Source organism: Melozone crissalis, unplaced genomic scaffold (genome assembly GCF_028551555.1).
Source record: "Melozone crissalis strain CALT ecotype California unplaced genomic scaffold, PUWL_Pcris_2 ptg000014l_1, whole genome shotgun sequence".
In the NCBI taxonomy this organism is placed as follows: domain Eukaryota; kingdom Metazoa; phylum Chordata; class Aves; order Passeriformes; family Passerellidae; genus Melozone; species Melozone crissalis.
Window position 1 is genome coordinate 941132 of NW_026535792.1, and position 69395 is coordinate 1010526.

Genomic DNA, 69395 nt, shown 5'->3' on the forward strand with positions numbered 1-69395 from the left:
TTTAAAAAGCTGTGTCCTTTCCATGCCTGTTCAATCCCACAGGGAAACAGCCCAGAGAGGGGATAATGGCACAACCTGAGCTGTGGATCTGGTTCATCCTTGCAGTGTCTGTCCCAGAAATTCTCATTTTGGAGAATCCAGGGGTGTTCCCGGTTCCCTGGAGCCCCCCGGGTCTCATCTCCCGATGGGATGAATTTCCAAAAGCAGCAGCAGCTGGAGCTGGGCACAGCTGTGCCCTGCCAGGACCTCCCTGCCCCGCCCTTTCCCCCCTCACCTATCAGATAACCGGCACAATTAGGAGCTCATGACCATAAATAATGCAGATTATGCAAGGAAAAGCAGCGGTTGGGATCACACATCCCCATGAGCTGCATCCAGGAGCCTGGGAGAGACCTTTGGCTTCTGGAAGAGGCTCAAACCCATGGTTTGGAGGCTGCAGCACCAGCTGGGGCTTTGCTTTATCCCTGCTTTCCTGCCGTGCTTGTGGCTGGATCTCTCCAGGGCGGGATTTTTGTGGAGATTTACCGGAACCGGTGGAAAACCCCAGGATTTCTGGGTGTGGGGTTCCCATCTGTGCTGGGCCCGGCATTCCTCTGGGTCTGGGACCATTTCCCTGGGTGTGGGACCATTCCCAAACATTTCCCTGGGTATGGGACCATTCCCAAACATTCCCCTGGATGTGGGACCATCCCCATGGGTGTGGGACCATCTCCAGCCATTCCTCTGGGTGTGGGGCCATTCCCAGCCATCCCCCTGGATGTGGGACCATTCCCAAACATTCCCCTGGATGTGAGACCATCCCCATGGGTGTGGGACCATCCCCTGGATGTGGGACCATTCCCAAACATTCCCCTAGGTGTGGGGCCATTCCCAGCCATGCCCTGGGTGTGGGACCATTCCCAACCATCCTCCTGAGTGTGGGGCCATTCCCCTGGATGTGGGACCATTCCCAGGCATTCCCCCGAGGGTGGGACCATTCCCAGGCTGCTCCAAGCTCTGTCCATTGCTCTGGAGCATTCCCAGGGATGTGACACCAATGGAGGAGTGTCTGGAATTCCCAGTGGGGAGCACCAGGAGGGAAGAGCCCAGCATGGGGAGCACCCACGGGCCAGCAGGGCTCTGCTCCCCACCACTGCCACCTCTGGGAGAGGTGACACTGCAGAACAGCCCTCCAGGGAGGGGAGAGCCCGGCAGATTTTCCTGGATGAGATGATAAACCCAGAGGAGCCAGCCAGCCCATTGCCATGCAGGAATTCTGCATAACTTGTCTGTGCATATGTTCCAGCAGCCCCCAGGCAGCCAAAAGAAAATTAATATATATATATATTTTTTTCCTTCTAGCTCCTGTTTGAAATGAATGTGCCTGCTTTGCTTACAGCCCTTCCCCCTCCTGCCCTGCAGACCTTCAGGGCTCACGGTGGATTTCCAGAATATGGGAATATGCTAAAGCCAGAAATGCATATTTGGGAGCTGATTTGGCTGCTGGGAAAGGGGTTGGCAGTGGGAGGAAAACGGGTTTGGTGCCTGGGTGGGGAAGTCTCTGCTGGAGCTCCGGTTGGAGCCTCAGGAGGGTTTAACTCAGATGGAATTCTGGCTCCCCTTCCCCATGGGAATGAATGTCTGCTGAGGGTCTGCTCCCAGGGATCTGGAGAGGGCACGGAGCTCCCTGTGCCCTGGGACCCCCAGAATTGTTCTGGGGCTCTTCTCCCCCAGTTCTGGATCCCTTCTCTCACCAGTTCTGAGGCCTTTTCTTCCCCCATTTCTGAGGCCCTTCTCCCCCAGTTCTGGGTCCCTTCTCCCCCCATTCCTGAGGCCCTTCTCCCCCAATTTTGAATCCTTTTTCCCCTAGTTTTGGATCCCTTCTCCCTCCAATTTTGGATCCCTTCTCCCCCAGTTCTGTATCCTTTCTCCCCCAATTTTGGGTCCCTTTTCCCCCAGCCCTGGATCCCTTCTCCCCTAGTTTTGGATCCCTTCTTCCTCCAGTTTTGGGTCCCTTCTCCCCCCAATTTTGGATTCTTTTTCCCCTAGTTTTGGATCCCTTCTCCCCCAGTTCCAGATCCTTCCTCCCCCAGTTCTGGATCCTTCCTCCCCCACTTTTGGGTCCCTTCTCCCCCCATTCCTGGGGCCCTTTTCCACACCCAATTTTGGATCCCTTTTCCCCTAGTTCTGGATCCCTTCTTCCCCCAGTTTTGAGTCCCTTCTCTTTTGGATCCCCTCTCCCCCAGTTTTGGGTCCCTTCTCCCCATCCCTCCCAGACCAGGGAATCTCTTCCCTCTCCCCAATCCATCCCTGCCATTCCTGCCACGGAGCTCATTGGGAAAACAAAAGTGCTTTTCCCACTCGCTGGCTGCCCTTTTATTTTTGGAAGCCACACATGCAATCAGAGGCACATGGCCTCAGCAATTAGGGAGAAAAGCACTTTTCTTCTGCAAGCCCAATTACCCATCCTCTAATTGACATAATTATTATCTTGCGCTTTTCTAATAATATTTATTGAACGCCACAAATCCTCGCTGGCAGCGGAGCTCGGCAATTTTCCCTCCTGACAGGGGCCGGGCTGGAAGGGGGGATCGATAGGGTGAGGAACAGGGGAGGAATTCCTCAGGCCCTGGCGCAGGATTTCCATGGAATTGGCTGCCCCTGCATCCCAGGAGTGTCCAAGGGGGTTGGATGGGGTTAAAGGAGCCTGGAATGGGGGAAGGTGTCCGTGCCACCTCAGGGGTGGATCTGGATGGGCTTTGGGCTCCTTTCCAACCTAGCCATTCCCTGATTGCGCGGATGCTCCCGGTGATTCCCAGCAGGGCCAGCCGGGGTGGCCGCCACCATCACGGTCCCCTGGCGCTCCTCTGGGCCTTCTGTTTTCACTCAGTGGTAAATAAAAGTATAAAAGTACAAAAGTGGCTGTGATCCCGGCGGGAGGATGGATGGCTGGGAGGAGGCTCGGGGAGAAGGCAGCGCTGATTTATTCTCTCCTTGCCGGAGCCGCCGCTGGGGCTGTTTGGGTGAATGTGTCTGCTCCGAGCCCTCTGGAGTTCAGCACGGCCCCACGGCTTGGGCTGGATCCTGCTGGGAGCCCGGAGCGGGGGCGCCGTGCCAGGGATGGGTTTGGGGGGGCTCTGTGACCCCCAGGTGCTGCTCTGGTTTTCCCATGGGATGGAGGCTTTGCCCGGTGCCAGGAGGAGCTGAGAGTGCTTAGCCTGTGGTTCAGGCCATGGGACAACCCCAGGGATGGGGACCCTGCCCTTGGGCTGCCATGGATCCAGGGTGTCCCAGGCCTCCAGGACATGGATCCAGGGTATCCCAGACCTCCAGGGTGTCCCAGACCTCCAGGACACCCCGATATCCTCCCTGGCAGCTCCAGGGCACCCTCAGGCTGCTGAGCCCCCTCAGGGTGCCTGGCACAGGTGCCTCGGATCTCGGGGACACCTCCCAAAAACCCTCTGGAGCTCCCTATCCCGGTTCCCTTCCCGCACCCAGGGGCACAGCAAGGTTGGCAACCTGAGCTCGGGGCGAGGCCCAGCCCGTCCCGGGGGCTGCAGGGGTGGCACTGAGGGCACGGTGTGCCCCGGGGTGCCCAAGCCTGCCCGCAGCCATCCCTGGGAGCACGTCCCAGGATGTGCCCAGTTCCCGGGATGTGGCCGGTTCGGGGATGTGCCCGATTCCCGGGATGTTCCCATCTCCCGGGATGTGCCCGGCTGGGATGTGCCCATCTCCCGGGATGTGCCCTGTTCCCATCCCCTCCCCGCTCCTCTCCCCGAACCCGTCTGCCGCCGAGCCCATCTGTTTGCCTGGAGAAGGCGAGGTTTATTTTCCTCCCCCTGCGCTATAAATAGACATTTCAGCACCGCTCCCGCTGCCAGCTCTCCGTCTGCACATCCCCATTTCCATAATTACCGCCGCGAATCCCCAGTCCCGGCAGGAGCTCGCGCAGGTTCGAGCAGCGGAGCCGGCTCCTAAACGGGTGTAATTTGGGTCTTTAGTCAAGTGACAAATCTGCGGGCGAATCGCAGCGGCGAGCCGGGAACCTCCCGGAATTCTCACCCCCGATCGCTCCGGAGCGCGGCGGTGACAGGCGAGGTGGGAACGATGAATTATCCGAGCCGCGAATCCCAGGGGAGGGGCTGGATGCGCTGCCGGGAGAGCCGGGCATCAATCTTTCATCTTGCCTGGTTTGTTTGCAAATGGCCCTGAAGGACGGCGCTGGAGCCGCGCCAGGACTGGCACTGGGGCTGTTCCGGAGCCTTTTCCAGCTGCCGGCTCTGAAGCTTTCCGGGGAGCTGCTCGTCCTGGGGGTGATGCCCGACCCTGCCGTGCCCCCAGGATGTGCCACGGCGGGCTTGGCACCGCTCGGCCCTGTCCCCGTGTCACCTCCCTTGGGCTGGAGCCACGGGCACAGCAGCGAAGGCACAGAGAGCCACAGCTCTGCCCTGGATCCATGGGATGGCACAGAGAGCCACAGCTCTGCCCGGGATCCATGGGATGGCACAGAGAGCCACAGCTCTGCCCGGGATCCATGGGATGGCACAGAGAGCCACAACTGTGCCACGCCAGCCACAGATCCATGGAATCAGGGTTGGATTCATGGGATGGCACAGAGAGCTGCTCCTGTGCCCTGCCATGGAATCCATGGGTTGGAAAAGCCCTCTGAACATCACCGACCCCTGCACTTCCATGGTCACCCCAAACTGTGTCCCCAAGTGCCACATACCCATGTTCTTCAGAATGTGGCACTTCCAAGAGATCCACGTCCCCTTTTCCCAGGGATGGAGTGTGCTGGTGGCTGGCAAGGTGGAATTGTCCCCGTGATGCCCCCAAGGCAGGGAACACCTCAGGGCTCCTGAGTGTTCCTGTCACCCTCTCCATGGGGACAGGAGCTCCTGAGTGTTCCTGTCACACCTTCCATGGGGACAGGAGCTCCTGAGTGTTCCTGTCACACTCTCCATGGGGACAAATAGGGACAGGAGTTCCGGAGTGTTCCTGGGAGCCACACAATCCCTTGGGTCCAGCATTTCCAGGCCTCGCAGCCCCATCCCACTGAATTCCAGCTGCACCCCGGTGTCTCCATGCCTGGGGACCGGGATGGGGCAGAGGGAGTGCGGAGTGTGTGGTGGGGCTGGGCTGGGCTTGGTTTGTTTTCCTGAGGAAGAAGACAGGAGGGAGCCTTCAAAACGCTGCTGGGGATGCTCCCTGGGGATGTTCCTGCTCCCAGCATCCCTCCCATCCCTCCCTGTGCCAGCCGTGGTCCCCCTGCCATGCAGGAGCAGCAGGAGCCTTATCTCCTGTCCCCAGCACCCCAAATCCTGAGGGGACGGAGCTGGAGTCGCGTTTGCTGCACGTTTGGTGGGGATGCCTGGCAGAAACCCACTCAAATCTTCATCACTTTGATTCCCAACAAAGGCAAGGAGCCGGCTGAGCTAAATGCCTTCCCTCTGATGTGCTGTTTAGTTGTTTTGCTTTCAAGAAAAATAAATCCCCCCTCGGCGTGTTTGCAGAGCTGATTTGGGGCCGCAAACACGCCACGATTGGAGGGCGAGAAAGGGGCAGGAAAACAGGGATGGAGAGAGCTGGGGGGCTGGAATGGGGCAGGAGGGGCTGGAAGGGGGCTGGAATGGGACAAGAGGGGCTGGAATGGGGCTGGGATGGGGCTGGAATGGGGCTGGCTGGGGCAGGAGGGGCCTTGGGGGTCGTTCTTGGGGAGGGAAACCCCAGCTAGGCTTGGAGACCCCTGTGCCCCTCTGTGTCCCCTGGTGTCCCCAGTGTCCCTCTGTGCCCCTCTGTGTCCCCTAGTGTCCCCCAGGCCCCCCTGCAGCCCTCTGCCTGCCCGAGGTTCCCCATTTGCATCGGTTTGCATCTGCCCTTGGCTCCATTTGGGTTTGGTTTGCATCCAGCCCCGGCTCCCCCCGGGTGTGGCTGCCCCTCCCCATGCCAGATGTGCCAGATGTGCCAGATGTTGGTCCCCAGAGATGGAGCAGGGATGGAGTAAGGATGGAGCAGGGATGGAGCAGGGATGGAGCAGAGATGGAGTAAGGATGGAGCAGGGATAGAGCAGAGATGGAGCAGGAATGGAGCAGAGACAGAACAGGGATGGAGCAGGGATGGAGCAGGGATGGAGCAGGGATAGAGCAGAGATGGAGCAGGAATGGAGCAGAGACAGAACAGGGATGGAGCAGGGATGGGGCAGAGACACAACAGGGATGACAATCACGGAGCTCTCCGGGGTTTGAGGGTTGTTTTCCTTCCCCAGGGCTCCCGAGGCTGCGCCGGCGGCTCTGACAGCGGAATCTCCTGCCTGGTGTCACCATTACGGAAAGGAGCTGTAAATCTTCCCTCGGTGCAGCTCCGGGATGCCTCGGGAGCAGCCGGGCTGGGGAACACCCGGATTGATGCATTGCAAAGGTTCATTCATGGAAGGGGCTGCCCGGGCCGGGGGCTGCCGACCCCTCAGCGTCTCCTTTTGTATTTTTCTATTTCCCCCCTCGGTTCCTGAGGCAGAGCCGCGGGAGGAAGGGGATGCCGTTCCCAGGAAAAGCCGCTGTTTGGGTATTTCCAGCACGGCTCTGCTGACCCGCAGACGCCTTTGCCGGCCGCAGCTCCCAGGCCTGTCATTTTCCCACCTGCTCCCGTTTAATGCTGCTCGGGGGGAGCGCTCCGAGGCGCCCCTGGCTGCCCTCCGCCAGCCCTTTCATCTCGGCGAGGAGGGGAATTTTCCTCTCCCCCCGACATCCCTGCCTCTCCTGTGAAATGCAAATTAATTAGATTCTAATTACTCGCTGCGCGCCGGAGCCGTTTCCCGCTCGTGTTAGGTTTAGCGGAACATCTTTGTTGTCAGCTGCGCCTTGTAGGTACCGAGCCCAGGAAAGCCGAGCCTCGTTGGGCGGGGACGGGCAGAGCAGCAGCGCTTCCCCTCCCGCCGTGCCCTGCCGGCCCTGCCAGCGCTGCCCGGGGAGAAATCCCCGCGGTTATCCCTCCCTTTTCCTCCTGGGTCTGGGGAAACACTGGGGAAACATTGGGGAAATATTGAGGAAACATTGAGGAAACATTGAGGAAACATTGAGGGAACACTGGGGAAACATTGGGGAAACATTGAGGGAACACTGGGGAAACATTGGGGAAACATTGAGGGAACACTGGGGAAACATTGAGGGAACACTGGGGAAACATTGGGGAAACATTGAGGGAACACTTGGGAAACATTGGGGAAACATTGAGGGAACACTTGGGAAACATTGGGGAAACATTGAGGGAACACTGGGGAAACATTGGGGAAACATTGAGGAAACATTGAGGAAACATTGAGGGAACATTGAAGGAACATTGAGGGAACATTGAGGAAACATTGAGGAAACATTGAGGAAACATTGAGGAAACATTGAGGAAGCATTGGGGAAACGTTGAGGAAGCATTGAGGAAACATTGAGGGAACATTGAAGGAACATTGAGGGAACATTGAGGAAACATTGAGGAAACATTGAGGAAACATTGAGGAAACATTGAGGAAGCATTGGGGAAACGTTGAGGAAGCATTGAGGAAACATTGAAGGAACATTGAGGAAACATTGGGGAAACATTGAGGAACCTCGGCTGGCCCTGCTGGGCTTTGGTCCACGTGGGGTCTGTGGGGTCCTGGGCATGGGGAAAGCCCCTGGGACCCCAAAGTGAGACAGGGGCTCCTGCCTGGGACCCGGGACCCCTGACAGGGACCCCGATTCAGGATCCGAGACCCCGGTCCAGGACCTGGGACCCCTGTCCAGGACATGGAATCTCCACCTGGGATCCTGTTCAGGACCTGGCACCTCTCCATGTCCCCCCATCCCACACCTGGCCCCCTCCATCTCCCTCTGCCCGGGGTGTTTGGGGGTGATGCTGCTGTTTGGGGTGGTGCTGATATTTAGGAACCATGTCAGTGTTTGGGGATGGTGCTGATATTTGGGAATATCAGTGTTTGGGGTGGTGTTGCTGTTTGGGGGTCTCGCTGGTATTCAGGGATGGTGCTGATATTTCAGGGTGTTGGTGGATTTGGAGGATGATGCAGATATTTTGGGATGATGACAGCGTTTGGGAGGGGATGATATTTGGGGATGACAGTGATGTTTAGAGGTGATGCTGATATTTAGGATTGACGCTGATATTTAGAGATGGTGGTGGTGTTCGGGGGTGATGCTGATGTTTGGGATGATGCTGATATTTGGGGGTGATGCTGATATTTGGGAATGATGCTGATATTTGGGGGTGATGCTGATATTTGGGAATGATGTTGATGTTTGGGGATTATGCTGATATTTAGGGATGATGGCACTGTTTGGGGGTGATGCAGATGTTTGGGATGATGCTGATATTTGGGAATGACGGTGATATTTGAGAATGACACTGATATTTGGGGGTGACGCCGATATTTGGGGGTGACACCGCTGTGGCCACAGCTCTCTGGCCGTGCCCACAGCACCCACCACCCATGGCGGGATTTGGGAACCATCCCAGTGGGTAAAACCTCAGTGGGAAGTTGGGATGAGCACCCAGAACCAGCATTTATCCCCTACCCCGGGATCCCTCCTGCTGTGGGAGGGCTGGGGACAGGCAGAGCTCCCTCCTGCCCCACGCCTGGCACCCCACATCCCTCTGTCCCCACAGCTCCGGGCCCCTTCCCTGTGATGTGGGGCCGGGCTGGGAGCGCTCCCGTTCCCGCAGCTCCTCCCTCCCTGCCCTCGGCTCGGGATCTCTGCTGAGGATTTGCATGGGGCCGTCATTAGGCTGTAAGTCTCATTTCAGGCAATCGAGGTGCTTAATTTCACAGGGAAAAGCTTAATGGAGCCCTCGGTTCCCAGGCGCTGCTCCCCTGACATTTCACAGCCTTTGGAGGTATCGCTTAATGACGGCCACAATCCCGAATCCCTGCGTTCTCCTGACCCTCAGGAAACAAAATAAACCTGCTTGGAGGGGGATAAAAACAACCCAACAACAAAAAACAACGGAGCAGGTGTTGTGGAGAAGTCGGGAGATGCAAATTCCTCCTCCTCATTAATGAGTGTATTTATTCCACGATTCCACCTGTCCGGGTGACGTCTCTCCCTCCCGGAGCCTTCTCACAGCCGATTAAAGTGCGCTTTTATCACCATCCTGAAAGGCATTTCAGGAGGGAACATTAGTTCTCCTACATTATTCCCGCATGTTAGAAAAAGTGTCTTTTTAAAATATTAGACAGCGATCGAGGTTAATTTAAACCACATCAAACACGCGCGGCTGCTCTGCCGGAATCCTCCCCCTGCGCCGGCAGCTCCGGGATGCTCCGGCCGCAGGCGGAGCTCGGAGGGGCCCGGAGCTCCCCCGGGACCGCGAGAGGCGGGACAGGGGTGGGGGAACCCAAAATCTGCCCAGGGGAGTGCGGAGAGGGCCCGGGGCATCGGGGCAAAATCCATCGGGTGCCGATGGAAAATGCGTGCAGCGCCTTGGCAGCTCATCCAGGGGTCTGCTCATCCAGGTGTCTGTTCATCCAGGGGTGCCCTCATCCAGGTGTTCTCTCATCCAGGGGTCTGCTCATCCAGGTGTCCGCTCATCCAGGTGTCCACTCATCCAGGGGTGCCCTCATCCAGGTGTCTCTTCATCCAGGTGTTCCCTCATCCAGGTGTCCTCTCATCCAGGTGTCCGCTCATCCAGGTGTCTGTTCATCCAGGGGTGCCCTCATCCAGGTGTTCTCTCATCCAGGGGTCTGCTCATCCAGGTGTCCGCTCATCCAGGTGTCCACTCATCCAGGGGTGCCCTCATCCAGGTGTTCTCTCATCCAGGGGTCTGCTCATCCAGGTGTCCGCTCATCCAGGTGTCCACTCATCCAGGGGTGCCCTCATCCAGGTGTCTCTTCATCCAGGTGTTCCCTCATCCAGGTGTCCTCTCATCCAGGTGTCCGCTCATCCAGGTGTCTGCTCATCCAGGGGTGCCCTCATCCAGGTGTGCCTTCATCCCGGTGTCCCCTCATTCAGGTGTCTGTTCATCCAGGTGTCTCCTCATCCAGGTGTCCCCTCATCCAGATGTCCATCCGTCCAGGTGTCCCCTCATCCCGAGGGCAGGGCTGGATGGGATCTTGGGCAGGAATTCCTGCCTGGGAGGTGATGAGGCCTTGGCACAGGTGCCCAGAGCAGTTGTGGCTGCCCCTGGATCCCTGGCAGTGCCCAAGGCCAGGCTGGAGCAGGCTGGCACAGTGGGAGCTGTCCTTTTCCATGGAACAGAACAAGATTTAACATCCCATCCCTTCCCATCCCATCCCATCCATGGGGACGTGAAGCTGCTCCGCCACCGAAGTTTTCAGGGCAGCCCTTTCATCTGGTGAATAATTCCTTGTGGATTTGCATGAGGGCTCAGCTCCTGAGCCGGGCCTGCTTCAAAGGCTCCAGAGTGGGAATTGTGCATCCTCGGAGCAGCCCGTAACCAGTCTGCCCTGTTTGGGAATGCCAGCACCATCCGAGCTGCTTATTTAAAGCTTTAAAAAGCACCCGACTTCCTTGAAGTCATTAAAGCCTAACCTTTAAACTCCAGGAGTCTAATGGTTCAAGCCAAGCATAATGTTGAGGCACATCTGTGATAAATCTGCTTTTAATCCGCACGGAGTGCTTTCCGTGGGTTCCGAGGTGAACGTACGAGGTGTTGGCTGAGCACACTGAGTGCCAGTAAAGCCCCCCCGATCGCAATCTATTACCTTTTACACAAAGCAGCATTTAGTTTTATTAACTACTGAAATATACTGAAAACTGTTAAGAAAGCAGCGTGTAAATCTCGGAGATTCATGCTGCTTGATTTTATGGAGGCCTAATTCCTCGCCGGAGCAGCAGCCAAGCGCTGGGGCCAATGGCTTAATCGTTTGTAGCTGATTAACAGCGACCTCCCGCCTCATCCCGGGGGTGCTGCTGCCTAACCAGGGGTGGAGGGGGCTCTGGTGGGACCCCCCTGCACCCCAAAATCCTCCCTGCAGGGCCTCAGGTGCAGCCGCACAGGTGGGGATGGGAAATGGGGTGTGCCCGGCTGCAGGTGAGGGCTGGAATTTGGGATGATGCTGATTTTTGGGGTGATGCTGATTTTTGGGGTGATGCCGATATTTGGGAGGGCTGGAATCCTGGGATGGCCGGGGCGGGAAGGGACCTGAATGTCACCCGGTGCCACCCCTGGCGTGGCAGGGACGCCTCGCAGTGTCGCAGGGTGATCACAGCAGGGAGGTTTGGGCTGCGGTGCTGAGCTCCATCCCTGATCCCTGATTCTCAGCTAATTGTCGGGGGAAAAACAGGGAAAAAACAGGCAGCAAACCCTAAACATGGGGATAATTAACAGATAGAGAGCGCCAGCACAGGGGTGGGTGATGGAGCGACGTGCCCAGCACAGGGGTGGGTGACGGAGGGACGTGCCCAGGGCTCTCTCAGGGGCAGGGGGTGCCAGTCGGGGTGCCAGCAGCAGAGCAGGAGCTGCAGAGCCAGGCACGGCCCTGGCAGGAGGAGGCAGCTCCGCACGGATTTGCCAGGGCACGGCTTGGTTTTAATAAAAAGCTAAATTGAAAAGGGGTTGTTGGGAAAGCTGCTCCAGATCTAGAGGGAAATAACTCCGGCTCAGGGCTGAGGAAGCCAAAATGTGTTTTGGTTCTTTCCGCTTTTGGAAGAACTGTCGAGCGTTGTTGGGTTTTTGGGCTGTTTTTCTTTTTTCTCTCGCTCTCTCCCCGTTCCTCCCCCTCCTGTGATTATTCAATTTGCCATGAAAGCTGGGACCAAACCAAACGCTCGGTGCCAAAACCTCCGCGCTTGGAGAACATTTGGGCCCGGAGCTGGAGCTTGAATTCCACCTCGCACATGGCCCCAGCCGCAGCGGCTTCCCGTCCAACACACACGGGTTCCTGGTGGCTGGAACCCGGCTCTGAAGGAGCCGCTCTCCGCCCGGGGGGGTCTCTGCCTTCCCAAAGCCAGGGCGAAAATCAAATCTTTTGCATCGAGCTGTGTCCCGTTCTCGGCTGTTTTTGATGGCCTGGAAAGGCTCGGGATGGCCTTGGGATAGCCCATGCTCCAAAGGACGAAAAGAGTCTTCGGGTTTTTTCTCAGTCTTCAGTGTTTATTAGTTTTTATCTACAAGATTTTCTCTCGGCCCGACAGAGGTGCGCACAGCACGTCGGCCATGAGCACACTGAGAGCCCTCGGGGCGGTCACTTATCTTTATACCCAAAACTACATGTAAGATATTTACCTTTTCTCCCCAATACCTTTCACCCTTATTGACAAGTGCACTTATAGTAAGAACCAATCCCAAAGTGCCACCACCACCACAGAAGATGGAGGCCAAGAAGAAGAAGAAGATGGACAGGACACGCCCTAGTTCCTCCATCTTGTTTCTCTAGACCCCCCGCCCCCGTACTGAAATTCTAAAACCTGTGTTTCACACTCTAATTAACCTATCCCTTCACCATTTATCCCCTTGTGATCCTCCCATCCTCACACAGGTGTCGTCTCCTGTGCAGGATCAAAGTCCAGCCACCAGACACTTCTGGCAACGTTCCAGGACCTCCGAGCCCCCCAAGGGTTATCTCGGTGACTCTGCACATCAGGACTGATGTGCTGAGATCCCACAAAGCTGGGGCTCCCATCTCCCGCAGCCCCAGCGGCGTGTCCGGGCACACTGCGGGCTCCGGGCCCAGCTCTGGGCCAGCAGCGATCCCGGGCCGGGCCGGGCTGAGCCGTGCCAGCCCCGCTCGCCTTTGAACGCGCTCGTCCCAATTATCCCCGATCCCCAGAAGCCAGACAGCTTTGAACCTGCGGGAGGATTTGTGCCGGTTCCAGGCAGGAGCAGCCCCAGCCACATGAAAAAAAAAAAAAGAAATAAGGTATTTCTGGAGCTATTAAAGAAGTGCCTTTTAATGGTTTAATGAAACAACAGCGCGGGAGCGAGGCCTCTCTGATGTCCAGAGCGGATTCCTCTGGAGCATCGTCCGGGAAGGATTTTCCAAGCTGGGATGTCCCTAATGAGGGAGCTGAAAGGGATCCGGGAGGCTCCTCACGATCACTCGAATCCTGCCCAGAAGGACGAGGTGAGGGAGGATCCGAAAGTGGAACAGCAGGGCCATAATCCCATTTATTTTGGGATTTATCTGGTGCCCCTTTGCAGGCACCCCTGATAAATGCTGGCTCGGGCAGCTTTCATTGCTCTCTCAAAGCAAGAAATAGGAACATTGATCATCCAAGCAGGAATTTCTCGTGCTCCAGAGGCATCATTTGGTGTTTTATCCTTTCCCTCGGGTTTGGGGGCCGTGCGGGTCGGGTTCCAAACCCCCTCAATGGGCTGGAACTGAGGAGACAGAGCTGCTGGAGGGGCTGATGGTGCCACAGCACGAGGGTGAGGGGCCCAAAGGGAGACCCCAAAGAGCACAGCAGCTCCAGTGAGGCCAGAGCCCTCGGAGAAGCCACCCTGGCCCTGGCGAGGAGCAGGGCTCCCCTTGGAATCCCAGAATCCTGGGATGGTGTTGGTTGGAAGGGAAATCCAAAGGCCTTCCAGCGCACCCAGGGACCCCTTCCCCAGCCCTGGCTGTGACTGCCCACCCTGGAAATGTCCCAGGCCAGGTTGGATGGGCTTGGAGCAGCCTGGGACAGTGAGAGGTGTCCCTGCCATGGCAGGGGTGGGATGGGATGAGCTTCAATGCCCCTTTCCACCCAAACCATTGGGAATTCCACGATGCTGTGACTTGACACAGACTGGAAAGCCCTGGCTCCTCAGGAGCCGCTCCCAAACACCGCAGGCAGAGGCAGCTGCTGCCCTTGCAGAGCTGGGCACGGCCTCCACGGCCGGGATGATTCACTGGGAGCTGGGCTGGGCCCTGGGGCCGGGGGCTGGGCTCAGCTCCCGCTGCAGCATCACCCACGGGGTCTGTGGGGCTCCCAGCCCTGCCTCTCCAGGCTGAAGGGGGAGCAGGGCTGCCATTCCCTGGGCTGTTCCCCTGGGAATTCCCATCCAGAGCCCCCATGGAAAGCTCCTGGCACTGGGCTGGCACGGTGGCTCCCAGGCTCCTCGGGGATGCCAGGGATGCCAGGTGGCTCCACAGGGATTCCCGTGCTCCCAAACCCGTTCCCAGCAGTGCCCTGGCTGTCTCTGGAGTGTGAAGCCCTTCCCAAAGTCCCCAGCTGGCTGACAAAGCTCTCTGGGATGCAGCGCTCGTGAGGATTTGCTGGATTTTCCCAGAACAGCCCCACGTGTCACTGCCCTCTGAGAGAGGGGACAGAGGGGACAGAAAGGGGACAGAGGGGAGCACAGAGGGCAGAGCAGGCTGCTCCCTCCCCCAGCTGACAAGTGCCAGCCGTGCTGCCAAATCCCCAGGCCTGGCATTCCCCGCAGTGCTGGTCACACACTGAAACCCATTCATTTGCCCAAAAACAAACCCTCAGGGCTCTCCTCGTCCAGCACGGGGACAAAGCCACTCCCTGTCTGCTCCATGGTGACAGCGGGCACAGCCCCCTGCCAGCCCCACAGATGGCACTGGGGGATGTTGTGCCACCCACCAGGATGGATGGATGGACAGGGATGGAAGGATGGATGGATGGATGGATGGATGGATGGATGGATGGATAGGGATGGATGGATAGGAATGGATGGATGGATGGATGGATAGGGATGGATGGAGGGATGGATAGGGATGGATGGAGGGATGGATGGATGGATGGATGGATGGATGGATGGATGGATAGGGATGGATGGAGGGATGGATAGGGATGGATGGAGGGATGGATGGATGGATGGATGGATGGATGGATGGATGGATGGATGGATGGATGGAAGGAAGAAGCCCCAGTCCCAGCAGTGCTGGCTTTGGGCAAACCATGGGATCGGTGCTGCCAGCTCCACAGTGGCAATCCCCCAGGAGAGAGACCCCAAGGAGCCCAGCGGGTCCCAGGAACAGGAACAGAGACCCCAAGGAGCCCAGCGGGTCCCGGGAGCAGGAACAGAGACCCCAAGGAGCCCAGCAGGTCCCGGGAGGGGCGCTGAGCCCGGGCCGCTCCCGCTGCCGGCACTCTCGTGTCTCTGCGGTCAATGTCTTCCTGCTTAAAAGCTCTCCAAATCGCAGGGGCAGCTTGTTTTGGCATTTGATTAGCCACAGAGCACAACTCGAGAGTGCTTGAGTGACGGAGGGAGGGAGCGGGGCGCCCCGGGAGCGGCACCGGGCAGGGGCGGCGGGCACCGCTCCAGGCCGGGATCAGCGCGGCTGCCGGGAGAGGCGAGGGCGACGAGAGGAAGTGGTGAGTGAAGTCAGCTGAAAACAGTTTCTTCTGCTCGCTCTGACTCAGAAATTTCATCAATACCCAGGCAGCAGCAGCAGCAGCAGCATCCCCCCAGCCTCGCACACAGCCCGAGTGGGATCCGGGATGGAAACCCCGCTAAGCCGAGGGGGGACATCCCTGTCCCGACCCCCCTGTCCCGACCCCCCTGTCCCGACCCCCCTGTCCCGACCCCTGTCCCGATCCCTGTCCCGACCCCCCTGTCCCGATCCCTGTCCCGACCCCTGTCCCGATCCCCTGTCCCGACCCCCCTGTCCCGACCCCCTGTCCCGACCTCCCGGTGACCTCCGCAGCTCCGTGAGCGTGTCCACCTCGTGTCCACCTCGTGTCCACCTCGTGTCCACCTCGTGTCCACGTCCTGTCCGGCCGCCCCTGGGCCGGGAGGGGTTTGGGATCGTTCCCCCTCCCCGCAGCCCTGAACTCGCCGGGGTTTGTTTTCCTTCTCTGCCCAGACCTACAACAAGTTGTGTCAGGCCGGCGGTGACACTGCAGGGCTGTTTTGCTTTCCCTCGCTATCACCGCTATCAAGTAGGAGTTAACAGCTCTTGTTTATACAATGCCTATCTGGCCAGGGGCTGATTTAATACCTCCCACTTCTTTTAAGTGCAAATAGACTCTAATGTGTGTATTAGGCTACTTGAGCGGCTATTCTGCTGAAATACTCGCTTTCCAAATAACTTATCTGCAGTTAATGCCGGCCAGAGGAGAAGAGCAAACTCCTTAAGAATTTAGCAATAACAAAAAGAAAACAATCGCTTTAATGTTCCCCCCGTCCCCGGGCCCAGCCTTTGGCCGCACGGAGCTCGCTGGGATTTCTCGGGCGGGATCCTGGGATGGTTCAGGGGTCACAGCCCCGATGCGGCTCCTCCGGAGCATCCCGAACCCGCTCGGGGAGGCGGAGCTGGGGATGCGGTCCCGGTCCCGGCCCCGCCGTCCCGCAGCCCTGCCCGGCGCTCAGGCAGCGTCCGCAGCCACGCTTGGCAGGAGAGACAAAGAGAAACCTCATCCCTGAGCGAAACTGCGGAGTTTCTGCTGAGTCACAGCCACCGGGGAACGGGGAGAGCAATTACAGCCGAAAACTGGGAAGGCATCCCAAACAAATTGGTTATAATTAACAAGTAGAAGAATAACACCAGTAATACCATTAGCAGGCCCAAAAGCCATTTGCAATATAATATCTATAATTAGACAGAGCTCAGCAAAAGCCGGGGCTGAGCTGTTTGCCCCGGCAGGGGAGGGAGGGAGGGAGGGCAGGTGAGCCCGAGGCACCGCGGGCCGGGATCCGGGGGCGGCGGGCACGGGACAGCACCCAGGAGCGGCCAGGAACATCCAGGAGGATCCAGGAACAGCCAGGAGCATCCAGGAGGATCCAGGAGCATTCGGGTCCATCCAGGAGCTCCCAGGAGCAGCCAGGAGCATCCAGGAGGATCCAGGAGCATTCGGGACCATCCAGGAGCTCCCAGGAACGGCCAGGAACATCCAGGGGCAGCCAGGAATGTCCAGGAGGATCCAGGAACATCCGAGAGTACCCAGGAGCATCCAGGAGGATCCAGGAGCATTCAGGACCTTTTAGGAGCACCCAGAATCACCTAGGAACACCCAGGAGGTTTCAGGAGCACCCACGAGGATCCCAGAAGGATCCAGGAGCTCCCAGGAGCATCCATGAGGATCCCAGAGTGCCCTGGCTCCAGCCACGGGGCACGAGTGGGATGTGCAGGGCACAGCTGAACCTGCTTTAATCTCCCACATCCTCCAGAGGATTTAACATTCCCACCCCTGGAATGTCCCAGGCCAAGCTGCCCGAGGCTCGGAGCAGCCTGGGACAGCAGGAGGTGTCCCTGCCATGGCACTGGATGAGCTTTAAGGCCTATCCCAACCCAAACTGGAGCTGCTGGGACGGGGCCCAGCCTGCAGTGTGAGTCCTGGGCAGGTCCCCCTCCCTGCTGTCCCCCATCCTGGGCAGAACTTTGCACTTCCAGCTCTTTGGAGCTGGAATATCCAGGCACAGAAGTGTCGGGTTTGGTGCCGGGGGCTCGGGGGGTTCCGGGGGGTCCCGGGCCGGGGTGCTGCCCCCAGGGCCGCCCGGCCGTGCGGAGCAGCCGGGCCGGGCCGGGCCGGGCCGGGCTCTGGCGTGGCTCAAGCAAACCCGCGGCTGAGGGCGAGGCCCGGGCAGCCGGGCTTGTGAAAGCCGCCGCAATCGGGGCCTGTTGTGGCAACAGCGGCACCCGCCTGGAGACCTCGGGATGCTCCGGGGGAAGGGACCCCAAAGGGCTCAGCCAGCCCCGGGCACGGGCAGGGACACCGCCCTGCGAGCGTGCTGCTCCTGCCCCGTCCCGGTGCCACCACCGAGCCCCGGGGCCAGAGGGGCGCAGGGCTGAGCCCTCTCTGCCAGGGGAGCTGGAAAACCACGGTGTCGGGAGCAGAGATAGCGCAGCTCCCCGCAAAGCCAATTATCCAAATACCCAAATACCCAAACATCCGAATACCCAAATATCCGAATATCCAAATACCCAAACATCCGAATACCCAAATATCCGAATATCCAAATACCCAAATATCCGAATATCCCGATATCCAAATATCCCAATATCCAAATACCCCAATATCCAAATACCCCAATATCCAAATATCCAAATAAATACCCAAATAAATATCCAAATATCCAAATAAATATCCAAATCTCCGTGCTCGCAGGCTCCCGAGCGCCGCGCTGCCTCCCCGCTCCGCACTCGCTGTTTAGATAAACGTGCAAGCTGAAGGGGATTTGGCAGGCAGGGTCCTGCCCTGCGCGGAGGGCAGATAGTGTCACCTGCAGTGTAAACACACACCGGTGACCGGGGCTGGCACCGCCTTGTCAGCGATAAAGTCACCTCTGGGGCGGCTCCCGTCACGCCGGGCTGCGCCTCGGGGAGGAGGGGACACCGGGGGACACCGGGGACACACGTGGGAGCGGCTGGCAGCGGTGTCTGTGCGCACACGTGTGCGCCCGGGCAGCGCCTCCGGCCCCGCGGCCCCGCAGCAAACCCGCAGCGCAACGGGACCTGCGGGCCCTTCCAAGCCGTGGGGACATCCCGGGGGTCCTGTGGGACGGGGACATCCCGGGGGTCCTGTGGGACAGGGACATTCCGGGGGTCCCATGGGACAGGGACGTTTCAGGGGTCCCGTGTGACAGGGACATTTCGGGGATCCCATCCTGACCCGTGTCCCGCAGAATGAGGGGGTGGCGGTGGCTGTGCGGATGTTCGGACCCTTCCCAAAGTCCCTGCCCTCATCCCGAGGGATTCTCCCTCCCTCGTGTCCCCCCTGGGTTTGGGGGGCTGTGACACCCCCGGGGGTGGCAGCGGCAGCGGCAGTGCAGGGAGGATGGGGACAGGGGCTGGTCCCACAGAGGGGTTTCGGGAAGGGAAGGAAGGGGAAGGGGAAGGAAGGGCAGTTCGGGCGGTTTCCCCGAAAGGCTGCTGGGGACAGGACGGCGTCACCAAGTGTCACAACACCCCGTGCCCGGCAGCTGAGCCCGAGGTTTCTCCCCGGATGTGCAGAGGGAACATCTCCAGCTTCCCTTCCTGGCTGTGCCACCTCACAGGGCCACCCTCGGAGCTGCGACATCCCCACATCGTCCCCAAACCCCCAACCCTGCTCTCCATGGGGACACCATCCCATGGGGAGCTGCTCCTTGCACGGCGCTGCGATGGTGACACTGAGCACCACTCAAAGCCTTCATCCTCATCCTCATCCTCACCCCCACCTGGAGGGGCTCCATCCTCGGGACAGGGGGACACCGTGTCCCCACTGGTGTCCACACTCGAGGCCAGCTGGGAGGGGACACAGCAGCTTCTCCCTCTGAGGCTTCTCCCAAAATCCTTCCTAAGAAAAAGAAAACCCAACTCGGGAAAAAAGAGAAATAAGTTCTGGGAAAAGATCACGGGTTTCTAATTGGGATGTGCAAATATCAATTTAAGCAGACCTTAAATCAATATGAACCAGAACGTTTCCTTTCACCCCTAATCGTTCTTTTGATTTTTTTCTTTCTCCCAACCAGGTGAGTTTTAATAAGCTAAAATAAAACATCTCCTCCTTCAGCGCAGTCCCAGCATGAGGAATATCAATTAACAGAGCCATCCTCGGCCCTTGGAGTTCACCACAACAGCGCTGGAGCTGCGGCTCGATGGGAATGGGAAGAAAATTACAACCTTTTCAGGGAAACCATTAAGTAAAAATCAGAATTTGTCCATAAGTACCACAGGGGGAGGGGCACAGCCCAGCTAATGGCTTCTATTTTGAGCAATAAAGTGAATTTTCAGAGCAAAATCGCCGCTTTCTGTTCCTCTCCCAGTGGCCTCACGTCCCCCGAGTCGGGCCCCGGAAAGTCCCTGGGACAGAGAGTCTGGCTCAGCCCCACCACGGGAATCACCCCCTTTTCCACATTTTCCAGCTCAGGGGGCACAGAGTGAGGACTGGGCAGAATTCCAGCCCAGCCAGGAATTCCCAATTCCCAATCTCCCATCCATCCCTGCCCTCGGGCACTGGGAGCCATTGCCTGTGTGCTGTCCCTCCATCCTTGTCCCCTCTCCAGCTCTCCCGGAGCCCCTTCAGGCCCTGAGCTCTCCCTGGATCCTTCCCTTCTCCAGGGGAACATCCCCATCTCTCCCAGCCTGGCTCCAGAGGGGCTCCAGCCCTGCAGCAGCTCCGTGGCCTCCTCAGGAATTGCTGCAGCAGCTCCAGGTCCCTCGGATGTTGGGATCCAGTGAGGTCTCAGGGGGACAATCCCCCCTTTCCTGCCAGGAATGAGCTGGGAGAAGGGCAGAGTGCTGAGGAAGGGCAGCGTGTCCCAATTCCCCAATCCCTGCCCAAGGGGAGGATTCCAGGTGCTGATCCCTGTGCTTTGGGATGTCCTGGGAGCGATGGCAGTGTGTGACACCGGGAGCTTGGCCACGCCCCCCCACCAAACACCTGTCACCTCGGGCCCCCTCAGAGAGGGCACTTTGTAGGGGGAATAAGGATCGCAAATGTTTCCAGGCTTGCTCCTTGCCATTCTTGTTGTTTCTCCGGCACCTCCGGGAGCTGCTCCTGCTCCGAGTGCTTCGGGGAGCTGTGCTCCCACATTATCCCAGCCCCAGCATCTGCCTGACGGGGGAGATTTGCTCCACGATGGGGTCCTGATGGGTCACTTGAGGGACACCAGTGGACATCCCGGTGGACACCACAATGGACACTCAATGTCCATCCTGAGGGGTGCTCCAATGGACACCCCAAGGGATGGACAACCTCATGTCCATTCTGACGGGTGTTCCAATGGATACCCCAAGGGATGGAACCCCAATGGACACCCCAATGTCCATCCTGATGGGGGCCCCTGTGGATACTTCCAGGGATGGATACCCCAATGTCCGTCCTGATGGGTCCTCCAATGGATAGCCCAAGGGATGGACACCCCAAGGGACAACCAATGACCACCCCGATGGGTGTTCCTGTGGGTACCCCAATGGATCCCCCAACATCACCCCGATGTACCCCGTGCAGTGCAGGGGATTCACAAAGAGCCGCTGCCTCGACAGAGGAAAAGCCCCCCAAAAAAGCCGGAAAGCGGCAAAATGAGGGAATTGGGAGGAGCTGGGAATGGCGGAGGCGGCGGGAAGGTTGCGGGGGCAGCGGCCGCACGGTGACTCCGCTCCGCGCTCGATCCGCTCCCCGTTTTGCGGCGCTCCGGCCGCGCCCCACGTGGGGCAGGGGCGTGGCCGGGCGGCGGCAGCCAATGGGCAGCGGCGGGCGCTGACAGCGCTCGTCACGTCAACAACCGGAACGCGCCCAATTAGCGGCGGGCGGGGGGGTGAGGGGGGGTCCGGGGCACCCCCGTTCCGCACCCGGGGGTCAGCGGGGCGCTCGCACCCCCGCGCCGGCGAGCGAGGAGCGGGGCGGCGTTCGGGGCGCTTTGCCCGTTCCTGTTTGTTATTTAAGCGGCGGCGTTTCATTCTTGTCGAGAGCGCGGCGAGGCGCGGCGTTGCCGCAGAGATCGCGGCGGTGCCGCGGCCCGCCCGGCTCGGCGGTGACAGATTGTTTGAGCTGGAGGAAGCGCCGGCCCGGGCTAATTACGCCGCCATGGCGGGCGGGGGCTGCGCGCCGGCGGCCCCGCGTGGCTTTGATTGACAGCGCCGCTCCGCCCGGCCAATAGCGTTGGAGCGGCGGCCCGCTCCGCGCCCTGATTGGAAGAGAGCCGCTGAGCGGCGCGAGGCCCCACGTGGGGCGGAGGCTCCGTCTGACGCGCGGGCGAGCGGCCATTTTGTGCGCTGGGCCGGGCCCGGCCCGCCCGTGGGGCCGCCGGTGCTGCGGCCCCGCTCCCTCCGGCCCGCCGGGACCGGGGCTGCTCCCGCTCCGCTGCGGCGGCCGCGGAGTCCCCCCCGGGGGCGCAGCCGGGTGTCCCGCGGGCGCGGCGGGAGGGTCTGACGTTAACGCCATTACCCGTGTTCCTCGTTAAAGCCCCTCAGGCGTGAGGGGAGGCGCGGAGGGGGAGCAGCGCGGCCCTCACGACACATCAAAGAGGCCGCGCGGCCGCCGGGGGAGGCTGGGCGGCCTTGCCGCCGCCCGCCGGTGCGGGGGGCTCGTACCGAGCCCTTTCCCGGTGCGGAGCGCAGGCGCTCCGCTGCCAAAGCGCCCATGTTTGTTTTACCGCCCGAACCGGCCCGCCGGAGCCGGGGTTACGGCAGCGCCGGGCCCGAGTCACGGCCGGGCCGGGGGGCGCGGGGCGGGGCGGGGCCTGCGCGGGGCGGGGCCCGCGGTGGGCGTGGCTGTCGGCCGCCCCTCCGTCAGACACAAGCTGCCATTGTGACGTTACGCCAGCGCCGCCCAATCAGCACCCGCCGGCCGCGGCCCCACGTGGGCGCGGCGCTCTGCGATTGGCTGTCGGCGGCGAGGCCGCCCGGGTTTTGTCCCCCGCCCGCCGCCCCGCTCCGCCCGGGCGCTGTGGCGGCACCGCGTGCTCGGGCGCCGCTGCCCCGCTCCGCGCCCGCTCCGCGATGGCTCCCGGAGTTACGGCGATCCCGGCTGGACGCAGCTGAACGGCCGCCCCCGGGCGGGGGACCCGCTCGCACCTCGCATGTCCGCGGCGCCCGGGAAGTCGGATGTGTACGGCCTTCCTCCCCCTCCTCCTCTCCTCCATGGCCGTCGTGCTCCGGCGTTAGTTCCTGGCTTTGCTTCCCCTTCTCCCGGCCGCAGGAATACCGCGGGACCCTCCTCCCGCCGCCGCGTTGTTGTTGTTGTCGCTGTGGCTTTTTGATCTATTTTTTTTTTCCTTTTTTTTTTCCGGGGAGGGGGGGGGTTTGATTTTTCTCCTTTTTTTTTTTTTTTTTTTTTTTATTTTTTTATTTTCCGCCAGCGAGTGCCGGAAGGAGGGGGGGGTGAGGAAGCGGAGGCCCGCGGAGCGCGGCGGCCGGGGGGGTCGGCACCTGGCCCCGGCGCTGCGGGGCTGGGCTCGGCTCCGCGGGCGCCTCCCCGGCGGTGCGGGGCCGGGCTGGGGGGGGGAACGTGCGGGGGGGAACCGGCCGGGCCCGCTCCCCCCCCCACCCCTCCGCCCTCCCTCCTCCGCCCCCCGCACGGACTTTCCTCTCGTCCCTTTGTTCAGTTCTCGGCCTCTCCGGGAGCGCTCCGAGGCCGGCGGGCAGCAGCGGCAGCTCCGCACGTCGCGATCGCCGTAGCGAGGCTCGGCGCGGCTGCTTCCAGTGACCGCGCCCCAGCCCGGCCATGTACCCCCAGGGCCGGCACCCGGTGAGTCCCGGTACCCCCCGCCGCCCCCCGGTCTGCGCCCCCCCCCCCTCCCCGGTAACCCCCCCGGTAACCCCCGCGGCCGCTTCCCGCAGGCTCCGCACCAGCCGGGCCAACCGGGCTTCAAATTCACCGTGGCCGAGTCCTGCGACCGGATCAAGGACGAGTTCCAGTTCCTGCAGGCCCAGTACCACAGGTGAGCCCGGGGGCACCCCCGGCCGCCCCCCCCCGCCCCGAGCCCCCCGGTTCCGCGGGGTCTCACCGTGCGCTCTCATCCCCCCCCCAGCCTCAAAGTGGAGTATGACAAGCTGGCGAACGAGAAGACCGAAATGCAGCGCCATTACGTTATGGTGAGAGACTTTAATCAGATTTCGGATCAGCCTGCAAATGTCATTAGCTGCGAGCCTGCGAACGGGGGGGACCGGGGGAACCCCCCCTGGCACGGGCACCGCCTGCCCGGGGACCCCCGGGCCGGGGGGGCGGCGGTGCCCGGCGCTCCGAGCCCCAGGGGCTGCGAGCGCCATCCCAAGTTTCCTGTTAACCCCTTTGGAGCGGGGCTGCGGCCGCGGGGGGGGCTGCAGCGGTGACCCCGAGCTCGGGGGGGATCCCCGGTGCTGGTGGGGGTCCCCCCAGTTCTTGCCCCGAGGCCACCCGGGAGCCCTGGCAGCTCCTCCCCCGCTCCCGTTCATCCTTCCCGAGGGAAATGGGCACTTTTGTTGCCACAAAACGCTCTGTTTAAAGCTAAATTAGCATGGCGGGCCCCCGGGTGGGCTCCTTGGGGGTTCCGGTGGGTTTGGCCGGGCCCTGCACCCCCTTTCCCGGCCGCTCCCCTGGGCCCTGGGGGGGGACAAATCACCAAATCACCCCCCCCCCGGTGAGAAGCTGGGTTTTTGGCCAGACTCCGGGCTGTACCTGTTCTGCCAGGGCTGAGCAGACGCCTGTCACCCAGCTCTGCGCCTCTTTGTTTTTCTAAGTAGCTTAGGAGGAGAAAACAGGAGTCAAAAGGAGTGTCCCCTCGTTAAGTGCCTGCCAGTTAAACCCATAAACATCTGCTTATTATAAGGTGTAATTTCCTTGGCTACCCGTGCTTTAAGCCCAGTTTTGCCCAGGATGCTTTTTGGTAATGACCTTATGCAAATGCCTTCTGTGAATTGAATTCAAATTCTCCTTGGCTCTGGTGTTTAATTGAATTTATTTCTATTTTTTTTTCTCTCCTTCCCCAGTACTACGAAATGTCGTACGGTTTGAATATTGAAATGCACAAACAGGTGAGTAATTTCGAGGGGGGAAGTTGTGATTGATTGATCTCCTGTTGCCCTTTTCCTCCACCTGAGGTAAAATCGGCCCTGATTGCACTAAATAGGGAATAAGTGCTGGAGGCAGGGATGTGACTCCAGGTGGGATCCCGCGGCCCGGCTGTTAAATTGGCAGCCGCAGGTTGATGGCACTCGGTGGGGTTATTTCGTCGATACTCGCGAGGAATTTCGGTTTTAGGCAGAGTGTTTATGCAGGGAGGTGAGAACAGCCTCGCCTCCCGTGCGGGGAGGTCAATACCTGGAATAGCGCGTTCCCAAGGCCTGGAAAACACTGATAGGGGCTGCTGCGGCGGCCTCTGCTCGTGTTGTGGGTACAGCAGGGCTGTTTGTAAGGTCATCCCCTGCTCCCGGCCCTGCCGGAGCGTGAGACCGAGCCGGGAATTATCTCCAGAGCTCACCGTGTGTTGCTCAATGGCACGGACTTGTCTTTGCATCTGGGAAGTGAAGCAATGTTTGGGGCTGGTTGGGGTTTTGGTTTTGTTGGCTTTTTTTTTTTTTTTTTTTTTTTACCCCTCCCTTCCAGTCTTCTCTAATGTGTAACTTGCCTGAAGGAAAAAATAGAGAAGGCCCCAGCAGAATGTGGTGTGCTACCTTGATAAGATTATCGGTAAAGAGCCTAAAGGCTGCGCACATGATGGTAAAACTTAAAGGAATAAAGTTATTATTGAGATTAGACCTGATTATTTGTGCTGCTGCTGCTTACTGGTTTTAGAAGGAGTTCTAATTAAGAACTTAGGGCAGATAGAAGTTGACATCAACTTTGCCGCTCGCAAATCAGCCCCATTCAACTCCAAAGTGGTTTGGCTTAATAGCGGCATCGCCCTCCTCCTCCTCGGAGGCTCGCAGGGCGCTGATGAGATGCAAAGCAGCGTCTCTGAATGCGCCTCTCTCTTCCTCCCCTCGCCTTGCTGCGCCGTAGTCACGGGGCAGCGAAAATAATTCCTGCTTAGTCTTCAGTTTTATATAAATATCTCCTTCCACGCAGATAATCCCGACTCTGCGCTCGGGGGCCGCTGCCCGCCCCCGGGGTCCTTGTGCGGGGGCTGCGGGACCCCCGAGCTCGGGGGAGCTTTGGGCTGGGGTGCTCAGGAACACCCCAAAATTGGGGATTGGGGGCTAGGCCCGGCCTCCTGCCCGGAGGGGACGGCGTTGGTGTGGCCACAGGGACACGGAGCCCGCGGCCACCTCAGCAGCACCTGGGGGACTCGGGGGTCACCTGGAGGGACCCCAGCCCAGGCTCCTGGGGCAGAGGGTCTCCTGTGCCCACCCTCCTCCTACCTGGGTGCTGGATGGCTCTGCTCGGTGCTGGGAGATGCTGGAATGATGGCCTGGGAGAGGCTGGGTTGGTTCCCTCGCTGGGAAATCCTGGAATGATGGCCTGGGATGCTAGGGGAGATGCTGGAATGACACTCCAGGATGCTGGCTTGGTTCCCTCACCAGGAGATGCTGGGTTGGTTCCCTCGTTGGGAGATACTGGAATGATGCTCTGGAATGCTAGGGGAGATGCTGGAATGACTCTCCAAGATACTGGGTTGATTCCCATACCAGGAGATGCTGGAATGATGGCCTAGGAGATGCTGGGTCGGTTCCTGCTCTGGGAGATGCTGGAATGACACCCCAGGATGTTGGGTTGGTTCCTTCGCTGGGAGATGCTGGAATGATGGCGTGAGAGATGCTGGGTTGGTTCCTTCACTGGGAGATGCTGTGTTGGTTCCTTCACTGGGAGATGCTGTGTTGGTTCCCTCACCAGGAGATGCTGTGTTGGTTCCCTCGCCGGGAGATGCTGGGTTGGTTCCCTCGCTGGGAGATGCTGGGTTGGTTCCCTCGCTGGGAGATGCTGGGTTGGTTCCCTCGCTGGGAGATGCTGGGTTGGTTCCCTCGCTGGGAGATGCTGGGTTGGTTCCCTCGCTGGGAGATGCTGGAATGACGCTCTGGGATGCTGGGTTGGTTCCCTCGCTGGCAGATGCCATTCCCAAGACGTTCCCCAGTGTTTTCCCCGGGTGCATCCCGAGTTTGGCAGCGCTGGGAGGTGCGGGTGGAGCAGCCCCTCCTCCGTGTGCCGCGGGGGTCTCGGGGCTGCCCCGGGAGCCGCAGAACTCCCGGTGTGGCTCGGTCCCCGCCTGTCCCGGTGGCTCCCGGTGCCCGCTTTGCCGGGAGCCGTGCGAGCCATTCCCGCAGCATCCCGTGCCCGCCCGGGCCGTGCTGCCCGGTGCCATCTGCTGCGTGCCCGCTGCCGGGAGCCGGGCGGGGGAAGCCGGAGCCGTCTCCCTCTCTAATTGACAGCAAACAAACAAAGCAGCCCGGGCTGCGGGCGCAAACGGGGCGAGGGGGAGCCCGGGCAGGGCTTTCCCCCCTCCGCGGGCCGCAGCATCCCCTGGGCGGCATCCCTGGGCAGCATCCCCCCGGCGGGCATCCCGCAAGGCATCCCGCTAATTGCGGCGTGGTCCTGCCGGCATCTGGCTGAGGGTGGCTGGTCCTGAACAAACAAGTTTATCAGCTGACCTGTTTAGCGGTTGACTTGTGTTTATCTGCACACAATCAAGTAGACTGAAGTGCTTGAATTATTCATGCAGTGTCCTGCCCTCCAGACTTGACTGCTTGTGATTACATCTGCTCCAGACAAACATTGATGGATACTTCATCTTTAAGCAAAAGGGGATTGTCTGTCTGTGGGCTTATATAACAGATTATCTCTTCCACGCTGAATATTAAGTGTGTGCATATGTGGCTGCGTGTGGGGTTGGGCTTTTTTTTTTTTTTTTCCCTTTTCCCCCCTCTTTCTTCTCGTTTTTGTTTCTCGTTAGGAAAAAAAACGGAGTTTCATAAACAACTCCATATGCAAGGAAATATTTAGGAAGTGATTCCCCAGTCGGTTGCAGTGAATTGCTCCTTACATCAGTCTTCCTGCTGAACTCGACTCCTTCCCCGGGCTCAGCTTTCCTAAACCCGGCTCCAATCAGGAGTTTTCTTTTGAAACCCCGACAAAACTTTTTTTTCCTTTTTTTTTTTTTTTCGGTCGGGTTAATTGATTTTTCCAAAAGAAACTTCCCTTCCCCTGTCGGCCGCGCATTGTCTCTGTGCAGATCCCCGTGGATAATCGCCGAGGGCAATAACCATTCCAAAAGGAAAACTCATTTTGCGTGGGGAAACGGGACACCTCGGAGGACAGAACCTTTGTGCTGCCTTTGGTTCCTTGTTATGGCTGAGAACGCTCCACAGAAGCGCTTCTTGTTTCCCTGCCTAATGCTCGGAACGAGCCTGAACCCCCCAACACTTCCAGGGGAGAGAGGCAGCTTTTTGTGTGTGTGCATTTCTAGAATATTCCAGGAACACAATATCCTTTCTGTCGTGCTTGTTAGCAAGGAGTGCCAGGTAATAATTTGCTAAATACTTCAGAAGCCGGGTAATTTGTGAGCTGTGCTCTCAGCACTCCCAAGGCAGAGGGGAATTCTCTCTCCCCTGGCTGAGTTTTGGGGGTTCCTGGGTGAATTTTGGGGGCTCCCGGCTGAGTTTTGGGGGTCTCTGCGAGCTTTACCCCATGGCTGGTGGTAATTCCCTAATGAGGGGCTGTGTCCTGCCCTTCCACACCCCCGCCCTGAATTTAATTCTCATCAGCCAGGCTCTCCACTTTGCTAATAACGATAGCAGCCACAAATAGCTTTCAACATGCCATTGACAGCCCGCTTGGAGAGAGCACTTGAAATAGTGGTAGACAGCTGAAAGTACCCATAATTGTGCGCCCGAGTGAGAACCACACTGCTCAAGGGCCTGATTTTCATGTGCTTAAAGAGACAATATCCTGGTTTCAACAAATGCTGCTGGTGCTTCACGCCTCGTGTGATTTACTCCTCCTCCTGCCGGGGGAGGGGGCTCTGGGGGGGTCTGCAGGGGGCTGTGGGGTGCAGAGCCTCTGGGGAATCACCGCGGGCTGTTTGTGCTGTGGAGATGGGGAGAAGGTTGGGGATTTGTGAATGGGAGCTGTGCTGGGGCTGTGCTCCTGCAGCCCCCGCAGGGGTTTAGGGCGCCCTATAGGTGGAATTGTTATTTCCCAGGGAATGGTCGCATTCCCGAGGCTGCCAGAGCTCCAGGAGCGTTTGGACAACGCTCTGGGGCACAGGGTGGGATTGGTGGGGTGTCTGTGCAGGGCCTTGAGTAATCCTGGCGTTCCCTCCCACCTATGGAGAGTCCTGGATTTGAGGAAATAAGTATGTTATACATGTTTTGGGGTGTTCTGTGTTCAGCACCCACCTCTGGAGATTCCCGGATTTGAGGCTATAAGTAGGGATGTTTTGGGGTGTTGTGCAGTGTTCTGTGTTCAGCACCTTCTCCCCATCCTTCATCCCACAGCATAAACCCAGCAGCAAGGGCAGGCTGGACTTGGGGCTGGCGTGGCCCAAAATCTCCACCTGCCATGGCCTGGTGGGGTTCCCTTCCCCACGGAGAATATTTTCCATGTGGGGGAGAGCTTGAGGGCTGTGTGATGTGTGCAGGGGCTTTTGGGGTTGTCTTGTGCAGGTTTTTTTTGGGGTGTTCTCTGCTGTTTGGGGTTTTTTGGGGTGTCCTGTGCAGGGTGTTTTGGGATGCTGAGCCATGCCTGTGGGGCTGGTCCCTGCAGACAGCTCCATCCTCCCAGGAGCAGGGAGCCCAGGAGGCATCTGTGTCCTGTCCTGTGCCATGGGGGAGATGCTGGGATCTATCTGGTGGGGTCACCCCATGTCTGGCACATCCTGCAGCTCCCGTTTGCCTCCTGGACATCCCAAGCGTAGACAGTTTGGCACCAGGAGCATCCCCAGTGCCCTGTCTGGGGTGTCCCCCCCAGCCTGCAGCTCTGCATCGCAGCTTTTGGGTCAGTTTTGAGGCTGCTTTGCCATGGCTGACATCCGGGGGGTTATTTTTAAACTCCCTCTGCCCCATCCAGGTGTGGGGATGGGAGTGCAGGAGCTGCGGGGCCCAGCCAGCCCCAGCTATTCAACGCCGAGCTGCCGCCTCTCGCAGGCAGTGCCAGCAGCAGCTCCCCGCGTCCCCGAGTGCTTGGGATGCTGCTGGTGGCTCTGGCCGTTTGGAGAGCAGGTGACAGGAGCCTCATTTGGGGCCGTGTTGATTTATCACCGGTGCAGATGTTTTCTCTGGTTTCGCTGACACCCCACGCCGGGAGGCTCCGGGCAGGGAGCAGGGCACATTCCTGGCAGGGGCACGCAGCGAGGGGGGATTAGCTGGGATTGCAGCTCCCCCCGACTCCTTGCCCTTTTCAACAGCCAGGAGGTGTTTGGGAGCCTCTCCCGTGCCCCCTCCTTGTGTCTGATGCGCCCTGGTCCAGGGAGGATGCAGGGCAGCGGAAGGGGATGCGGAGCTGGGATTGCCATGGCAACCCGCGGTGGGAATGGAGCTTTCCTTGGCAGGAGCAGCTGAGGTGGGGCTCGGGGCGCTGGGCAAGGTGATGGATGAGCCCTGAGAAGGGGAAGGTGTCGGGCAGGGAGCCCTCCCCTGTTCCTGGCGTTCCGGAGAATCCCCTTCCCTCCCAGTTAAAGTTTTAATGGGAACAACTGGAGTTTAATGTGCCAGGGAATGGGAAGAGGGAAAGTGAGCAAATATTTAAAGACGATTGAATCTCGTGTTCACAGGAAACCTGACGGTTGTAAACATAATATTTTGGACATCCAATATCTCTGTGCCTGATCCCACGTGGGGAAGTCTCTTTCTGTGTGGAGCGGGGAGTTTGGCTTCACGTCTCGCTTGGAAATTTTGCATTTAGAGGTGGAAGCATCACGTGTGCTGCTGGTCTGGGGAAAACCCAGCTCCTTCCCTTCCTGCTCCATGGAATCAGCCTGGCTGGACGCTGTGTTTTTCCAGGGTGCAGCCGAGGGAGGCTGGCTGGTGTTGTCCCCTCAGACATGGATCAGATTTGTTCTAGAACCCGGGAGCTGCCAGGGCAGAGCTCCTGGAGCAGCGGCTGCACTCGCTGCATCCCAATCCAAGGGCTGGAGCTGGAGGAATAAATCTTTAATGCAGCTGCAGCTAAATATAATCTGATCAAAGTGCCAGTGCCAAAGAGCCTGGAAGGAGCTTTTCCCATGGCAGGGCACGGCGGTGGCACCGCGGGGGCTGGTGGCACTCGTGGTGCCAGCCTGGCTGCTCAGCCACGACGCCAGGGCTGGGCTGGGTTTGGCACTTGGAGCTTCCAGCCCGGGTGTTGTGGGAGTGTTGGGTGCTGAAAACGGTGTGCTGGGGATGGTGTCACCGTGGCAGTGTCCCTGCAGTGATGGGACACAGGGAGTGGCTTCCCTGTGCCGAGGGCAGGGACAGACAGGTGGGATACTGGGAAGGAATCCTTCCCTGGAAGGGGGCTGGGACACTGGTGCCTGTGACTGCCCCATTCCTGGAAGAGTCCAAAGCCAGGTCGGAGCAATCTGGGCTCCTAGAAGGTGCACAGGGAGTGGAACTGGATGAGCTTTGAAGTCCCATCTGAGCAAACTGTTCCAGGAGTCCATGATCCCCGGCTGCCTGCTGGATCCGTGCATCCTCACGCTCGGGGCTACGCTGATCCCACTGGCTGGTGGCTGTGGCCAGGGTACCTGAGTCCAAGCCGTGGTCACTTCCAGCCGTCCCTGCCTTGGCACGGTGTGCCAGCACGTTCCCTGCCTCTGGAATTGCTAAGAAAAGCATCAGGTGTAACCCAATCACCGGGAGTGCTTCTGGAGAACAGGATGGCCAGGATGTTCCTGTGGCTTTGCAGCCCATGGGGAGCTCTCTGGGGACCCCTTGGAGCAGGACCCGGAGCTCTGGGGTCTGTGGGGCTGTTCCCTCTATGGGGATGGCTCCAGGCTGGGGCAGGTCAGGATTTTCCCGGTGTTTCCTCGCTTATGGTGCTGCTGGGAATGTTGATGGTGCTTGTTGTGTTGTTTGTGTAGCAGGAGCAGTGACACCCAGCAAGGACTTGCTGTCCATTGGGATTTCTCTCCCAAATTAGGATATTTAGGGATCTTCCTTGGGGTGCTTGAGAGCAGGTGGAGCTGAGGGCTCCTTTGGTTTGGCTGGGCCGAAAGCCCAGAGGTTCTGTAGGAGCTGAGCTGTGTGATCCGCAGGGTGGATTTGGGGTGCTGTGGGGAGCACGGGGCTTTGGGAGCAGGGCTGGCTGTCCCGGGCAGGAGGCTCCCTGCCAGCAGGAGGCCGGAGCTCTCCCGGTTAATCACTCGTGCTGTTGATAAGGAGCTGCTGGGGCTGGCGGAAGGAATTTCGGGGCGTTTGATTCCCCGCCAGCGCTCGGCCCCGGCCATTGTTGTGGCGCTGCATCCTCGCGGCCGCTCCGCCGTGTTTGACTTGGAGCTGGAGCTGTTTTCACAGCTGCCTCGGCCAGGAGCAGCCTGGGTTAACCCCTGGGAGCCAGGACACGGCCGTCCTGCTGGGGACATCCCTGGAGAGGGACACGGCCATCCCTGCAGTGGGACATGGTCACCTCACCAGGAGCATCCCTGGAAGCTCCCACAGAGCTAATTCCTGAGAAAGCATCAGGTGTACCCCAATCTCCAGGAGTGTTTCAGGAGAGCAGGATGGCCAGGAGTGTTCCTGTGGCTTTGCAGCCCATGGGGAGCTCTGTGAGGACCCCTTGGAGCAGAACCCAGAGCTCTGGGGTCTGTGGGGCTGTTCCCTCCATGCTGGGGCAGATCAGGATTTTCCCCGTGTCTCCATTCCCTGGTGCCACTGGGAACGTTGATGGTGCTTGTTGGGTTGTTTGTGTGGCGGGAGCAGCGTGTCCCAGCCATCCCCAGCAAGGGCTGGGTGTCCTTTGGGGTTTTTCCCCCAGTTTAGCCCCATCAGGGTGCAGCTGGCAGGGGTTGGTGCATCCAGGGCTGTCATGGAGGTGTCCCAGGGAGGCAGGGAAGTGTCCCTGGGCTGGGGAGCTTGAGGGGGTCCCAGTGCCTCTGCCGGGAGGGACAGAGGGGATTTTGGGAAGGGACAGGGGACAGGGAGGAGATTTTGGAAAGGGACAGAGAGGAGACTTTGGGAAGGGACAGGGAGTGGGGACAGAGAAGGGATTTTGGGAAGGGACTTCGGGAGGAGACAGAAAGGGGATTTTGGAAAGGGACAGGGAGAGGATCAGTGGCAGGGGACAGAGAGAGGGTGTTTTGGGAGGGGACAGGGAGGGGATTTTGGGAAGGGACGAGCAGGGGACACAGCTCTGCTGCCAGGAAGCCTCGTGGCACCCGTGGGAGGCTGCTGCCGGGTGCTGACTGCTGCTTTTCCTTCTTCCCTTTTTTCAGACAGAAATTGCTAAAAGACTGAACACGATTTTAGCCCAGATCATGCCTTTTCTGTCACAAGAGGTAAGTGAGGACTTTTTCCACACCCTCTTTGGGGGGGTGCAGCTTCTCCCAGGGGTTTCCCCTCCCTCACAGGCAGTGCTGGGCCCCTGGGTGGGGGTTGGATGTGAGAAATGGGATTTAAATCCTGCCTGAATGCTGGAGAACCCTTGGGATGGGCAGAGCTGGGCCCTGCTCAGCCTGGGGGGGCTGCACTGAGCCCAAAAGGCTGCGAGGGGCTTCTCCTTTTCCCTGAGGAACTGGGAGGTGCTCCTGGGCTGCTGCACTTGAAATAGGGCAAAAATTTAGGGGAAAATGGGCAAAAAATTGGGGGAAAATGGGCAAAAAATTGGGGGAAAATGGGCAAAAAAATTAGGGGAAAATGGGCAAAAATTAGGGAAAAATGGGCAAAAATTTAGGGGAAAACGGGAAAAATAGGGCCCAAAAGCAGGGGACCCATGCCTGGGGGGTCCTGCAGCTGGGCTGTGGCTGACCCAGGCCCTGTGTCCCCGCAGCACCAACAGCAGGTGGCCCAGGCTGTTGAGCGTGCCAAGCAAGTGACAATGACGGAGTTGAATGCTATCATCGGGGTACGTGGACTTCCCAATCTGCCTCTCACCGTGTGTATTCCCCTTTTATTCCTATCATTTACCATATCCAGAGGCAACCCTGCGCTCAGGAGGGCACCCCGGGCGGCTCCCGGACCCCAGCCATCCCAAAACCCCAAAAGTGCCCCAATCCCAGAGCTCCTGGCTGTCCCAGAACCCCAAAACTGCCCCAATCTCAGCTCCTGGCTGTCCCAGAACCCCAAAACTGCCCCAATCTCAGCTCCTGGCTGTCCCAGAACCCCAAAACTGCCCCAATCTGGCCCCCATCAGGACAGCTGCTCCCTGGCAGCTCCAGATTGCAGGGGGATGTTCCTGGGGGGATTTGGGGTGGGAGCCTCCCCAGCCCCTGAGGCCAGGCTTGTCTCTGCTGGGCTGTTGGTGTGCAATGTGCTGTGCCCTCGGCTGGAGTTGTTGTTCCATGCATTGACCCTTTCCCCGCACAGATTGAGGGGTTCTGATTGAAAATTAACAATTCTGATCGTTTCTGTACCTGCTGTCACCGCCTTGGTCCTGCAGCAATCCCTGGGACATCGAATTCTCCAATCCACGTCCTGGGCAGGTGGCTCCAGAGCTCCTTTGGCTTTGTTTCCCAGAAAATGCTCATTTATAATTACTTTTATTTTTTAATAACTATTTACCCTTTGTAGGCTTCAAGGATCTTTGTAATTCTCTGTGTCTAACTTGCTCTTCCATCCATTTTCCTGTGTTTTATGGGTGTCACCCGCTGTGGAATCGTGCCCTGGGCTGCTGCAGTTTTTGGGAATGAGGAAGCAGCTGGATCCCTCATGGTGGGGCTGGTGCCCCTTGGGAAGTGCCCCAGGAATGGCAGCTGAGTTTTGGGGTGGCACTGCACCCTCGTGCTGCTGCTCACCCGCTCAGGGTGGGCTGGGGCTGGAGAGGAGCTGCTGCAGGTGGCAGATGCTGGAATTCAGTTCAGGTGCATGAGGAGCCCGTGACCCCCATTCCCTGGGTAATTGCTCGCCCGGGTCGCAGCGAGGCCCTGCTGTCATTAAGAGCCAGCCCAGCCCTGTAATCACCTCCCTGACGAGGAATCACGGGCATCTCCCCTGGGCTGGCCCAGCAGGGAGGGACACGCTGCTGCTCACCGGTCCCACGGCCTCCCATGGCTTGGCCAGAGATGGGGAGCGGGTTTGGGTGCTGGGTCCGTGCTCCTGCACCTGCTGCAGGGCAGAAAACCCAGAGGATTTTGCCTTTTTCCCTCCCCTCTCTGCATGGAGTGGATGGTTGCTGTGGGGTTGCTGCTGGCAGGAGGGGATGGTGACTCCATGGCTTTCAGAGATGATTCCAGGCTCTTCCCAGAGCATGGCACTGGTTCGGGTGGAGGATTTGTGCCCACAAAGACACAAAACCCACAGGATTTGGGCTTTTTTGCCTCCCTTCTGTGCATGGAGTTGTTTGTTATTGTAGGGTTGCTGCAGGCAGGAGGAGATGGTGATTCCATAGTTTGAGGGGTTGGTGATTCCATGGCCTCCCATGGTTTTTGGAGATGGTTCCAGGCTCCTCCTGGAGCATGGAGCTGGTTTGGGTGGCAGCTCCAGCTCGAGTCCCCAAATGCAGAGGATTTGGTGTTCTGCCCTGCCCTCAGCAGGTTGTTTTTGTAGGGCTGCCCACATGGACACGTCCCTGGCTCGGATTGCTCAGCACTGGGGTGTCCTGGTGTCCCCGCTGTCCCTAGCCTGTCCCAACACCCCGGTGCAGATGCTGCAGCACCCAAATCCCCCCCAAACGGTGCAAAGCTCCTTTTTGCCCCTTTTGAGGTCAAGATCTGTTAATTTTATGCATCTGGGCCATTGTCTCTCAGCTCCTGCGCTCGAGGCTGGGCTGAAATGGAGCCTTGATTTGGTTGTAGCCCTGGAAATGATTGCCCTGGAAATGATTAAACTCCGTCACTAAATTTAACGCCGGCGCTGAACTGAAGTGCTGAACCATTAAATCGGGAACAAAGGCATGGAGCGTGATGGACATAATCCAATTAAAGCCACTCCACCAGCAGACACTCCCTGCCAGCCTTCCTCCCAAATTTGGAGTCTCTTCCCATGTCCCCATCTCTGTGTGACACCGCTGAGGAGCTCCGAGGGCGCTGCCCCGGGCTGGGTGTGCAGGGATTGTTATCTGGGATTGATATCTGGGATTGCTATCCCTCCCCAGCCCCTGTTTCCTGGGACTCTGGGGACATCACTCCCTGCCGGGGTCCTGCAGCACGGGAGGAGCCCAAACTGCTGCTGGAATTCAGCTGGAGCCCCAGGGCAGCATCCTGAGGGATGTGATTGTGGATGGGCTCAGTCGCTCCACGATCCTGGGATGCTGCTCCGAACCCTTGTCCTTGTGTGTCCAGCAGGACCTCAGTGCCTGGGCAGGGGGGTTTGGGGTTCCCAAAGAGGCTCCCCATCCCTGGGATGCTGCAGGAAGCCCTCACCCAGTGGTGCTGTTGGAACCCAGCATTCCCAGGGATGGGATAAGGGATGGAATGGGAGGGATGGGCCCTTTGCAGCAGGGGGCACTGGGGACAGGCAGGAGCTCTGTGCCACCAGTGCCAGGTGGGCTGTGTGCCCCCTCTGGGAGCCTCCAGGACGTGTTTCCAGAGGGATGTGCAGCAAGGATGGAATCTGGGAATTCTGCAGCACCACCCTGGGCTGAGCCCAGGCTCCTTGCCGTGGAATGACCTGCCTGGGACACGGATGGAGCTCTGCAGCCCTGCTTTGGGACCTTGGCTAGCCCAGGACACGGGGATGGGGCTTCAGGACATCCCACACGGATTCTGCTCTCGCTGCCAGAGGGGAGGAAACCAAACCCCCCTGGAGATGCTGCTGTGGGCCACCAGGGATGATGCTGTGTCCTGTGAGGGGCTGTTCCTCACCGAGCCCATGGATGGATTTACCTGTGAAGAAATCCCAGTTTGTTCTTCTCTGCTGGAGCAGCTCCAGGTGCTGATTGTTCTCTCCACGGTGCTGCTGCTGGTGGGGCTGTGCTGTGCCCTGGGCTGCTCCAGGGCTGGAATTGCCATCCACACCCTGGGAATTGGAGTGCTGCTGTTCCACCAGGCCACATCCCTTTTTTTGGGTGGAAAGCTGCTGGAATGAGTCACAGCCTGCAGATGTTTGTGGAAGCTGGAGATGGCTGAGGACAAACCAGTGGATCTTGGTGTGTTCCAGGGATGGGATATGGAAATACCAACGGAGAGCTCCCAGGAGAGCAATGTGGGAATGTTGGAGGTGCTGGAAAACCACCCAGGGCCGTTCTCTGGGATGCTGCTCTGCTACAATGGCCCTGCCTCTCCCTCAGATGGGTGGAAATGCTGTGAAATGGGGATTGGGAAGAGCCCCAGGGATCTGTTCCGTTTGTTTTGGTGCCAGAGGATTGATCCTGGCACTGAGGGACCAACCTTGTGCCCCTCACCCCCAGCTCTGCTCCGTGTTCGGGGACACTGTGGAATGTCCGTCCTGAGGATGCTTCCCATCCTGCTGGCAGAACCAATCCTGCTTTGGAGGGCTCAGGGATTTATGGATTCCTGCAGCAGAGGCCTGATGGCCTTCTCCGTGTGGCTCCTGCTGCAGCTGGGATCTCAGAGCTGCTTCCATGGACCTGCGGTGCCCGGCGCTGCCCTCAGCTCCCACCTGGAATCTTCTTCTGCATGGGGATTTCCCTCTCCATCCCAAAGCAGCTCTGGAAGGGGGTGGGTGAGCCAGCCAGGGCCTGCTCCATCTGCTGTGTCCGTGGAGTGGGACAGGACGTCACCTTCTGCTGCCCAAAATGGCTCCTTGCATCGGGAACGGGCCAGGGCTGTTCCTCCAAAACTTGGAGTTAATGTGGGGAAATTTATCATGGAGTCATGGAATGGTTTGGGGTTAAATCCCACCCAGTGCCACCCCTGCCATGGCAGGGACACCTCCCACTGTCCCAGGGTGCTCCAAGCCCCAGTGTCCAACCTGGCCTGGGGCACTGCCAGGGATCCAGGGGCACCTGGGTGCGCCTTCTGCAGCTCCGGGCAAGATGTGCTGGAAATTTCCTTGATGGAATTGGTGGGAACACGGATGGAGCCCTCCATCCCTGGGGGTGCTGTTTTGGGGTGTTTTGGGCTGCATCCCTGGGGGTGCTGTTTTGGGGATCCCTCCATCCCCAGGGGTGTTTTTGGTGTTCCTGGGGGTGTCCATTGGGCTGGCCCTTGTGCCAGCAGGTCCTGCTGTCCATCCCTGCCCCTCAGAGTGCCCTGGGACAAATCCTGATCCGAATTTCTTGTGGGGACCTGGAGTGAGCTAGGCTGTCCCCTTGTTCTGGTTGTCCCCAGCCCGTGATTCCCGTTGTGCTCAGATGCCCAAATGCGATTTCCCTGGGATGCTGCAGGAGGGGCTGTGGGTGCGGGCAGGAGGGTCCCAGGCAGGAGCACAGCTCCAGGACCCTCCTGGCTGCACCAGGGCAGGCCTGGGGGCTCTCTGAAGCGGCTCCTTGGCTCTCAGCTGGTTTTCTTCCAGGACTGTGTGTGAAGCAGGGAGTGTGTCTGGTTTTCCCTTCTCTCCCCAGAGCTGCAGTTCAGCTTTTCCCAGCTCAGCTGCAGCAGGCAGTGGATCTCCATGGCTGGGGGAGTGCTGGGATGGGTGGGATTCACTCCCAAAAGTCCCCTGGGAGCAGCTGGGAGCCCTGAGCCATCCTGGCTGGGCTGCAGCTCCAGGGGATGTGGGGGGTTATATCCAACCCCACTGTGGGAATGGGGGATCCCTGCAGGATTTCTGGTTTCAGAAGGGGCTGGGAGCAGCGGGGTCCTGGGATGGGACCAGGCCATTGTGTGGAGTTTTCCTCCCCCCATGAAGCACCTGGAAGCTGCTCCTGACCAAATGATCAGAACTTCCCTGTGCTGAGCTGCCTGGGAGGCTCCTGGCTGCTGGAATTTCCTCCCTCTGACTGGTGTAGCTGCTGCCCTCCAGCCATGGTGTATCTCTGTCTCCTGGGTGGGATTTTTATCCTTTTTGCTGCTGGAAAAGCCAAACTAACCATGTCTTTAGGGGTGAGCATTCTGGGAACGCAGGGGAGAGGGCTGTGCGTGCTCTGCCACCAGCTGTGCTCTGCCACGGGCTGTGCTGTGTCCTGGGGACATCCCTGGGCACCTGTGCCCTCCTGATAACCCCTGGGTACATCCCTGGGCACCTCTGCCCTCCTGCTCACCCCTGGGGACACCCCTGGGCACCTGTGCCCTCCTGCTAACCCCTGGGGACATGGTTGGGTGGCTCTGCCCTCCTGCTAACCACATGGATCATCCCTGGGCACCTGTGCCTCCTGCTAAGGCCTGGGGACACCCCTGGGCACCTCTGTCCCCCTGGTAAGGCCTGGGTACATCCCTGGGCACCTCTGCCCTCCTACTCACCCTGGGCACATCCCTGGGCACCTGTGCCCTCCTGCTCACCCCTGGGCACCTGTGCCCTCCTGCTAACGGGGCTTCTCCTTCCAGGCATCCAGCGGGGCCGCTCCCGGCGCGTCCCATCCCGGAGCATCCCTTTCCATCGCCCCTGTCCCGTTCCCCCCCAGCTCACCGGTGCTTTCGTTGCAGCAGCAGCAGCTCCAGGCCCAGCACCTGTCCCACGCCGCCCACGGCCCCCCGGTGCAGCTGCCCCCGCACCCGTCGGGGCTGCAGCCGCCCGGCCTCCCGCCCGTCACCGGCACCAGCTCGGGGCTGCTGGCCCTCGGCGCCCTGGGCAGCCAGGCGCACCTGGCCGTCAAGGACGAGAAGAACCACCACGACCTGGACCACAGAGGTGAGGAGGGGGGAGGCTGGAGCTGCCACAGCCGTGGGGTGGGTGGGTGGGAAGGTTAAAAGTGGCACCGGGGGGCTCCGAGCTGGGTTGGGGCAAAGGGAAAATTTTCCAGAGTAGAAATCAGTTTTGGTTTAGGTGAAATGTACTGTGCTTAAGGAAACATGGCTATGTAGCCTGACTGCAAGGCCTGGGCTCAGGGAAACTGATTCAGTGAAGGACAAAGATGAGGAGGGGGGAGACAGAAGGTGATAAAGGGAGATACAAACTGTTGTGAGAGCAGGTCAGCCTGACCCAGGAATTCTTTCTGATAAAGAAGAACTAGCGGCAAATGTCACGCAAAATTCATAAAAATGAATATGTATGAACCTATTGTGAAATTGCATGCATATGTATTTGAGAGGGGGATAAAAAGGGACCCGAAGTTCCCAGAGGTACACTTGTCATTTTAGGGGAACGATTCCCACATGCATCCAGCGCTGTAACAAACATACTGGCTTTACAGCTTTCACAAAGTTGTAGAGTTTTGATTACCTCCACAAAACAGGGTTTGGACACTGCCAGGGATCCTGCTGCTCTGGGCACCCTGTGCCACCTGTGCCAGAGTCTCACCACTCTCACAGAGGACAATTCATGCCCCATATCCCACCCAAATCTCCACTTCTCCACTATGAAGCCATTCCTGCTCTCCTGTCCCTTGTCCCAATCCCTCTAGGATAGTGAGTAAGAAGAGAACTAGGAGAGTTGGGAGTGAAACTGCTGGTATTGTGGAGAATAGGGCTGCAGAGATGAGTTGGATGAGACGGTGGCCCTGCTGTGAGGTTGGCTTGTCCCAATCCCCCTCCAGCTCTCCTGGAGCCCCTTCAGGCCCTGCAAGGGGCTCTGAGCTCTCCATGGAGCCTTTCCTTCACCAGGTGAACGTCCCCAGCTCTCCCAGCCCTTGGAGTAGCTCTGTGGCCTCCTCAGGAGTTGCTGCAGGTCCCTCAGATGTTGGGGGATCACCTTGGTCCTGTTGTGGCTCATTCCCACCACCCCATCCCTTGGGTCAGCTGCATTCAGATCATGGGATTGCCCTCTTAGGGATGCAGAATTCCCTAAAATGATGCTCAGCCTTTGGTGGAGCCCAGCTGCAATTCCTGTGCTGTGCCTTAATGGGAAAGCAGCCTTCACCCTCCTCCCCTTCCTCCTCCTCTCCATCACCATCATGGCGAGGGATCCAGCTCTGTGCAGCAGGAACTTGGTGCTTTTTCCCATTATTTGGGATCTGAGCATTTGTTAGCAGATGGAAGGATCTGTGGGTCCAGCTGCAAACCAGGATTGTCCTGGCAGATCCCCCTGGCCACCAGCACAGGAGAGTTTGGGATATTTCCACTCTCCCATTGGCAGGGCAGGTTCGCACAGCCCCTCTGAGCTGTTGGGCTCTGCTGGGGCATTTGGGGTGGAAAAAGAGCAGTGAGACAGAACTGTGGGTAGCAATGCTCCTGCTCCATTTCCTGCATGGATTCAGATTGCAGAGATCCCAGGGGAAATGGGCAGTTTGGGTGCAGAGGAAGGGCTGAAACACCTCCTGGCTGTGGAGCTGTGACTCCAGGGACACACCTGGGGCTGCTGCCATTCCCTTTGCATCCAGGGCGTTTCCAGCTGTGTTTGGCCAGGTAAATCACATGGACAAAAGGGCAGGAATTGGTTGGGAGAGATGGATGGAGGATGATTCTAAAGCTGGAGAGAGCCCAGACAGGGCTGGAGTTTAAGGGTTTAAGAGCACGAGGAGGTTCTGCGTTTATTTTTCTGGTTTAAGGCTTATCCTAACTTGCTTTGTTTTTGTGTCTCTGTTTTGGCTGTGCCCTCCCCTGTGCCCTGGCATCTCCTGAAGAGCGAGACTCAAGTGCAGTAAGTGCCATTCCTTCCTTTTGCTCCCACCTTCTGCTGGCTGAGTTTTATTTATCCCTTAAAAACCCACCTGGTGGCTGGGAGCTGCAGGGCTGCCTTTGGCACAGGTCTTATTAAATAATAAACCAGGCAATAAAATCCCTCATCCTGCCTGGAAGAGCTGTGCTGGCGTGAGAGGAGTCACCTTCTCAGTGGTGGCGGTTTGGAAATGTGATTTAAATCCCTTTGCTTGTGGCAAAGAACATCAGGAAATTCCATCATTTGGGCTGAGTGAGCGTGGTCAGACCCAAATCCCCTGGGTGGTCAGGGGAGCTGCTTCATTCCTGATCATTCCCCCATAGTCTGGGATGGGGTTGGTTATTTCTCCAAATTGTGCGGGACTTGGAAGCCCAAGCAGCTCCCAGCCAGGGAAATCCCTGGGTTTTGGAACTACCTTGGAGGCTGCCCTTGGGATGGATTCCCTGGGAGCAGGGATGGAGAGGATGTGGAGGGAGGCAGGAGCCAGGTGGGGGCTGCCCTGCTCCTGGAATGGGGCTGAGCCAGCACCTCCCAGCCCAGTGTCAGGGAAAATGGGACATCAGGAGGAATTCTCCATGGAAAGGGCTGTGAAACGTGGGAAGGGGCAGCACAGGGAGGCCCTGCAGGTGTCCAGGCAGGGCCTGGACGTGTCCCTCAGCTCTGTGTGCTGCTGACCAGGTGGGGCCGGGTCCAGGTGGGGCAGGGCCATCCCGGAGCTCGTTCCCCAGCGCAGCATTCCGTGTGAAAAGCTGCCAGGACACAAAGGGCGGCTGAGCTGCGGCTTGGCAGCGATTTCCTGCCAGCCCCGAGCCCACAAACGGCCCTTTGGAGAGCGGGGAAGGGAAGTGCTCTGCGAGGGGGGAGGCAGAGGGGAATTGGGCATCATTAACCCGCTCCTGGGGCGGGCAGGGGGCCGTCGGAGCCGGGCAGCTTCCCAATCCATAAACGGCGAGCCGGGGTATTCCCCGTGGAGGTTTAATGTGTGCGATAATCAGCGTTAGTCATTCATATTTTCCCCAGCCTTTGCCTGTGCAATAAAAAATATTTAGTTCCTTGGCGGCGGGCCAGGAGCGGGGCTGAATGGATCGATGCCTCTAAATGCCTGACATGATTCTCTGGGAGCTGCGAGGGTTTTCAGCATGACTGCCTGGGAAGAAAGAGCTCCGTGTTATCCAAAGCTGCTTAGTGGGGACCGAGGAGAAACATGAACTGCTTTGGTTCTCCCTTTCAGCAGGGGAAGAAAGGCGGGCACGGCTCAGGAACGGCGGGGCTGGCAGGCTGGGGGAGCAGGGAATGTGCAGGGAGAGAGCAGGGAATGTGCAGGGAGAGCAGGGATGGATCAGGGAATGTGCAGGGAGAGAATGGGGATGGATCAGGGAATGTGCAGGATGAGAGCAGGGATGGATCCTGCTGATCCCAGGGACTGAGGGGAGGGAATGTGCAGGATCAGGGCCAGGCATCCTCCTCGTGGTGCTGCCGTGTTTTCCTCCATTGTTCCCTGGGAATGCCGGCGTCTCCTGGGCTTTGCTGCTTGGAGCAAGGGCAGAATTCCCCCTGTGCCACTGGCACTCCTGGTCATGTGGGTTTTTCAGGACATTTTGTGGATGTCCTGTGGCTCCAGGGCTGGGATGCAGCCATGCCTTTGCTCCTCCTGGCTGAGGCTCCCAGCTCTGCCAGAAGGAGAACTCCTGGGCTCTGGAGCTTTCTTGGGAATGCTGACATGTCCTGGGCTTTGCTGCTTGAGGAAAGGACAGAATGCCCAATGAGCAGAGCTGTGCCATGGGTGCTGGGCTCTGCCATTCCTGGCCCACATGTTTTTTTAAACAACCTCCTCCTGCATTTTCCTGCTATTGCAGCAAAGGAGCTCAGGTGTCCCTGGGCATCCTCACAGCATTCCCAGTGCTCCCAGCAAGGCTGATGTTGATCTGTCCCCTGTGGATCTGGATCCTGTGGCATGGGGGGGACCAGGGGGTCTCATCCCTGCTGGGACAGGGCTGTGCTGCTGGTGGAGCCTCGTTTCCTTCTGTTCCCCTTCAAAGCTTCTCCCATCCCCACAGAATAATTCCGTGTCCCCCTCGGAGAGCCTGCGGGCCAGCGAGAAGCACCGGAGCTCCACGGACTACAGCATCGACTCCAAGAAGAGGAAAGCGGAGGAGAAGGACAGCATGAGCCGATATGTGAGTGACAGGGACAGCGCTGAGGCCACAGGGACACCTGGGGCAGCACCTGGGGGCAGAAAGCGGGATTGGGGTGGTGCTTTCCAGCTGTGATGTGAGTCAGCTGGGGCAGAGAACCGTGGGGTCATTCAGGCTGTAAAAGGCCTTGGAGACCATGGTGTCCTACCACCCCCCAGCATTGTCAAGGCCACCATAACCCATGTCCCCAAGTGCCACGTCCACTCCCCTGGCTGACTGCACCCTGCCCTGGGCAGCCCCTTCCAACACCTGACCACCTTTTCCACGTAAGATTTTCCCCTGATCTCCATTCCGAGTGTCCTGCTGCCGCTGGGGGTGGTTTGGCTCCTCAGGGGAGTAGTTTTTGGAGCTCTCTGCGGGGTGTGACACGCTTTGTGTTCCAGGACAGCGATGGTGACAAGAGCGATGACCTGGTGGTCGATGTCTCCAATGAGGTGAGCTCTGGCTTTGGCATGCGGGAGGTGACCGGCCTCAAGGGGAAGCCAGGAGGGAAGGAGGGAGCCCTTCCTTCCCCCTGTGGCAATTCCAAGGCTTTTCCCCCCTCCCAGGACCCTGCCACCCCCCGGGTGAGCCCGGCCCATTCCCCCCCGGAGAACGGCCTGGACAAAGCGCGCGGGCTGAAGAAGGGCGACGCTCCCAACAGCCCGGCCTCGGTGGCCTCCTCCAGCAGCACTCCCTCCTCCAAGACCAAGGACCTGGGCCACGTACGTCCCCTCTGGGGTGCCTGGGGCAGGCTGTGGCTCCCAGCAGCTGGAGCTCACCCCTCCTTCTCCGTCCCTTCTCCCCCCAGAACGACAAATCCTCCACGCCCGGCCTCAAGTCCAACACTCCGACGCCCAGGAACGACGCTCCCACCCCGGGCACCAGCAGCACCCCGGGGCTGCGGCCCATGCCCGGCAAACCCAGCGGCATGGACCCCCTGGGTGGGTACCAGTGTCACCAGTGTCCCCAGCACAGCTTCGACTCGTCCCTGTCCACGGGGAGCAGCAGCTCTGGGGGGATTGCATTTATGGGGAGTCAGGTTTATGGGGGAGGAGGTTTACGGGGGACCCCCCCCGGGTGGGTGCCGGTGTCACCATGGTGTCACCAGTGTCCCCAGCACAGCTTCAGCTCGTCCCTGTCCATGGGGAACGGCAGCTCTGGGGGATTGCTTTTATGGGGTGTCATGATTATGAGGGATGAGGTTTATGGGGACCTAATCCAATGGGGTGAGGAGGGAGGTCTGGTCACGAAGTGAGCAGTGTTGGGATGAGGAGACGCAGACTCAAGCTGTGCTAGAGGAAGTTCAGGTTGGACATCGGGAGGAATTTCTTTGAGAAAAGGGTATCCGGGGAGAGGTGGTGGAGACCTCATCCCTGGAGGCATCCAGGGATGTGGCACTCAGTGCTTTGGGATGGGAGGAAGGTGGTGTTGGGCCAGGGATTGGACTCCGTGGTGTTGGGTTTTTCTGTGGCTGTGCTCTGCTCTGCTCCCTGCCCGTGTGTCCCCAGCCCTGCCCACGTCCCAGCCATGCCCTGCCCCTGTCCCCAGCCCTTCCCCTGTCCCCAGTCCTGACGCTGTTCCCCCTCTGGCAGCCTCGGCCCTGCGGACGCCCATCTCCATCGCGGGCTCGTACGCGGCGCCCTTTGCCATGATGGGGCACCACGAGATGAACGGGTCCCTGACGAGCCCCGGCGCCTACGCGGGGCTGCACAACCTCCCCCCGCAGATGAGCGCGGCCGCCGCCGCCGCTGCCGCCTACGGCCGGTCGCCAATGGTGAGCTTTGGAGCTGTACGTAGCACTTTTAGCTCCTTTCTCGCTGGGGGGAGGCCTGGGGGGGCTCCTGGGGGCTGGGAGGCTGGGGCTGCTCCTCAGAGCCAGCTGAGTGTTGGATTGAAGGGGTGGGGATGGAGATGCTTCTTCGTGGGGTGATGTGCATGTGCCACTGGGTTGGGGTTTCTCCTTCCCCTTCCCTGGCCCCTTATCCCATTCCTTGGCCCCTTATCCCATTCCTCAAGCCCCTTCCCATTCCTCCCACTAAACTCCTGTTTTAAGGCAGAACAAGGAGTGAAACATTGCCACTGAAGCAGAGATTGGGGTTTCTGCCCTCGGGGTGCCGGGCACAATGTGGTTGATCCCATCCCTGGGGGCTTGGGAACAACACAGGGAGAGGGAGCGTGTCCCACCTGGTTCTTGCAGACCCCTTTGGCTGGTTCCCCTTCCTGCCAGGGGGAAATGCCAGTTAGCTTTGAGCAGCAGGGGAAGAGCAGGAGCTGCCCAGTGTCCCCAGGGGTCATGGATGGGAAGCTGTGTGGCATTCCCGGCCTCACCCGTGTCCGTGCATCTCTTGGCAGGTCGGGTTTGACCCTCACCCACCCATGCGAGCCCCGGGCCTGCCCTCCAGCCTGGCGTCCATCCCCGGAGGGAAACCGTAAGTCCCGCTTGGATTATTGTGGGATCGGAGGGGACGAGCGGCCGGGAGGGAGACGAGGGCAGCCTTCACCCAGGGCTGGCGCTGTGAGCACGGTGTGACAGCCCCAGGAGCCCCATCCCTGGCGCTGAGCCCCTTTCCCACCCCGGCAGGGCGTACTCGTTCCACGTGAGCGCGGACGGGCAGATGCAGCCGGTGCCGTTCCCGCACGACGCGCTGGCGGGGCCGGGCATCCCGCGGCACGCGCGGCAGATCAACACGCTGAGCCACGGCGAGGTGGTGTGCGCCGTCACCATCAGCAACCCCACCCGCCACGTCTACACCGGCGGCAAGGGCTGCGTCAAGATCTGGGACATCAGCCAGCCCGGCAGCAAGAGCCCCATCTCACAGCTGGACTGCCTGGTGAGGGCCGGAGCCCCCGTGCTGGGGCTGCTGCTGTCCCCAGGGCTGTGTCCCCTGTGCCCACCCGCCTCTGATGCTGCTAATCATCTTTGCCCCGTTAACACCAGCATCTCTTCCCCACATTGCCATCTATGTTTCCTCTTTGCCCCACTGCCCTCCCTTTCTTCTTCCGCCCTTAACATCCTGTTGCTCTTCCTCATTGCCAACTCCTTGTCTTCTGTTACTGTCTTATTCCTCTTCTCGTTATCTCTCTTTCTACCTTTAAATTTCGCTTTTACTCTTTCCCCATCAACATCCCTGCTCTTCTCCCCATCAATGTCCCTTTTTCTCTCTCCACATCAGCATCCCTTTTACTCTTTCCCCATCAAACGTCCCTTTTCCTCTTTCCTCACCAACAATGTCCCTTTTCCTCTTTCCCCATCAGCATCCCTGTTCCCCTTCTCCCTGTCAACGTCCCTTTTCCCCTTCTCCCCATCAACGACCCTTTTCCTCTTAGCTAATGAAACATCCCTTTTTCTCTTTCCCCATCAAACATCCCTTTTCCTCTTTCCCCACCAACATCCCTTTTGCTCTTCTCCCCACCAATGTCCCTTTTCCTCTTTCCCCTGTCAACGTCCCTGTTCCTCTTTTCCCACCCCCTTGCGCTCCCTTTCCTTTTCCCTCTCCACTCCCCTTTTCCTCTTCCTTTTGTCCCTGACGGTCCCTTGTGTCCCCAGAACAGGGATAACTACATCCGCTCCTGCAAGCTGCTGCCGGACGGCCGCACGCTGATCGTGGGGGGCGAGGCCAGCACGCTGACCATCTGGGACCTGGCGTCGCCCACGCCGCGCATCAAGGCCGAGCTGACGTCCTCGGCGCCCGCCTGCTACGCGCTGGCCATCAGCCCCGACGCCAAGGTGTGCTTCTCGTGCTGCAGCGACGGCAACATCGCCGTCTGGGACCTGCACAACCAGACCCTCGTCAGGTGAGCCCCGACGGGTCCTGCTGCTCGGGTTGTTAAAGGTTGTTTTTATCCCATCATGTTCCTTTTTGTCTTCTGTTGGTGTTCCTGTTCCCTTTCCTCTTTCCCTACAATGTTCCTTTTCTTCTGTTTTTGCCAGTGTTCCTTTACCCCTTCCTCCACAACGTCCCTTTTCCTCTTCCTTTTGTCGGTGTCCCTTTTCCTCTTCCTTCCATCAATGTCTCTTTCCCGCTTCTTTTTCTCAACATCTCTTTTCCGTTTGTCAGTTTTCCGTTTGTCAGTTTTCCGTTTGTCAGTGTCCCTTTTCCTCTTACATCAACATACCTTTTCCCTTTGTCAGTGTCCCACTTCCTTTTGTCAATATTCCTTTTCCTCTTCCTTCCATCAGTGTCTCTTTTCCTCTTCTTTTTGTCAATGTCCCTTTTCCTCTTCTTTCTGTCAACATCTCTTTTCCTCTTCTTTTGTCAACATCCCTTTTCCTCTTCCTTCCATCGATGTCTCTTTTCCTCTTTCCCCACCCCATTGCCATCTCTTTCCTCTCCTCCCCATCATGGTCCCTTTTCCTCTTCCCCCCATCAATGTCCCTTTCCTCTTTTCCTTGGGCAAAACCACCTTCCATTATCCCAGGTTGCTCCAAGCCCCGTCCAACCTGGCCTTAAAATTCCAGGGATGAGGAGTCCCCCATCCCCTTGGGGCTGGAGCCAGGAACACCCTCTGGTGTTGCTGCACCATCTCCTGGTGCTCATCCCTAAACCAGCCCAGTCCTTGGCCAGGCTGGTGCTCATCAGCCCTGGATGCTCCTGGATGGATTTCCAGGAATGTTTGCTGTGGACGAGCCACATAAACATCATCTGAGCACCTTGAACGCAGCTCTGTGCCCTTTCAGAATTCCATGATTTTTTCTGCTCCCAAGGCAATTCCAAGGGCACACGGACGGGGCCAGCTGCATAGACATCTCCCACGATGGTACGAAGCTGTGGACGGGGGGCCTGGACAACACGGTGCGCTCCTGGGACCTGCGGGAAGGGCGGCAGCTGCAGCAGCACGACTTCACCTCCCAGGTGAGCAGGGGACACAGGGGTACAGGGGGCAGGGATCCGTCCTGTGAGGCCCCTGGCTCCTTGGAGGGGCTTTTCCTGCTGGGAAAACGGCCCTGGGAGCTCCGAGCGTGGCTGTTCCCACTGGTTTCGGGGTGGCCCGGGAATGCTGGGGCTGCCTGGATCTTGTGCCAGCTCCTCTTTTCCATCCTTGCGGGATGAGGCTGCTGTTGAGGAAGCAGATCTTTTCATGGGATGCCCATGGATGTCACAGCGTTCTCTGGGTGCCCTTGGGTGGGATGAGAGCAGGGATCAGAGATGAGGATCCTGCCTCCTCCCAGGAGAGCCTCATCCGGAGGGGCAGAGCTGGGACCTCGTGTCCATTGGCAAGGGCAGCAATATCCGTGGGGATGGAGCCATCCCAGCCCAGGGATCTGCCTCTCGCCACCTGCTCCATCCACCTGGGGCTGGCCAGCAGCTCCAGCAGATCCCAGAATGGTTGGGCTGGGAGAGGCACCTTGAAGACCTCTCATCCCACCCTTCTGTAGGGGCCCAGGAATTCCCGCTGATCTCCCCATATCCCACTTCCACCCGCAGATCTTCTCCCTGGGATACTGCCCGACGGGCGAGTGGCTGGCGGTGGGCATGGAGAGCAGCAACGTGGAGGTGCTGCACCACACCAAGCCCGACAAGTACCAGCTGCACCTGCACGAGAGCTGCGTGCTCTCCCTCAAATTCGCCTACTGCGGTGAGCAGCAGGGCAGGGACGGGCACCCTGCAGTCCTGGGCTGGGCTGGCATGGGAGAGATGGGCATCCTGAGCTCCTGGAATGTGTTGGCTTGTGTTGGGAGAGACCTTGAAGCTCATCCCTGGGGCACCTCCCACCCGACCCCACCCCAGGAGATCCTCATGGGTGGGGATCGTGGAATCATGGAATGTTTGCGGTTGGAAGGAACCTTAAACTGGGACACCTCTCGCCATCCCAGGGTGCTCCAAGCCCCATCCAGCCTGGCCTGGGACACTTCCAGGGGTGGGAGGCAGGGATGGCCATGAACTGCAGGAAGGGACCATGCTCAATGCAGCTAGAGGGGCTGAGCATGGATGTTTCCAGCAGGATCCATCCCATGGATGCTGCACTTGGGGTTTATTCCCATAAACCCATCCCAGTTGTGGTGGGGGTTATTCCTATAAACCCATCCTGGTTTTGGCAGGGTCTATTCCCATAAACTCGTCCTCATTTTGGCAGGGGTTATTCCCATAGCCCCATCCTGGTTTTGGCAGGGTTTATTCCCTGGGTGATTCCCATAAACCCATCCTGGCTGTGGTGGGGGTTATTCCTGTAAACCCATCCTGATTTTGGCAGGGTTATTCCCATGATCCCATCCTGGTTTTGGCAGGGTTTATTCCAATAAACCCATCCTGATTTTGGCTGCAGCCAGCCATGGAGCACCACTGAGGTGGGAGGCAGCACTTGGATTGTCCCAGCAGAGTAGGGCTGGGCAGGACTCCCCAGGAACCTCCAGGTTTTCCCATTTCTCCCAAATCTCTGGGCTCAGACAGACTTGAGGGGACAGGGCAGGGTTGGGGAGGTGGCAGCAGCAGGGTTCGGCTGCTGATCCCAAATTCCCAACGCAGGGAAGTGGTTTGTGAGCACTGGGAAGGACAACCTGCTCAACGCCTGGAGGACGCCCTACGGAGCCAGCATCTTCCAGGTGGGAGAGCCTGGGAAGGGCACGGGCTGGGGGCTGCTCCCAGGTTCCCATTCCTGGAGAGAGGGAATGGGGATGCTTTGGGGTGGCTGGATGGGTGTCAGGTGCGGGATGTGGTGCTGACACCAGCATGGATGGGAGCATGGAGCGTCCATCCCACCCTGCTGGGTTCTGTCTGTCTGTCCCCAACTCTGCTGGGTTCTGTCTCTCTGTCCCACCCTGATGGGTTCTGTCTCACCTCGAGCCTGCTGGGTTCTGTCTGTCTGTCCCCAACCCTGCTGGGTTCTCTCTGTCTCTCCCATCCTGCTGGGTTCTCTCTGTTCCCAACCCTGCTGGGTTCTCTCTCTCTCACCCTGTTGGGTTTTCTCTCTCTATCCCACCTTGCTGCATTCTCTGTTTCACCCTGCTGGGTTCTGTCTCCCACCCTGATGGGTTCTCTCTGTCCCCAACCCTGCTGGGTTTTCTCTCCTACCCTGATGGGTTTGCTCTCTCCCACCTTCCTGGGTTTTCTCTCTCTATCCCACCTTGCTGGATTCTATGTCCCACCATGCTGGGTTCTCTCTCTCCCACCCTGATGAGTTCTCCCCGACCTTGCTGGATTCTGCCTCTGTCCCACCCTGATGAGTTCTGTCCCTCACCCTAATGGGTTCTCTCTGTCCCACCCTGATGAGTTCTGTCCCTCACCCTAATGGGTTCTCTCTGTCCCACCCTGATGAGTTCTCCCCCACCTGGATGGGTTCTGTCTGTCCCACCCTGCTGGTTTCTCCTCCACCCTGATGGTTTCTCTCTGCTTTCCGCAGTCCAAGGAATCCTCGTCCGTGCTGAGCTGTGACATCTCAGCGGATGACAAGTACATCGTCACGGGCTCTGGGGACAAGAAGGCCACGGTCTACGAGGTCATCTACTGATGCTGGGACGTGCAGCCCTCGCAACGCTCCGGGAACGCCCAGGGAGGCCCCGGCCGGCCCAGCTCCGCCCGGCGCCCGCCACACTCGGATTTATTTGGAGATCTGCAACAACTCTGGCACACATGGAAGCCCTAAACGGATTTTTATTTGGTTTTAAGGTTTTGGGGTTCCTTTTGATTTTTTTTTTTTTTTTTGGTTTTCCGGTTCTTTCCGTCTGGCTTTGGTGGCACTATAAAGGACTCATTTTTTTATTGGGACTTTTTTTTTGTGCATCATCCTGCATAAGACTTGTGAAAAATGTAAATACTGGACTAGGAAATAGCGTGGGAAGGGGGGACCCTCCCAGTACACTTAGTTGTGTATTTTTGTCTGCTGTAATTGTATTCCACTGATGGTTTTGGTGGTGGCAATTTTATTCTGGGGGTTTTTTTGGTTGGTTTTTTTGTTTTTGTTTTTTTTTTTTGTTTTTGGGGGTTTTTCCCCCCTTTTCCTTCCCCCCTCCGGAAGTGTCCATGGGGACTTTGCCATCCAGGCTGAGCAGAGATGTCCACTGGTGAAAAGTTGTTCCTCCTGTCGTGCGTCGTGTGTTAGTGATGGTGGGGAATCGCTCGGATCCTCAGCTACTGACGGGACATCAACACAATCACCTTGGGGTTTGTTTTTTATAGATGGATTTATGGATTTATCCTTTTTTTTTTTTTTTTTCCGTGCTTGGATGTTTGAAGAAAAGGGGAAGCCCACGCAAGCCCTTCTTGGTCTTCGGACAGAAGCAAATGAGGAGTGATTTCAAAGAAAGCTTAGAAAATTCAGCTCAGGGAGCCACGAAAGATAATAGCAAACTTATGTGTTTTGTATTCAAATGAAAGTAAAGAATTAGAATTGATAACCTTGGAAAAAAAAAAAGACAAAAAAAATACAGTTTTTTTTAAAAGCGAAAAGTTTACTAACAAGTAGGGTTTGTGTGTGGTGGGGGGCTGTTTGTGGTCCTTGTGGGCTTTATGGTCTTGTGTCTTCTGGTTTTATGGAGCAACTCCCTCCCCCCACAGGCCTTTTGTACTAAAGGGTTCCAAAAAGGACAAAAAAAAAAAAAAGACAAAAAAAAGCAAAACGAAGACCTAACGGGAAAATAAAAGTATTTGTGTAGCAGAAGTGCTCACCTGTATCGTAGCACACGGCAGAGGATTTTTATACCACGTTTTTATGGATTATTTTTGGCGAGTTGGATCTGGTCCAAAAGGTAAAAGAAAACAAATGGTTTTTTTGTTGAGGGGTTGAGGGGAGAATGGTTTGGAGGGGAAGGAGGATGGAGAGGTGGGACCTGGAACTGCAGCGCTCCCAGGAGCGCCCATCCCTTCCCATCCCTTCCCATCCCTCCGGCGGCTCCCAGGGCGGGCAGAGGAGCTGGGCAGGAGGAGCAGAGCTCTCCTGCTCTCCTCTCTGGCGTTCCCATCGCCGTGAGAGGGTTCTGAGCTGACCTGGGGGATGTTCCAGACCGGGGGTGGCTCCGTGGGAGGGTGGGATCGGTTCGGGGCACTGGTGATCCAAGGAAGGAGAAGTTCTCTAAAGCTGCTTTTAGGGAAAGGCATTTTAGGGTGATTTGGCTCAGATTAACCACTCCCCTGGGGCCAGCAGAGCCTTGGAGGGGTCCAGGGGTGTCCCAGGGGTGTTTTGGGGTTGGTTTTTGGGATTGTGGGGGCAGCTCTGCCCCTTTCTGCACCCTGACCCTGGGCACGGCATTCCCGGCTCCGCACGGATGGGGCTGTGCTGGGAAGGGCTGGGGGGCTCTGCCCTGTGCCCAGGGCCCCCCTGGCATGGGCCACCCCCAGCTCGTGTCCCCCAGGCTCCCTTTAGGGCCCTGCAGCTCGGATTTTCCCCCCGGAATGGCAGGAGTGAAATGCAGGAATTGCGCGGTCCGGAGCCGCCCGGAGCCAGGCTCTCAACTTCACACCAAAGTATGTAGCAGAATCTGTACAGCTGTTAATAACTACCACTGGTTTTTGTAAAAAAGGGCCAAAAAGAGAAAAAAAAAAAAAAAAAAAGAATAAAAAGTCAATGTACTGAAGCTCAACCGCAAGCAAAGTGTCTCTAAACCCTCTGATCCATGGAATTTCACTGAGGGGTGGGAAAGGCAGGAGAGGGGAGGGTTGGGGGGCACAGGACAGCCCTGACAGGGACCCCCGAGTTTGGGGGTGATGCTGGAGGTGGGATGGAGCCCAGGATGGATGATGGGAGGAATTCCCAGCCCTCGGCATCTCCCCCATGCCGTGGGATCCCAAAGCCCATCCCTCCCTTCCAGCACGCTGGCGCTTTGCTCCTTCCTGCCGGGATTGGGGATGCAGGAGAGGGCTGGGACCGGGAATCCTGCCCCGGGCAGTGCCTCCCGCTGCCGGCGCCATTCCCGAGCTCCCTGCTGCAGACAAAGCCCTGCCCTGAGCGGGGCGGCCGGAGCGTCCTGCGGGGCCCCCGTGATGGATCCGAGCTGACAGCGCCTGCTGCGAGAGAGGCAGGGATGCAGGGATGCAGGGATGGAGGCAGGAGCAGCCTCTGCCCGCCCCCATGGATAATGGGCAGGGAAGTGCTCGGGAGTGCATTTCCACATCTCCATCCCGCTGCAGGCTGGGGCTGCCACGGGGACCATTCAAAGGTCGGAATGGCGAGGAGCGCTCTGTTGGGAGATGGGGAGGGAGCCCTGAGTGGCTCTGGCTGCGCTTCCAGCCCTGCCCAGCAAAGGGCAGGAAGGGATTCCCATCCCTCCCCAGCTGCCCTTGGCATTCCATGGCGTGGATTCTGCTGGGGAGGAGCTGCTGGGCTCTCCCACTCAGCTCCCAAATTTTATAATTCAATTATTCCCACCCATGCTGAAATTTTAAATTATCGATCCATGAGGGCTTTTTAAAGGTGCTCTCAGGTCAGGCTTGGCCCACGCTGCCAGGAAAGGCAGAGCTGGAAATGGCCGAAAAACCACGTGGGAATGGATTGCCCAGGATCCTGAGGATGTGAAGGTGGCAGCCTGGCACGCGGCAGTTTTGGGTGGCATTGCCCTCCTCTTGTTTGGGATTTCCTTGTGTGAGCGTGGGATTCCTGCACGGAAGGGCTCCCGTGGAGACAGGCAGGGATTTGGGCCTGGAGTGTCAAAATGGCTTTTCCCAGGCTGGGGCTGTGTCCCTGAAGGGGAGCATTGGGAAAGCAGAACTGTGCTGGGCCATGCCACATTCTGTGTCCCGTGCCATGTTCTGTGTCCTGTGCCATGTTCTGTGTCTCATTCCATGTTGTGTCCCATGCCATGTTCTGTGTCCCATCCTGTGCCATATTCTGTGTCCCATGCCATGTTCTGTGTTCCATTCCATGCCACGTTCTGTGTTCTATGCCATGTTCTGTGTCCCACCCCATGCCTCATTCCATGTCCCATTCCATGCCCTGTGTCCTGTGCCACATTCTGTGTCCCATGCCATGTTCTGTGTCCGTCCCATTCTGTGACATGATGTTCCGTGTCCCGTGCCATGTTCCGTGTCCCATGCCATGTTCTTTGTCCCATTCCATGCTGTGTGTCCCGTGCCAGGTTCTGTGTCCTGTTCCATGCTGTGCCATGCCCAGCCCAGCAAAAAAGCAGAGCACATCCAGCTGTGCCCAGGCACATCCACACAACCTGCCCACCAAGGAATCCAGGATAACAGGATCCCCTTTCCCATCCCTTCCCACCCTTCCCATTCCTTCCCATCCCCTTCCCTTCCCCTTCCCATTCCCTTCCAAACTTTTCCCATTGCTCCCCAACCCTTCCATCCCCTCCTCATCCCCTTCCCATTCTTTCCATCCCTACCAATCCCTTTCCCATCCCCTCCCCATCCTCCCCATCCCTTTCCCATCCCTCCCCTCCGTCCCCAGCCCGGTTTCCCGGGTGCCACCCCCGCCTTGGGGACAGATGGTGGCGGCGCTCGGGGACCCCCTCAGCTGCCGCTGCCGCTGCTGCTGGCACCGCTCCCCTCGGCGGCTCTGCCTCTGCAGCTTTAATTACAGTAATTGAGCCGTAATGAACGATTGTGCGGGGCCGCGCCGCTTTGTTGGGGCTCCGGAGGTGGCATCGCCTCCAGAGGCTCCCCCGGCCCTGCCGTGCCTGCCCTCGCATCCTCATCCTCACCGTGCCGCTCTGCCCGGGATCCCGCTGGAAAACCGCGGGGAAGGGGCAAAACCCCTTTGGCTTCATCCAAAATGAAAAATATAAAAATATCAACAAGCAGAGCCGGGGAGGAAAGCAAAACAGCAGGAAAAAAAAAAAAAAAAAAAAAAAAACAGGAAAAATCCCAACCCTGCTGGAAAAATCCGAACTGGGGCTGGCACGGAGGGTTGGTGGCACTGGGGACACGGGACGGGACGCAGGGAATGGCTTCCCGCTCCAGAGGGCAGGAGGGATGGGATTTTGGGAATTAGGGATTGTTCCCTGGGAGGATGGGGAGGGCTGGGGTGGAATTCCCAGAGGAGCTGTGGCTGCCCCTGGAGCCCTGGCACTGCCCAAGGAACACCGTGGGACAGTGGGAGCTGTCCCTGCTATGTCCCTTCCAACCCAAACCATGCCAGGATTCCGTGATCCACCCACCAAAATCCCCTTTTCCCTGGATTCCTGTCCCTGGCATTGCCCCTCCTGTCCCCAGGGCTGTCCCCTGACATTCCAGGCTCTTGTCCCGTCTCCCACCCTGCTCAGGGGGTTGGGTTTGCCCTAAATCCTCTCCTCTGTTCCCACCCATGTGGGATGAGCCTCCCTGATCCTGCTGAGCCCGGAGCATCCCAGGTTTGTGCCTGGCATTGCCCATGCAGGGTTTGGGAATGCTGGGAGGATCGGGATGGGTTTGGGGGCGCCTCTTGGAGAGCCCCAAGTGCAGCCCCGCTCTCACCCCTGGGGGATTTAATTTTGGGGGTTTTTTGGCTTTTCTGGGCAACAGTAAAAACTTTCATTGGAGCAGAACCCCGGCTGGCCAAGAGGAGCCTCGTTAATTCCAGGGAATTGTTTCATCTCGGCTCAACAGGAATAATGAATCTTTTTTTTTTACTATTATTATTTTTATATTTTTTTTACAAGACGAGTTGGTGAACAGCCAACTTCCTCCGGGGGAATTCCTGGGGAGTGTTGATCCCAGCTGGAATTCACCTCGGGGAGGGGAAAAAAAAATACTAAAAAAATGAGAAAAAAAGAGAGGGAAAAAAAAATAAAAAGCGAAGGTTTTAAAGGCTCAAACGCTGCTATTCATAACAACGTGTGATTGAGCTCAGCCTTTTCCTGACAGCTCCCAGATGGAGCCAAGGCTTTTCCACAACACCCTCACACAACACTTCCCTCCGGAGCCAGCTCCGGCCCCGAACAAAAACCGGGAGCACGCAGAGGCCTCGTTATCCTCGGGGAAACCAGGGAGCCCCAGAGGCTGCAGGGACAGCCCCGAGCTGGGAAACCCAGCCCGGGTGCCTCTGTCACCCTATGGGGGTGAGCCCAGGGCGTTTGGGTTGTCCCCAGGGCTGAGCAGTTCAGTGTTAATCAAAAAGATAAAAAATGGCATTAAAACACTGCTGGGGCAGCTGGGACTTAATGAGATCTGGGAGATTTTTATGATTTAATGAAACTCTGCGTTTCCAGGCCGGGAGAGCACCCAGGGCAGGGGCTGGTGGCACCTGGCTGGCACCGCGTCCCCTCTGCTTCCCCTGGCACGTGCAGGGATGGACGTGGAACATTCCAGACGGAAAGGGCCAGGATGGAAAGGAGCAGCAGATCCATGGCTTTGGGGAGGCTGGGAATGCAGGGTGGAAGGGCAAGGAGTGAATGGAGAATCCCAGCCCTGCATCCCCATCCCTGTCCCTCCCCAGCTCTCCTGGAGCCCTGCAGGCCCTGGAAGGGCTCTGAGCTCCCCCTGGATCCCTGGATCCATTCCCAGCTCTCCCATCCCGGCTCCAGAGCAGCTCCGGGGCCTCTGGAATGGCTCCAGGTGCTCCTGCTGTTGGCAATGCCACCCAAGCCCCGTTAAAGCTGGGGCAGGGCTGGGGACAGGGACACTGAGGGACAGCCCAGGAGCTGCTCCGAGCGCCTGGGCACACCTGGAATGCTGCAGGAGGAGAACGGGGGCTGATGGATAACTGGGAATTCCTGGGCTGCTCCCACAGCACCTGCCGGGCACAGCAATCCCGGCATGGCATTCCCAATATGGAATTCCCGGGTACAGCATTCCCAACGGGACCAGGAGCACTGGGATGGGTTTGGGGACAATCCCGGGCGTGGATCCCCGGCAGCCCAGGGACCTCTCCTGTTACATCAGTTGTGGAAAGATTGCTTTGTGAGTATCTGATTTGAAAAGGTGCAATAAATTATATGTATTTGAATAAAGAAATAAAATAAGAAAAAAAAAAAAGAAATAAATAAGAAATTAAATGCTGTAGGATTCAGAGTAAAAACCTGTAGGTTTGGCCATTAAAAAAAAAAAAACCAAACCAAAACCCCCAAAACACTCTAAAAAAAACCCCCAAAACAAACAAAAACCCCCCAAATAAATAGCGATTTAGTGCAATGCAGCGCTCTCCAGCCCTCCCCGAACCCGCCGCTCTCCCCTCCCCTTTCCCAAGGCTTCACCCCGGATCCTCCCCCTGAAGGCGGCGGCTCTGGCAGCGCTCCCCGGACCACCCTGGGAAGCAAATCCCGGTAATTTATGGGGAGGCTCAGCTGGAGCCCGCCTTGGTTTGGTTTTTGTTTTTTTCTTTGCTTCCCCTTTTTTCCTTTCTGTCCCGACCATAAATTTTTCATGGAATTTACAGAGCACCAGCAAATCTCCAGGGAAGGCCGTGGCACCAGGGACACTCCTGGAACCTTAATGGGACTCGGGGAATCCAAGGATGTGCCCAGAGGTGCAGCGGGGGACAGCAGCATTTCCCTGGGAATCCTCCTGGAGCTGGGAATGCAGAATCCACCTGGGAATTCCCATGGAACTGGGAATGCGGCATTCCTGGGAATTGTCCTGGAGCCGGGAATGCAGCATCCCCTGGGAATTCCCATAGAGCTGGGAATGAAGAATCCCCCTGGGAATTCTCCTGGAGCTGGGAATGCAACATTCCCTTTCCTCACCAGGGGCACATCCAGGAGGACACAGCGTCCCACAGCCAGCCCAGCTTTGGGGACACACGGGGACAGAGCAGCTCCAGGCTGGGACGAGCCAGGCCCTGCCTGTCCCCATCCCAAACATCCCCAAATCCCCATTTCCCGGATCCTCCCGGCCCGGGAAAAAAAAAAATGGAGCAGAGAGAAAAAAAAAAAACCAAAACAACCAAAACCCAGCCCAAATCTTATTTTTGATTCGGGGAAACGAAGGGGACAGCTCGGCGCTCTGCCTGGCTGGCTCCAGGAGCCGGGGATGCTCCGTTTGCAGCTGGGTGCGGCAGCTGGGGCAGGGATTGCTCAGGGGGATCGGGCTGGAGAGCAGGGACAGCGCCCGGGGTGCGCTCCCTGAGGCCGGGGGGATGCCAGCATTGCCAGGGGAGGTGCCAGGGCTGCTGGGGAAGGAGCCAGGAGCACGGAGTGGATGCTGGAGCAGCTGGGGAAGATGCTGGGACACCTGGAAGAGACACCAGGGTACGCAGGGAGTGTCGGGGACAAGGTCAGGGTACCCGGAGAGGTTGCCAGGGTACCCAGGTAGTGCCAGCGTACCCGGAGAGGATGCCAGGGTACCAGGGGCAGGCGCTGGGGCTGCAGGGGAGGATGCCAGGGCTGGGGAGGATGCCAGGGGAGGATGCCAGGGCTGCCAGGAGGGTGCTGGGCTGTCAGGAGATGATGCTGGGGCTGCTGAAGAGGATTTGGAGGGCCCAGGGAAGGCGCTGGCACCGCTGGGGCGGATGCTGGGGTACCCAGGGCAGGATGCCGAGGGACCCGGGCAGATCCGGGGCCGGTGCCAGGGATTTTGGGGCTGCCGGGGCTGCAGGAACGCCGCCAGCTCCGGCGGGGAGGATGCCGGGGCTGCGGCTCGGAGCCATCCATTGTGGCTGCAGAAAAAAAAATGTTTCGGAATCAGCCGTTTAACGAGAACAAAAGAAATTAATTGGTGGTTTAGGCCTAATGAGACCGCCGCGCAAATTAACAGCCCTCATCAGCAGAAACAAACAGACTCCTTAAAGGCATCGCTGCCGTCGTGCCGGGGGGGTCGCGGCACCATCTGCGCCCCCGGCCGAGCCCCCGCGGCCCCGGGCGGCGATCGCAGCTTGACGGCGGCGGCTCGGAGCGGGATAAAGGCGAGCCCCGGGATTTGCATGAGAAAGGGGCGAGACGCGGCCCCGGGCTCGCGTTTAGCCCCCATTGAGGCCGCACAAAGGGGCCCCCCCGCGCCCTCACACTGCCCGTTTGTTCCCGCTGTTTACTTAAGACGTTCCTCAATTCCCAGCGAGGATTTGGATTTCGGGGCTTGGTTTACTTTCTGCCGGCCGAAAAAAAAAAAAAAATAGGAGGAGGAGGGAAAAGAAAGAAAGAAAAAAAAAAATCTGTCTGATCTTTAATAATCAAAGTAATTAGAATAATCCTTCCAGGGCTGAATGGGGGATTATTTCTTCGTGTCATTTTAGTTCCATCCTCATTTTGGGCTCCTAAAACGTGGAAAAAGCGCTTCAAAAGGCCCACTGTAGTCGCGGGCCCTCTCGGCGCTCCTGGAAATTCCCACCCAGGCGCCCGTTCTCAGGCAAAAGCGCCTGTTTGGCTGCGGCCGATTTATTTATTTCGGGCCTGGTCAAATAAACAGAGGGGCCGGCGAGATTTGGGGCTCGTTTGTTGTTCGGCTGTCTCGGGCAGATAAGGAAGCCTTTGATGGAGAGCAGGGACTTTGTGTGCCTAATCTGAGCCCGGCAGCGCCGCCGAAACGCGGCCGAGCCTGCGGGGAGCAGTAATTACATCGGGGGATTAAAAGGTCCGAAACCTCACCTATATTTCACTTTTGTAAACCAGCGAGGAACAAAGAATCCTTGGCTCGCCCCGAGGAAAGAATAATTGACACAATTCGCAGGCTCGGGATGATTATAATGTAAATAAACGCGGCGAGGAGGAGGAGGAGGAGGAGGACGGGGCTCGTTTAGCGCTGAAAGTTTTCAGCTGGGTTTTAACGAGGGGATAAACACGGCTTCAGAAACAGCGCCAAAAAAAGCCCCAAAATCCCTCCTTTTTTCCCCATTTCCCTCTCGGGGTGCAGCAGCGGGAGGAATCCCACGGGGAGCATCGCCCGTGGCTGTTCCAGCAGGGAAATGGCCGGGAATTGCGGCAGGCAGCGAGCAGCAGGTACCCGGCGCTGTAAGGAATGGTTAAAACCACGGAATTCGGGAATTATTCCTCTGAGAGCCTCGATTCAAACGTTCCCCCAGCGCCGTCAAGGCGCGTCCCCAGTGCCACATCCACACGGCTGCTGCTGCTGGAATTAGACAGCAACAGGGCCGGGAAAATCCCTAAAATATAAGTAATAATTATAAAAAATAGATTTTTTTAATTATTATTTTTTGGGTCAGTTTGACTCCTGATTTCAGGTAGGAAAAGGGAGCAAGCTGCCATTGGAAGCTGAAAGGCAGGAAGGGTTTAAGGGGTGCAGGGATGATCCCAAATCCAGTCTGAGAAGGGTTTGAGGAGTGTAGGGATGATCCCAAATCCAACCTGGGAAGGGTTTGAGGGGTGCAGGGATGATCCCAAACCTATCCCAGGAGGTTTTTAAGGAGTGCAGGGTTGATCCTGACTCCTCTGGGTTCTCAGAGCCCGGGATGAATTTCCCAAGCGCTCATCCCCCTCCATGGAGCTCGGGCTCTTTCCCCGTGGAAAATCCGGGCTGGAAAAGCAGGGGGCTGTGAGGATCCTGGCGTTTCTCCCGGGTTTTTCCAGGCACGGGCAAACACTCCGGGTTCGGGGCTTGGAACGATCCCGAGTTATCGGCGGGGAAAGGGCAGGAACGGGAAATGGAGGCGGGGGCTAAATGCCGGCCATAAATGCATTCCTATTAGGAAGTCAATACCCGGCTGGCAGCTCCTGTCTGTGCCGATCCCTCATTAGACAAAGCCTTGACCTTGACCTCATTGTCCCGTTCTGCCGGCAGCCAGAATCCCGGGACAACTCGTATTGGCGCGCTAATCCATAAATATTGATTCATTGTTTGCAGTGTAATTTAAATGTCAGTTATAAGCCCGGGGCAGATAAAGATCTGTATCAACAATAAACTGGAGAGGCCATAAATCCCTCGGGCTTCCAATGGAGCTGCAGCGCCGGCGGCCCGCGAGGGGAAAGGCAAAAACAAAGGGAAAAGCCTCCCCAAAGCCCCGGTTCCTGCGGGTCGGAAGGAGGGAGGACATCGATTGTCCGGGGGCAGCCCCGAGCTGGGTGGCCCCGTGTCCACTCCCGGTGTCCGAGGGGAAATTCCAGATCCCAAATTCTGCTGGACCCAAATTCTGCTGAGCTCTTGTCCCTCCTCCTCCTCCTCCTCCTTGTTTTTGTCCTCTTCCTTCCTCTTCCTTCCTCTTCCTCTTCCTTCCTCTTCCTCCTTCCCCTTCCTCTTTCTCCTTCCCCTTCCTCTTCTGCTTCTCCTCCTCCTCCTCCAATTCCTTCTTCTTCTCCCACAAACACCCTAAATTTCATTTATTTTTCTGTCCCCTCTCAGGAGCATGGGGATAAACCTCCACCCATAATTTGGGGTCAGCCCCAAGCCCAGAGAACCCCAAGGCTTTGCCAGCAGAGCTGTTTTTGGGGTTATTTTCCCTATCAGTAACAACCCCTGGGATGTTTTTTCTGCTCCCCTATCTCCTGGAAGCAGCCCCACAGCTCGTGTTGTGTTTGAGCTCCATCGGTGACTTTAAAGGGAATCTTTTCCATCAGATTTGCAGCGGGATAATCTCCTGACCCTGCTTGACAGCAGGAAAAACCACAGCTCAGAGACTCCGCTGCTGCTGCGGAATACGGGGCCAAAAAATGACATTTTTCCAGGGCTGGAGGGGAAAATCCTGGAGGTTGAAGGGAATGGTGGGGCCGGGGGTTTATTCCCACCTTCCCAAGGGATGGGGAATTGGGATAGCCGGGATATTGGGAAGGAATCCTTCCCTGGGAGGGGCTGGGATGGAGTTCCCAGAGAAACCGTGGCTGCTCCATCCCTGGCATGGTGGGAGGTGTCCCTGCATCCATGGGCAGATTCCAGCCACGTTTTATGGGGAGTCTGGAAGGATTTGGGTCCTGGCAGGGCAAAACCAGCCCCAAATCCAACCCCATCCCCATGTGAGCGCTTTGGTGGGATTGGGGAATCTGAGTGGGGTTTGCTGATCCCATTGGGGTTTGGAATCCCAAAATTGCTCCGGGCACCTCGGGATAGGCCTGGCTGGCGGGAATTCCCCCTCTGGAGTGGCCATGGGAAAAGTTTCCAGCTCCCAAAGTTTTAACCCTGATTCCCAGGGGAAAATCAGATTTGGGCTGGAATTTCTGTCTCGTGATTTCGTTTAATCCTCACGGGATTAAATTCTCTTAGGGAGAGGGACAGTGAGAATTATCCTGGGACAGTGGGAATTATCCCAGGGTAGCAGGAATTATCACAGGGTAGCAGGAATTATCCTGGGACAGCCGGAATTATCCCAGGACAGCAGTAGTTATCCCAGACAAGAGGATCCTCAGGATCTGCAATTCCCCCCTCCAGCAAATCCCAAACCTGGAATTAATCCCCTTCCTGTCTGATCCCATCACCAGGACAGGATGAGGAGGGTGCAGCTCCAAACTCCTGGAGCAGAGGGAATCCCTAGGATTCGAGTCCTTTCCTTGCTTTCTGGCCTATCCCAAATCTATTGGGAATTTCACCCCTCCTGAAGGACATTCCCAGGGATGTGCTCAGCTCCCTGTGCTTTCCAGGATGGATCAATCCCAAAATTCCCTCGGAGCAGGGAAGCCAGGCAGGGCTCTTTGTCCATTAGTGGAGCATTCCCAAGGCCTCAAGGCTCCCTCCTGGATGTGTCCCTATAATTACAGGGAAAACTCCTCCTTTATAACGATCACATCCAGATCAATCCATGACCTATTTTCCAATCAGCCCTCCACAAAAAAAAAAAACAAAACAAAACCCCAAACCAAATCCACAAAAACACTCTAAAAATGATTTGTTGTGATCGCCCGGCTCCCCCAAATCCCCCCAAGCATTCCAATCCCTCCTTCCCAATCCTTTATCCCTTAAGGTTCTTTCTGTTTCCATGGCCAGGATTCCCAGTCCCGGATCAGCCAGGGGGGGAATTCTGGTGCCGCCATTCCCAGAGCTCTCCCAAAGCCCCCCCCCTGGTTAAGCCGTGTGGGATTACAGCCCTGTAATCTTTGGGAACACATGTTGGCAAGGATAAAAGCAATTTTGTTGGGAAAACCGAAGGCCACGTTCAGCCGGAATCAGCTCCAGCTGCGCGGAGCTCTCACCCCTCGCAGGCCCCGTGGGAGGAGGGAATTAAGGGAAATAAAACCCCAAAAAAGCTGAATTTTGGCCGTTTTCCCCCGGATCGGTCCAATTTGCCGATGTGTGCCTGGGCAATAATTCCAGCCTGGGGTTTTCTCAGGCTCGGAGCTAATCTGGATGTAATTCCCGAGGCCCAGCTGGGGATTAGGGGTTATATAAATGTAATTTCCTAATTAATCAGCGCGGGGCCAGCCCCACGCGGGGTTTGTCACCAGCGGCGGCACCCGGAGCACGGCGGGAGCCAGGGAGGGGTTACATAACCGGGAAAGATCCGGAAAATCCACAGCCATTCCCACCGCTCCCAGCCAAACCCCCAAAGCGACACCAGAGAAACCCCAAAAGGATCAGGACGCCCCAAATCACCGGGATCTGAGCCTTTCCTGGAGATCCCAACAACTGAAAGAAAGAGGATTTTGTTTTCTTCCCCAATATCCCATGGAAAAACTCGTTCCAACGGCTCCTGGAAAATAAACCGAAGCGTTCCTTGGCTGCCCTATTTTTCCAGGTGTGTTCCACCAGCACTAATTAACTAATTAACTCTCAGGTAGATTGGAGCACTCCAGCCTCCAAATGCCAAAACAAATCCTGCCATAATTCCCAGGAACCCTTTTCATTAGCGGCTGCCTAATTATCCCATTAATAGCACATCCCGGGAGACGGCGTTCGCTTGGCAGGCAAATATTTGGGATGAAATGAGCAAACACGGAGACAAACAGCTCTGTTTGCCCAGGGATCTGGGAATGCCAAAGGGGTCAATTCCCAGAAAAAAAATGGTCATCCATGGAAAAACCAATGTTTGGTCTGGAGGGGACTCAAGGACAAAGAGGGGGCACAGCTGGGCAGGGGCTCCCGTGCTGGAGTCCCTTGGGGAAGGACGTGATTCCCGGAAAATGGGGATGGGAAAGCGAGGATGATGTCATGGCAGGATGATGATGTCACAGAAGGATGATGTCATGGTGGGGAGATTACATCGTGGCAGGAGGATGATGTCATTGCACTAAGATGGCGTTGTGGTGGGATGATGTCACAGAAGGAGGATGGTGTCTCAGAGGCAGGATGATGTGTAGGATTACGTCATGGTGGGAGGATGATGTCACAACAGGAGGATGTCATGGGAGGATGATGTCATGGCAGAAGAATGATGTCATAGTGGAGGATGATGTCATGACGGGACGATGACACCATGGAAGGATGATGTCATGGCAGGATGATGGTGGGGGATGATGTCATGGTACGAGGATGTTTTTGGGGGTGATGTCATGGGGAGAAGATCATGTCACAGCAGGAGGATGATTTCATGGCAGGATGATGGTGATGATGTCATGGCAGGGTTATGATGATGTCATAGCAAGAGGATGATGATGACAATGATGACAATTGTTATAATGATGTCACAGCATGATGATGATGATAATGATGATGATGTCACAGCAGGATGATGACGATGATTACGATGATGACGATGATGACGATGTCGCAGCAGGATGATGATGACGTCATGGCAGGAGGATGATGTTCATTCCTGGGATAACAAAGCAGGAATGTCCCCTCAGCTCAGGACCCATAAAGGAGGAGAGGAACAGGCAGCACATCAGGTATTCCTGCCATCCCAGCGGGCACAGAGAGGAAATCCCGCACTTCCCATCCCCACTCTCCCATTCCCAGCAAATTCCACACTTCCCATCCCCACTCTCCCATTCCCAGCCCCTTCCCGGCCATTCCCGGCGGGCCGAGGGTGCCGGGACCTCACCGCGAGGGAGAATGAGGCCGTGCCTGGGAAAGCAAAGGTTAATCGGAGCTTTGCCAGGCTTGCCTTGAATGAGCCGAGCCTAAAATGCGGCTCGGCCGCAGCCGGAGCACAAAGGGGCTTTGAGCCCATTGTGAGCCCGGCTGGGACCACACAGGGGACGGCGACAGCGGGGACGGGGACTGGCGGTGGGCTCCTCCTTCCCTCCCTCATTCCCTCCCTCTCCTGCCCAGCCTCCCTCCTTCCCTTCCCTGGAATTTCTGGAATCCCTGCCCAGAGCATCCCCTGGATTTCCTGGAGCCTCCGGGCAGAGCATCCCCTGCAGTCCCTGTTTCTCCTGGAGGCCCTTCCAAGAGCATCCCCAAGAGTTCCTGGATCTCCAGCCAGAGCTTTCCCTGGAGCCTCTGCCCAGAGCATCCTCTGGAGCTCCTGGATCCCATCCCACCCCAGCCCCATCCATTATTCATGGCCCAGGCTTTGATTAAAAATCTGAGCAGTGATGAATATGCAAAAGCTCCGAGAGGAGCAGATTTGTCAGACTGTCCATCCTTCATCCCCAGAAAGGAAAATCTCCAGAGGTCCTGGAATTGGAGAACTTCCCCCCAAATCCCAGCGTTATGGTCGGGATGAAACTCCTCTCTTCCCGCATCCAAATGGGAAAATATTTGTGTTGGGAATCCAGAGCGAGGCCAGCGAGGAGAAGGGTGAGCACACGAGAGGAAATGTGATTTTCATTCACATTGTGACTCGGCAGCCATTTAATTATTTTAATTAGGCTTAATTAGTGGTAAATTTACAATGATATGCTTGATACCTGGCATTAAATCTTCCATGCATAAATGTTTTGTTAAAACGGGAAAATAGGCGCGTGGCACCCTGCCAGCAATTAGTGCTGAATGCGCTAATGACAGATTAGGGCTGGGCCCTGATTCCCGGTGACAGCAGCACCCAGAGCCGGAGCTTCCATCGGGAGCGGGGAGCTTCCAACAGGAGCTTCCATGGGAACCAGGAGCTTCCATCAGGAGCTTCCAACAGGAACAGGCAGCTTCCATTGGGAAATAGGAGCTTCCGTTGGGAACAGGGAGCTTCCATCAGGAACTTCCATTGGGAGCAGGGAGCTTCCATCAGGAGCCAGGATTCCATCAGGAGCCAGGAACTTCCAACAGGAGCTTCCAACAGGAACAGGGAGCTTCCAACAGGAGCTTCCATGGGCAACAAGGAACTTCCAACAGGATCTTCCATTGGGAATAGGGAGCTTCCAATGGGAACCGGGAGCTTCCATTGGGAATGGGGACCTTCCAACAGGAGCTTCCATCAGGAACTGGGAGCTTCCAACAGGAGTTTCCATCGGGAACGGGGAGCTCTGAACAGGAGCATCCATTGGGAACAGGGAGTTTCCAACGGGAACAGGGAGCTCCCATCAGGAGCTTCCATCAGGAATGGGGAGTTTCCATTGGGAATTGGGAGCTTCCAACAGGAGCTTCCATCAGGAGCCAGGAGCTTCCAACAGGAGCTTCCGTTGGGAACAGGGAACTTCCAAGAGGAACAGGGAGCTTCCATTGGGAATAAGGAGCTTCCATCAGGAGCCAGGAGCTTCCATCACGAAGAGGGAGTTTCCATCGGGAGCTGGGAGCGCCACCGGCCCCTGTGGCACAACCATGGACTGACCGGAGGACCTCCCAGAGGACCGCAATTCCCAGGGAAATGCCGGTGGCTGGGATGGGACCAGCTAGGTGGTGGCCACCTGGTCCCCACACCAAAATCACCAAGAACATTCCCAAACTCAGCAGCTCCCTGTGGGAAAATCCAGCTCCATCCCCAGGCCTCTCTCTGGGACATCATTCCCGCATCCTCTCCCAGATCTTGGTGTGCCAGTGCTCTCCTCACTCAACTGATCCATCCCTTCTTTCCTGTGGAGTTCCAGCTGCCAGAATCCTCCTGCCCCTTTGGAATTCCACCCAAATTTGGGTCTCCTGGATTTCCAAGGCAGTGGGGAAGGGCGGCTGGAGAACCACGAGGCTGCTCCGAGCCCTGGGACCAGGCAAGGAGAGGGACTGGGGAAGGAATTAATGCTCTGCACAGAATCCAGGACATGGAGCAATCCCAATGTTCCAATTACTGCTGGAAATCCCGGGAAGATGAATTCCAGTGGTTCCTAACTACAGTGAAGTGCACTGGGAGGGTTTTAAGTCTCTCCAATTCCTATTGATCTTCCTGTCTCCCGCTCCTACTGGAAACAATTAGAGGTCAATAAACGACAGGAGCTGGAATTCCCAGCTGCCAGAGAAACCATTTGGAAATATTTCCTTGTCCTTTTACACCCGGAGCTCTGTCAATGCCCCCATCCAATATTTTTTATTGGAAGAGAGAAGATCTTAGAAAATCTATCCGTGCTGTCTCCTGGCCTGGAAGCAGAGGGGATGAATCCAGGGGAGGGAAATCCAGAGGATAAATGACAGAGAAGCTCTGCTCCATCAGCCCCATCCATCCCGGAAAAACTGGAATGCCATTACCCTTGGCATGACCCTGCTGACAGATGGGAAATCCTTCTCCAGAGCAGCCAGGGAGGAAATCCAGGCACAGAAAGGTGGGAGGCAGGTTGGAAACAGCAGGTGGGCAGAAATTCCCTGCCTGTGGATGAGGAGGGGGGAACGCTGCAGGACCCCCTGCTGGGACATGCTCCAGGTGGGATTCAGAGCTTGAATTCTGCCCTGGAATGTGAGTGGGATGCACATGTTGGACACACAGGTGGGATGCACGCGCTGGATGTGTGGACTGGGGACAGGCACTGGATGCACAAGGTGGATACAAGTGTTGGATGCACGTGTTGGACGCACATTTTGGACTCATCAGCTGGTTGCATCCATTGGTTCCATCCATGAGATGGGCATGTTGGATACAACCTGTTGGACACGCACGGATAGACATGTTGGACCCAGGTCTTGGATGCATCCATTGGTTCCATGCATAGGATGCACATGTTGGATTAATCCATTGGAAGCAAACGTTGGATACATCCATTGGATGGACATGTTGGATATATCCATTGGATGCACATGTTGAATACATCCATTGAAGCAAACGTTAGACACATCCATTGGATGGACATGTTGGATGAATCCATTGGATGGACATGTTGGATACATCCATTGGAAGCAAACATTGCATGAATCCATTGGAAGAAAACGTTGGATGCTTCCATTGGAAGCAAACGTTGGATGCATCCCTTGGATTGCAATGCAATACCTTGCATTGGATTCCCATGGATGAGCAGTTGGACACACATTGCATGCAAACTCCAGGAATCCCACAGCTGCACGTGCTGGACACAAGTGTTGGATGCACCCATTGGAATGAGCGCATACGTGGGAGGCGCACTCCAGATCCGTGTTGATTCCAAACTCTGGATCCATGTTGGATGCACCAGGACACCCCAGGAGCAGGAGAAGCACCAGGACAAGGCCCTGGGATCTGTCTCCTGCCTGAGTGATCCAGCCTGAGGAGAGGCACCGTTCCCACATGGAAATTCTGGGATGCTCATGGCAGACATGACCAATTTCCCAAGGCATGGATGGGTGTGGAGGCACGGAGCACAGCTCGATTCCCAGCTCAATCCTGTCAGGAATCATCCATGGTACACTGAGAGCTGCTGGGGATGAATGAGCATTCCAGAGCCATTTATCTCCTTTTTTTCCCAGCTAAACTCTTCCTCCCAAACTCCGTTGTCATTCCCAGCCCAGATCTAATGGAGAATGGGAAGGATCCCTTTCCGGATCCCAGACCACAGACAAGAGAAATGCAAACGTGGGATCTGCTGGATCCCAAGGAGCTGGGGGAGCTGGGAGTCATCCAGCCCTTTATCTTGGGGATTCCCAGGCACTGCCACGTGTCCCAAATCCCGGAATAACCCCCAGGGCACCTGAGCGCTCCCGAGCTGCCCCAGGCACGCTCGGGAATGTGACCCGATCCCAGAGCAGCCCTAAATCAACCCCGGGCTCAGGGCCTGTGCCAGGGGTGGAACCGAGCCACAGCCTTTGGATGAGCCTTTGGATGCACCCCTGGACAGCCCCTGATTTAGGAGAGGCTTGGATTTCACCCGGATCCCATCAGGCACACGGGCACTGGCAGAGGGGGGGAGATTTTCCAGGAGCTGGGAAAAAATAGCAGCAGCTCCAAAGGAAGGAGGAGAAGTTCCTTCCCAGGCCTCTGAAGGAAGAACCACTCCAGAGATCATTAAGCCGAGCTTAGCTGATAATTGGAGCTTATAATTAAAAAATGATTTATTGACACAAGCTTTAGTGGGAAATTATGTTGGAGCTTCCTGTTAAATCCATAAAAGTCCTCGCTCACATCCTTAAACTCCAGGATTATTTCTAACAACTCTTCTCCCTCGGCAGGGAGGGAGGAGCAGCTCTGTACCTGTTTCATTCCCCCTGGGAAAATCTTCCCTTATTAATTCTGGGATGGGATAGGCCTGGAGGAGCCACTTCAGCTCCACAGAGCCCTTCAGCTCAAGATGAACCTGCTGCAAATCAAGCTAAACCTGCCCAAAATGAAGATAAACCTATCCAAAATGAAGATAAACCTGCCAAAAATGAAGCCTGCCCAAAAGGAAGATAAACCTATCCAAAATTAAGCTAAACCTC

General features: G+C 57.6%; 1 protein-coding gene across 7 annotated transcripts; it reads left to right on the forward strand.

Moving 5' to 3' along the window:
* The first annotated feature begins 22246 nt into the window (after positions 1–22246).
* TLE3 (TLE family member 3, transcriptional corepressor) lies at positions 22247–50610 on the forward strand. Of its 7 annotated transcripts, none has more exons than XM_054272557.1 (21): positions 22247–22451; positions 22897–23039; positions 23132–23232; positions 23323–23386; positions 24260–24304; positions 32611–32673; positions 33165–33269; positions 38818–39022; positions 40893–40909; positions 42985–43104; positions 43506–43556; positions 43671–43826; positions 43913–44045; positions 44697–44893; positions 45457–45533; positions 45686–45935; positions 46652–46899; positions 47810–47957; positions 48531–48681; positions 49569–49645; positions 50443–50610. In XM_054272557.1, the coding sequence occupies exons 2-21, from the start codon at positions 23016–23018 to the stop codon at positions 50548–50550; spliced, it is 2340 nt and encodes a 779-aa protein (XP_054128532.1). In that variant the 5' UTR covers positions 22247–22451; positions 22897–23015; the 3' UTR covers positions 50551–50610. The 7 variants fall into 7 exon arrangements, with proteins under 7 accessions (XP_054128532.1, XP_054128534.1, XP_054128533.1 ...); XM_054272559.1 differs by having other exon boundaries at positions 44697–44878; XM_054272558.1 differs by having other exon boundaries at positions 38821–39022.
* The last annotated feature ends 18785 nt before the right edge of the window (positions 50611–69395 follow it).

What these genes read in the sequence shown, in the direction of transcription:
- TLE3 (XM_054272557.1), top strand. Translation starts at nt 23,016, where the DNA reads ATGTACCCCCAGGGCCGGCACCCG. An exon ending in ATATTGAAATGCACAAACAG is followed by an intron (nt 24,305 to 32,610) that starts GTGAGTAATTTC and finishes CCCTTTTTTCAG; the next exon opens with ACAGAAATTGCTAAAAGACT. An exon ending in CAGCGGCATGGACCCCCTGG is followed by an intron (nt 44,046 to 44,696) that starts GTGGGTACCAGT and finishes CCCCTCTGGCAG; the next exon opens with CCTCGGCCCTGCGGACGCCC.